General features: G+C 43.8%; 2 protein-coding genes across 2 annotated transcripts; one reads left to right on the plus strand and one right to left on the minus strand.

Moving 5' to 3' along the window:
• Positions 1–26,323: 26,323 nt before the first annotated feature.
• Positions 26,324–31,505, plus strand: LOC127334187 (uncharacterized). Its single transcript, XM_051360606.2, has 3 exons — positions 26,324–26,849; positions 26,945–27,042; positions 31,076–31,505. Exons 1-3 carry the CDS (start codon positions 26,483–26,485, stop codon positions 31,127–31,129), a joined length of 519 nt encoding a protein of 172 aa, XP_051216566.1. The 5' UTR covers positions 26,324–26,482; the 3' UTR covers positions 31,130–31,505.
• A 6,368-nt stretch (positions 31,506–37,873) lies between these two features.
• LOC139834310 (uncharacterized) lies at positions 37,874–38,708 on the minus strand. The gene has a single exon (XM_071824782.1). The coding sequence runs from the start codon at positions 38,606–38,608 to the stop codon at positions 37,874–37,876; it is 735 nt and encodes a 244-aa protein (XP_071680883.1). The 5' UTR covers positions 38,609–38,708.
• Positions 38,709–72,089: the final 33,381 nt, after the last annotated feature.

Below are 72,089 nucleotides of genomic sequence, written 5' to 3' on the forward strand. Positions count from 1 at the left end.
ACTTTCTCACATCGTCCTGTGTCAATGCAGGCATGAACCCACTATCGAGCATAAATACTCCCTCTTGGAGTTACAAGCATCTACTTGGCCAGAGCATCTACTAGTAACGGAGAGCATGCAAGATCATAAACAACACATAAGCATAACTTTGATAATCAACATAACAAGTATTCTCTATTCATCGGATCCCAACAAACGCAACATATAGAATTACAGATAGATGATCTTGATCATGTTAGGCAGCTCACAAGATCCGACAATGATAGCACAATGGGGAGAAGACAACCATCTAGCTACTGCTATGGACCCATAGTCCAGGGGTAGACTACTCACACATCACACCGGAGGCGACCATGGCGGCGTAGAGTCCTCCGGGAGATGATTCCCCTCTCCGGCAGGGTGCCGGAGGCGATCTCCTGGATCCCCCGAGATGGGATCGGCGGCGGCGGCGTCTCTGGAAGGTTTTCCGGATCGTGGCTCTCGGGACGGGGGTTTCGTCACGAGAGACTTTTTATAGGCGGAAGGGCAGGTCAAGAGGCGGCACGGGGCCCCACACCACAGGCCGGCGCGGCCAAGGGGGGCCGCGCCGCCCTATGGTCCTGGCTCCCGTGGCCCCTCTTCGTCTCTCCTTCGGACTTCCGGAAGCTTCGTGGAAAAATAGGCCCCTGGGCTTTGATTTCGTCCAATTCCGAGAATATTTCCTTACTAGGATTTCTGAAACCAAAACAGCAGAAAACAAAGAATCGGCACTTCGGCATCTTGTTAATAGGTTAGTTCCAGAAAATGCACGAATATGACATAAAGTGTGCATAAAACATGTAGATAACATCAATAATGTGGCATGGAACATAAGAAATTATCGATACGTCGGAGACGTATCAGCATCCCCAAGCTTAGTTCTGCTCATCCCGAGCAGGTAAAACGATAACACAGATAATTTCTGGAGTGACATGCCATCATAAGCTTGATCATACTATTTGTAAAGCATATGTAGTGAATGCAGCGATCGAAACAATGTATATGACATGAGTAAACAAGTGAATCATATAGCAAAGACTTTTCATGAATAGCACTTCAAGACAAGCATCAATAAGTCTTGCATAAGAGTTAACTCATAAAGCAATAATTCAGAGTAAAGGCATTGAAGCAACACAAAAGAAGATTAAGTTTCAGCGGTTGCTTTCAACTTGTAACATGTATATCTCATGGATATTGTCAACATAGAGTAATATAATAAGTGCAATAAGCAAGTATGTAGGAATCAATGCACAGTTCACACAAGTGTTTGCTTCTTGAGGTGGAGAGAGATAGGTGAACTGACTCAACATTGAAAGTAAAAGAATGGTCCTCCATAGAGGAAAAGCATCGATTGCTATATTTGTGCTAGAGCTTTGATTTTGAAAACATGAAACAATTTTGTCAACGGTAGTAATAAAGCATATGCATCATGTAAATTATATCTAATAAGTTGCAAGCCTCATGCATAGCGTACTAATAGTGCCCGCACCTTGTCCTAATTAGCTTGGACTACCGGATCATCACAATGCATTGTTTTTACCAAGTGTCACAAAGGGGTACCTCTATGCCGCCTGTACAAAGGTCTAAGGAGAAAGCTCGCATTGGATTTCTCGCTATTGATTATTCTTCAACTTAGACATCCATACCGGGACAACATAAACAACAGATAATGGACTCCTCTTTTATGCATAAGCATATAACAACAATTAATAATTTTCTCATTTGAGATTTGAGGATTGTTGTCCAAAACTGAAACTTCCACCATGGAACATGGCTTCGGTTAGCGGCCCAATGTTCTTCTCTAACATATGCATGCTTAACCATATGGTGGTAGATCTCTCTTGCTTCAGACAAGACGAACATGCATAGCAACTCACATGAATTTCAACAATGAATAGTTGATGGCGTCCCCAGTAAACATGGTTATCGCACAACAAGCAACTTAATAAGAGATAAAGTGCATAATGACATATTCAATACCACAATAGTTTTTAAGCTATTTGTCCCATGAGCTATATATTGCATAGGTGAATGATGGAATTTTAAAGGTAGCACTCAAGCAATTTACTTTGGAATGGCGGAAAATACCATGTAGTAGGTAGGTATGGTGGACACAAGTGGCATAGTGGTTGGCTCAAGTATTTTGGATGCATGAGAAGTATTCCCTCTCGATACAAGGTTTAGGCTAGCAAGGCTTATTTGAAACAAACACAAGGATGAACCGGTGCAGCAAAACTCACATAAAAGACATATTGAAAACATTATAAGACTCTACACCGTCTTCCTTGTTGTTCAAATTCAATACTAGAAATTATCTAGACCTTAGAGAAACCAAATATGCAAACCAAATTTTAGCATGCTCTATGTATTTCTTCATTAATGGGTGCAAAGCATATGATGCAAGAGCTTAATCATGAGCACAACAATTGCCAAGTATCACATTACCCAAAACATTTATAGCAATTACTACATGTATCATTTTCCAATTCCAACCATATAACAATTTAACGAAGGAGAAACTTCGCCATGAATACTATGAATAGAAACCAAGGACATACTTGTCCATATGCTACAGCGGAGCGTGTCTCTCTCCCATAAAGTGAATGCTAGGATCCATTTTATTCAAACAAAACAAAAACAAAAACAAACCGACGCTCCAAGAAAAAGCACATAAGATGTGATGGAATAAAAATATAGTTTCAGGGGAGGAACCTGATAATGTTGTCGATGAAGAAGGGGATGCCTTGGGCATCCCCAAGCTTAGACGCTTGAGTCTTCTTGATATATGCAGGGGTGAACCACCGGGGCATCCCCAAGCTTAGAGCTTTCACTCTCCTTGATCATGTTGCATCATACTCCTCTCTTGACCCTTGAAAACTTCCTCCACACCAAACTCGAAACAACTCATTAGAGGGTTAGTGCACATTATAAATTGACATATTCAGAGGTGACACAATCATTCTTAACACTTCTGGACATTGCATAATGCTACTGGACATTAATGGATCAAAGAAATTCATCCAACATAGCGAAAGAGGCAATGCGAAATAAAAGGCAGAATCTGTCAAAACAGAACAGTTCGTATTGACGAATTTTAAAATGGCACCAGACTTGCTCAGATGAAAATGTTCAAATTGAATGAAAGTTGCGTACATATCTGAGGATCACACACGTAAATTGGCATAATTTTCTGAGCTACCTACAGGGAGGTGGACCCAGATTCGTGACAGCAAAGAAATCTGGAACTGTGCAGTAATCCAAATCTAGTACTTACTTTTCTATCAACGGCTTAACTTGGCACAACAAAACACAAAACTAAGATAAGGAGAGGTTGCTACAGTAGTAAACAACTTCCAAGACACAAAATAAAAACAAAGTACTGTAGGTAAAAACATGGGTTGTCTCCCATAAGCGCTTTTCTTTAACGCCTTTCAGCTAGGCGCAGAAAGTGTGTATCAAGTATTATCAAGAGATGAAGTGTCAACATCATAATTTGTTCTCATAATAGAATCAAAAGGTACCTTCATTCTCTTTCTAGGGAAGTGTTCCATACCTTTCTTGAGAGGAAATTGATATTTTATATTACCTTCCTTCATATCAATAATAGCACCAACAGTTCGAAGAAAAGGTCTTCCCAATATAATGGGACAAGATGCATTGTATTCAATATCCAAGACAACAAAATCAACGGGAACAAGGTTATTGTTAACGGTAATGCGAACATTATCAACTTTACCCAAAGGTTTCTTTGTAGAATGATCAGCAAGATTAACATCCATATAACAATTTTTCAGCGGTGGCAAGTCAAGCATATTATAAATTTTTTAGGCATAACAGAAATACTTGCACCAAGATCACATAAAGCATTACAATCAAAATCTTTAACCTTCATCTTAATGATGGGCTCCCAACCATCCTCTAGCTTTTTAGGAATAGAGGCTTTACGCTCTAGTTTCTCTTCTCTAGCTTTTATGAGAGCATTTGTAATATGATGCGTGAAAGCCAAATTTATAGCACTAGCATTAGGACTTTTAGCAAGTTTTTGCAAGAACTTTATAACTTCAGAGATGTGGCAATCATCAAAATTCAAACCATTATAATCTAAAGCAATGGGATCATCATCCCCAATGTTGGAAAAAATTTCAGCAGCTTTATCACAAGCGCTTCAATAGCTTTAGCGATTTCAGGCAGTTTTTCGCGCTTTGCATTAGAAGTGGAAACATTGCTAACACCAATTCTTTTATTAGTATGAGTAGGAGGTGCAGCAACATGTGTAGCATTAGCATTACTAGTGGTGGTAATAGTCCAAACTTTAGCTATATTCTTCTCTTTAGCTAGTTTTTCATTTTCTTCTCTATCCCACATAGCACGCAGTTCAGCCATTAATCTTATATTCTCATTAATTCTAACTTGAATGGCATTTGCTGTAGTAGTAATTTTATCATCTAAATCCTCAGGTTTAGCAGCCATTTTATTAATTAAAGAAGATTGTGATGCAGACATGTATGAGATTCGGGTTTCAGCATTAGCAAGTTTAGTTTGCAACCCCGAGATCTCCCTATTCAGATTTTCAAGTTGATTCCCTATATTCTTCAACAAGGTAGATTGCTCATTCATAGTCTTAGTAAACAATTTATTTTGCTCATATTGTGATTGCATAAAGCTCTTGGTGGATCTTTCAATTTCTAGCATCTTTTCTTCATTAGGTGAAGCATATCTACCATAAGAATTACCATTAGCAGGGTATGGCCTAGAATCATTGTGATTATTATTTTTAATGAAATTCACATCAACATATTCTTTTTGAGCAACCAATGAAGCTAACGGAACATTATTAGGATCAATATTAGTCCTATCATTCACAAGCATAGACATAATAGCATCAATCTTATCACTCAAGGAAGAGGTTTCTTTAATTTACCTTCTTACCTTGTGGAGCTCTTTCCGTGTGCCATTCAGAGTAGTTGATCATCATATTATCAAGAAGCTTTGTTGCTTCACCAAGAGTGATGGACATAAAGGTACCTCCGGCAGCTGAATCCAATAAATTCCGTGAAGAAAAATTTAGTCCTGCATAGAAGGTTTGGATGATCATCCAAGTAGTCAGTCCATGGGTTGGGCAATTTTTGACCAAAGATTTCATTCTTTCCCAAGCTTGAGCAACATGTTCAGTATCTAATTGTTTAAAATTCATTATGCTACTCCTCAAAGATATAATTTTAGCAGGGGGATAATATCTACCAATAAAAGCATCCTTGCATTTAGTCCATGAATCAATACTATTCTTAGGCAGAGATAGCAACCAATCTTTAGCTCTTCCTCTTAATGAGAAAGGGAACAATTTTAATTTTATAATGTCACCATCTACATCCTTATACTTTTGCATTTCACATAATTCAACAAAATTATTAAGATGGGCAGCAGCATCATCGTAACTAACACCGAGAAAATTGCTCTCGCATAACAAGATTCAAGAAAGCAGGTTTAATTTCAAAGAATTCTGCTGTAGTAGCAGGTGGAGCAATAGGTGTGCATAAGAAATCATTATTATTTGTGGTTGTGAAGTCACACAACTTAGTATTTTCAGGGTTGGCCATTTTAGCAACAGTAAATAAAGCAAACTAGATAAAGTAAATGCAAGTAAACTAATTTTTTTGTGTTTTTGATATAGCAAACAAGATAGCAAATAAAGTAAAACTAGCCACTAATTTTTTTGTATTTTGATTTAGTGCAGCAAACAAAGTAGTAAATAAAACTAAGCAAGACAAAAACAAAGTAAAGAGATTGAGAAGTGGAGACTCCCCTTGCAGCGTGTCTTGATCTCCCCGGCAACGGCGCCAGAAATTTGCTTGATGCGTGTGGTTGGCACGTCCGTTGGGAACCCCAAGAGGAAGGTGTGATGCGCACAGCGGCAAGTTTCCTCAGTAAGAAACCAAGGTTTAATCGGACCAGTAGGAGTCAAGAAGCACGTTGAAGGTTGATGGCGGCGAGATGTAGTGCGGCGCAACACCAGTGATTCCGGCGCCAACGTGGAACCTGCACAACACAACCAAAATACTTTGCCCCAACGAAACAGTGAGGTTGTCAATCTCACCGGCTTGCTGTAACAAAGAGTTAACCGTATTGTGTGGAAGATGATTGTTTGCAGAAACAGTAGAACAAGATTGCAAGAGATTGTATTTCAAGAAAGAGAATTGGACCGGGTCCACAGCTTACTAGAGGTGTCTCTCCCATAAGACGAACCGCATGTTGGGTGAACACATTACAGTTGGGCAATTGACAAATAAAGAGAGCATGACCATGCACATACATATCATGATGAGTATAGTGAGATTTAATTGGGCATTACGACAAAGTACATAGACCGTCATCCAACTGCATCTATGCCTAAAAAGTCCACCTTCGTGTTATCATCCGAACCCCCTCCGCATTAAGTTGCTAACAACAGACAATCGCATTAAGTATGGTGCGTAATGTAACTAGTGACTACATCCTTGAACATAGCACTAATGTTTTATCCCTAGTGGCAACAAAGCACAACACAACCTTAGAACTTTCTCGCCATCGTCCTGTGTCAATGCAGCATGAACCCACTATCGAGCATAAGTACTCCCTCTTGGAGTTACAAGCATCTACTTGGCCAGAGCATCTACTAGTAACGGAGAGCATGCAAGATCATAAACAACACATAAGCATAACTTTGATAATCAACATAACAAGTATTCTCTATTCATCGGATCCCAACAAACGCAACATATAGAATTACAGATAGATGATCTTGATCATGTTAGGCAGCTCACAAGATCCGACAATGATAGCACAATGGGGAGAAGACAACCATCTAGCTACTGCTATGGACCCATAGTCCAGGGGTAGACTACTCACACATCACACCGGAGGCGACCATGGCGGCGTAGAGTCCTCCGGGAGATGATTCCCCTCTCCGGCAGGGTGCCGGAGGCGATCTCCTGGATCCCCCGAGATGGGATCGGCGGCGGCGGCGTCTCCGGGAAGGTTTTCCGTATCGTGGCTCTCGGTGCATCGGGGGTTTCGTCACGGAGACTTTTTATAGGCGGAAGGGCAGGTCAAGAGGCGGCACGGGGCCCCACACCACAGCCGGCGCGGCCAAGGGGGCCGCGCCGCCCTATGGTCCGGCTCCCCGTGGCCCCTCTTCGTCTCTCCTTCGGACTTCTCGGAAGCTTCGTGGAAAAATAGGCCCCTGGGCTTTGATTTCGTCCAATTCCGAGAATATTTCCTTACTAGGATTTCTGAAACCAAAAACAGCAGAAACAAAGAATCGGCACTTCGGCATCAGGTGAATAGGTGAGTTCCAGAAACTGCACGAATATGACATAAAGTGTGCATAAAACATGTAGATAACATCAATAATGTGGCATGGAACATAAGAAATTATCGATACGTCGGAGACGTATCACCGGGCCGCCCTGCTGCTCCTCCGATCCAGCCAGGATCCGCACTGGGCCGCGTCCACGCGCCAAGGCCCACGCGGCCTGGCCTCTCCCCCGCGCGGCCTGAAGCATTTCGCCGCCTGTGCGCGCCATCTGCCCGCCCCGGTTCTTTGGGCCGGTCGGACCGGGCAGGCCGCCGGCCTCCCCAGCCCAGGCTCCGGTCAACCGGCCTGGCGGCCGGCCTGGCGGCCGGCCTGGGCACTTTTTTAGCCCGATTTTAATGCGATTTTCACCCTGCTTTTTCCCCAACGGTTATTTTTCTCCTTAGACTATAAATAGCCCTTCTTCCACCTTGAGCAACAACTTCTTCCCCTTTCTCTCACCTCCATTGTTGCATTTGAAGAAGTTGCTCTCTCCCTTGATTCCTCCAACCATTCTTGCTCATACTTGAGGATTTGAGAGAGGAGATCTAGATCTACACTTCCACCAAACCATTTCTTCTCTAAGTGAGGGAATCTCTTGGGATCTAGATCTTGGAGTCTTTGGTTGACTTTCCCCCTTGTTATTCCTCTCCAATCTCATCCTAGCATTCGTTGCTTTGGTGGGATTTGAGTGTGAAGGACTTGAACACCTCCGGTGTTCTTGCTTTGCATCATTGCATAGTGTTGAGCTCTCCACCACGATTTGTTCGAGTGAGAGACCGTGAGCTTGTTACTCTTGGAGGGTGACCTCCTAGTTGGCTTGGTTGGTGTCCCGGTGATCTCTTCGTGGAAGATTGTGAAGGGACCCGGGCTTCTCCTTCGTGGAGCTTGTGAAGTGGTTGTGGAGCTTGCCATCTCCGGAGCGGAGGAAAAGCTAACCATAAGGAAAGGGCCATTATCCTTCGTGGGTGTGGTTCGGAGAATAGGGTGAGCCTTCGTGGCGCGAGGAATCCTTCGTGGGACCTCCACTCCTCCAAACGTGACGTACCTTGTTGCAAAGCAAGGGAACACGGGAATACATCCTCGTCTCCGCGTGCCTCGGTTATTTCTATACCCGAGCTCTCTTTCCTTGTGATAGCCATCGTGCTTGAAGTACATATATCTTGCTATCACTTGTGCTACATATATCTTGTGCCTATCTTGCTTAGCTCTAGTTGCTATTGTTACACTTAGTTGAGCTTAGCATATTTAGGGTTTGTGCTTGTAAACTAAACGATAGTTTAATTCCGCATTCTTACAAGACAAATCCGCAAGAGTTTGTAATTGCCTATTCAAACCCCCCCTCTAGGCGACATCTCGATCTTTCACCATGATCTACAAAATATTTGCAAAGAGTTTAGACTAAGTTTATGATAAATTGAGTTCAATTTTAATTCATAAATTAACTAGCTAAACTCCCACTCAAAACAACATCCCTCACGTTGCCTTAGTGATTACACGAACCAAATCCACTACACCAAGTCCAATCTTCATGAGAGAAGATGTAGCTGTGAACAATCAACATGTTCATCATATCATTCATATGACTCAATCTTTACCTTTCGGTATTCCATGTTCTAAGGCCATGTCTATACATGCTAGGCTCTTCAAGTTTAACCTAAGTATTCGCATGTGCAAATCTGGCTTGCACCCGTTGTATGCACACATATAATATATAACACCCGATCATCACGTGATGCTTCAAAACGACGAGTCTTAGAAACGATGCATACTAAGTACGAAAACTTTATTATCTTGATATTTAGTGAGAGGGATCATCTTATAGTGCTTCCATCATGATCTAAGCAATGAAAGATGCATAAAGGATTAATACACATACAATTCATAATATGTGATATGGGATGGCATTTCTTCTTGTGCTTTTGATCTCCATATCCAAAGCACGAACATGATCTCCATCATCACCAGCATGGCATTGATGTCTACGCCCCCTCCTTTTCCTGTAGACAGTGTTGGGCCTCCAAGAGCAGAGGTTTGTAGAACAGCAGCAAGTTTCCCTTAAGTGGATCACCCAAGGTTTATCGAACTCAGGGAGGAAGAGGTCAAAGATATCCCTCTCATGCAACCCTGCAACCACAAAGCAAGAAGTCTCTTGTGTCCCCAACACACCTAATAGGTGCACTAGTTCGGCGAAGAGATAGTGAAATACAGGTGGTATAAATAAGTAGTAGCAACGGCACCAGAAAAGTGCTTTGCCCAGGACAAGAAACAAGCGTAGTAACGCAGCAGTAGTAACGCAAAGAAACAAGAAACAAGCAGCGATAGCAGTATTTAGGAACAAGGCCTAGGGATTAGACTTTCACTAGTGGACACTCTCAACTTTGATCACATAACAGAATAGATAAATGCATACTCTACACTCTCTTGTTGGATGATGAACACCATTGCGTAGGATTACACGAACCCTCAATGCCGGAGTTAACAAGCTCCACAATTCAATGTTCATATTTAAATAACCTTAGAGTGCATGAAAGATCAACACGACTAAACCAAGTACTAACATAGCATGCACACTGTCACCTTCACACTATGTAGGAGGAATAGATCACATCAATACCATCATAGCAATAGTTAACTTCATAATCTACAAGAGATCATAATCATAGCCTACGCCAAGTACTAACACGGATGCACACACTGTCACCATTACACCGTGCAGGAGGGATAAAACTACTTTAATAACATCACTAGAGTAGCACATAGATAAATTGTGATACAAAACACATTGCAAACATAAAGAGATATAAATAAGCACTTCACTATGCCATTCATAACAGTGAATAAGTATTCTGTGAAATATAGCCTAAGAGACCCACACGGTGCACACACTGTCACCTTTACACACGTGGGACAAGGAGTCTCCGGAGATCACATAAGTAAAATTCACTTGACTAGCATAACGACATCTAGATTACAAGCATCATCATATGAATCTCAATCATGTAAGGCAGCTCATGAGATTATTGTATTGAAGTACATAGGAGAGAGATGAACCACATAGCTACCGGTACAGCCCCGAGCCTCGATGGAGAACTACTCCCTCCTCATGGGAGACAGCAGCGTTGATGAAGATGGTGGTGGTGTCGATGGAGGAGCCTTCCGGGGGCACTTCCCCGTCCTGGCGGCGTGCCGGAACAGAGACTCCTGTCCCCCAGATCTTGGCTTCGCGATGGCGGCGGCTCTGGAAGGTTTCTCGTACCGTGGCTTTTCCGTATCGAGGTTTTAGGTCTAGGACCTTTATATAGGCGAAGAGGCGGCGTCAGAAGGTCAACGAGGTGACGACACCATAGGGGGGCGCGGGCCACCCCCAGGCCGCGCCGGCCTATGGTCTGGTGGGCCTGTGGCCCCCCTCTGACGACTCTCAGGTGTTCTGGATGCTTCCGGGCAAAATAGGACCCTGGGCGTTGATTTCGTCCAATTCCGAGAATATTTCCTTACTAGGATTTCTGAAACCAAAAACAGCAGAAAACAGCAACTGGCCCTTCGGCATCTCGTCAATAGGTTAGTTCCGGAAAATGCATAAATATGACATAAAGTATGCATAAAACATGTAGATATCATCAATAATGTGGCATGGAACATAAGAAATTATCGATACGTCGGAGACGTATCAGCATCCCCAAGCTTAGTTCCTGCTCGTCCCGAGCAGGTAAACGATAAACAAAGATAATTTCTAGAGTGACATGCCATCATAAACTTGATCATACTATTGTAAGCATATGTAATGAATGCAGCGATCAAAACAATGTAAATGACATGAGTAAACAACTGAATCATAAAGCAAAGACTTTTCATGAATAGTACTTCAAGACAAGCATCAATAAGTCTTGCATAAGAGTTAACTCATAAAGCAATAATTCAAAGTAAAGGTATTGAAGCAACACAAAGGAAGATGAAGTTTCAGCGGTTGCTTTCAACTTGTAACATGTATATCTCATGGATAGTTGTCAATGCAAAGCAATATAACAAGTGCAATATGCAAGTATGTAGGAATCAATGCACAGTTCACACAAGTGTTTGCTTCTTGAGGTGGAGAGAGATAGGTGAACTGACTCAACATAAAAGTAAAAGAATGGTCCTTCAAAGAGGAAAGCATCGATTGCTATATTTGTGCTAGAGCTTTGGTTTTGAAAACAAGAAACAATTTTGTCAACGGTAGTAATAAAGCATATGTATCATGTAAATTATATCTTACAAGTTGCAAGCCTCATGCATAGTATACTAATAGTGCCCGCACCTTGTCCTAATTAGTTTGGACTACCGGGATTATCGCAATGCACATGTTTTAACCAAGTGTCACAAAGGGGTACCTCTATGCCGCCTGTACAAAGGTCTAAGGAGAAAGCTCGCATTGGATTTCTCGCTATTGATTATTCTCAACTTAGACATCCATACCGGGACAACATAGACAACAGATAATGGACTCCTCTTTTATGCATAAGCATGTAGCAACAATTAATTTTCTCATATGAGATTGAGGATATATGTCCAAAACTGAAACTTCCACCATGGATCATGGCTTTAGTTAGCGGCCCAATGTTCTTCTCTAACAATATGCATGCTCTAACCATAAGGTGGTAGATCGCTCTTACTTCAGACAAGATGAACATGTATAGCAACTCACATGATATTCATCAAAGAGTAGTTGATGGCGTCCCCAGGAACATGGTTATCGCACAACAAGCAACTTAATAAGAGATAAAGTGCATAAGTACATATTCAATACCACAATAGTTTTTAAGCTATTTGTCCCATGAGCTATATATTGTAAAGGTGAAGAATGGAAATTTAAAGGTAGCACTCAAGCAATTTACTTTGGAATGGCGGAGAAATACCATGTAGTAGGTAGGTATGGTGGACACAAATGGCATAGTGGTTGGCTCAAGTATTTGGATGCATGAGAGGTATTCCCTCTCGATACAAGGTTTAGGCTAGCAAGGTTATTTGAAACAAACACAAGGATGAAACGGTGCAGCAAAACTCACATAAAAGACATATTGTAAACATTATAAGACTCTACACCGTCTTCCTTGTTGTTCAAACTCAATACTAGAAATTATCTAGACTTTTAGAGAGACCAATTATGCAAACCAAATTTTAGCATGCTCTATGTATTCTTCACTAATAGGTGCAAAGTATATGATGCAAGAGCTTAAACATGAGCACAACAATTGCCAAGTATCACATTATCCAAGATATTATAGCAATTATTACATGTATCATTTTCCAATTCCAACCATATAACAATTAACGAAGCAGTTTCAACCTTCGCCATGAAAATTAAAAGCTAAGAACACATGTGTTCATACGAACCAGTGGAGCGTGTCTCTCTCCCACACAAGTATTTATTCAAACAAAAACAAAAACAAGAAACATACAGACGCTCCAAGTAAAGTACATAAGATGTGACCGAATAAAAATATAGTTTCAAGAGAAGGAACCTGATAATTTTTCGACGAAGAAGGGGATGCCTTGGGCATCCCCAAGCTTAGATGCTTGAGTCTTCTTGAAATATGCAGGGGTGAACCACCGGGGCATCCCCAAGCTTAGACTTTTCACTCTTCTTGATCACATTGTATCATCCTCCTCTCTTGACCCTTGAAAACTTCCTTCACACCAAACTCAAAACAACTCATTAGAGGGTTAGTGCATAATCAAAAATTCACATGTTCAGAGGTGACACAATCATTCTTAACACTTCTGGACATTGCTCAAAGCTACTGGAAGTCAATGGAACAAAGAAATCCATCCCACATAGCAAAAGAAGCAATGCGAAATAAAAGGCAGAATCTGTCAAAACAGAACAGTCCGTAAAGACGAATTTTATTGAGGCACCAGACTTGCTCAAATGAAAATGCTCAAATTGAATGAAAGTTGCGTACATATCTGAGGATCACTCACGTAAATTGGCATAATTTTCTGAGTTAGCTACAGAGAATTTTGCCCAGATTCGTGACAGCAAAGAAATCTGTTTCTGCGCAGTAATCCAAATCTAGTATGAACTTTACTATCAACGACTTTACTTGGCACAACAAAACACAAAACTAAGATAAGGAGAGGTTGCTACAGTAGTAAACAACTTCCAAGACACAAATATAAAACAAAATTACTATAGTGAAATAAACACATGGGTTATCTCCCAAGAAGTGCTTTCTTTATAGCCATTAAGATGGGCTCAGCAGTTTTAATGATGCACTCACAAGAAATAGTATTTGAAGCAAAAGAGAGCATCAAGAGGCAAATTCAAAACATATTTAAGTCTAACATGCTTCCTATGAAAAGGAATCTTGTAAATAAACAAGTTCAAGAAGCATAATGCAACAAGCATAGAAAGATAAAACAAGTGCAGCTTCAAGATTTTTAGCATATAGAGAGGTGTTTTAGTAACATGAAAATTTGTACAACCATATTTTCCTCTCTCATAATAACTTTCAGTAGTGTCATGAGCAAACTCAACAATATAACTATCACATAAAGCATTCTTATCATGAGTCTCATGCATAAAATTATTACTCTCCACATAGGCATAGTCAATTTTATTAGTGATAGTGGGAGCAAATTCAACAAGGTAGCTATCATTATTATTCTCATCAAGTGTAGGAGGCATAGTATAATCATAATCAAATTTATCCTCCATAACAGGTGGCACCAAAAGACTACTATCATTATAATTATCATAAATAGGAGGCAAAGTATCATCAAAGTAAATTTTCTCCTCCACGCCCGGGGGACTAAAAAGATCATGCTCATCAAAGCCAGCTTCCCCAAGCTTAGAATTTTCCATAGCATTAGCAACAATAGTGTTCAAAGCATTCATATTAATAACATTCCCATTAGCATGCATATAAAGTTCCATGGGTTTTTTTAATTCTCTCTTCAAACACATCATGTCCTAATTCAAGATAAAGTTCATAAAGATCTCTCATATTTTTGTTGTTTTCCATTATGCCTAACTAGTGTAAACAAGAAACAAAAAGTTGCAATTGCAGGATCTAAAGGAAATAGCTTCGAGTACTTACAACGGCGCCGGAAAATAGCTTAGTAGCCGAGATCCGGAGTGTGAGTACCTTTTACCTTTCCTCCCCGGCAACGGCGCCAGAAAATAGCTTGATGTCTACACCCCCTCCTTTTCCTGTAGACAGTGTTGGGCCTCCAAGAGCAGAGGTTTGTAGAACAGCAGCAAGTTTCCCTTAAGTGGATCACCCAAGGTTTATCGAACTCAGGGAGGGAGAGGTCAAAGATATCCCTCTCATGCAACCCTGCAACCACAAAGCAAGAAGTCTCTTGTGTCCCCAACACACCTAATAGGTGCACTAGTTCGGCGAAGATAGTGAAATACAGGTGGTATAAATAAGTAGTAGCAACGGCACCGTAAAAGTGCTTTGCCCAGGACGATAAACAAGCGTAGTAACGCAAATAGAGTAACGCAAAGAAACAAGAAACAAGCAGCGATAGCAGTATTTAGGAACAAGGCCTAGGGATTAGACTTTCACTAGTGGACACTCTCAACTTTGATCACATAACAGAATAGATAAATGCATACTCTACACTCTCTTGTTGGATGATGAACACCATTGCGTAGGATTACACGAACCCTCAATGCCGGAGTTAACAAGCTCCACAATTCAATGTTCATATTTAAATAACCTTAGAGTGCATGAAAGATCAACACGACTAAACCAAGTACTAACATAGCATGCACACTGTCACCTTCACACTATGTAGGAGGAATAGATCACATCAATACCATCATAGCAATAGTTAACTTCATAATCTACAAGAGATCATAATCATAGCCTACGCCAAGTACTAACACGGATGCACACACTGTCACCATTACACCGTGCAGGAGGGATAAAACTACTTTAATAACATCACTAGAGTAGCACATAGATAAATTGTGATACAAAACACATTGCAAACATAAAGAGATATAAATAAGCACTTCACTATGCCATTCATAACAGTGAATAAGTATTCTGTGAAATATAGCCTAAGAGACCCACACGGTGCACACACTGTCACCTTTACACACGTGGGACAAGGAGTCTCCGGAGATCACATAAGTAAAATTCACTTGACTAGCATAACGACATCTAGATTACAAGCATCATCATATGAATCTCAATCATGTAAGGCAGCTCATGAGATTATTGTATTGAAGTACATAGGAGAGAGATGAACCACATAGCTACCGGTACAGCCCCGAGCCTCGATGGAGAACTACTCCCTCCTCATGGGAGACAGCAGCGTTGATGAAGATGGTGGTGGTGTCGATGGAGGAGCCTTCCGGGGGCACTTCCCCGTCCCGGCGGCGTGCCGGAACAGAGACTCCTGTCCCCCAGATCTTGGCTTCGCGATGGCGGCGGCTCTGGAAGGTTTCTCGTACCGTGGCTTTTCCGTATCGAGGTTTTAGGTCTAGGACCTTTATATAGGCGAAGAGGCGGCGTCAGAAGGTCAACGAGGCGATGACACCATAGGGGGGCGCGGGCCACCCCCAGGCCGCGCCGGCCTATGGTCTGGTGGGCCTGTGGCCCCCCTCTGACGACTCTCGGGTGTTCTGGATGCTTCCGGGCAAAATAGGACCCTGGGCGTTGATTTCGTCCAATTCCGAGAATATTTCCTTACTAGGATTTCTGAAACCAAAAACAGCAGAAAACAACAACTGGCCCTTCGGCATCTCGTCAATAGGTTAGTTCCGGAAAACGCATAAATATGACATAAAGTATGCATAAAACATGTAGATATCATCAATAATGTGGCATGGAACATAAGAAATTATCGATACGTCGGAGACGTATCAGGCATCAAGGTCAATGTCCCTGCTTCATGGTTGTCCATCACTAATAGCGACTATACCAACTACTTGGAATAAAGCTATTACATGATGAATAGAAACGCATGTGTTAACAAATTTAAAGACAGCCATTAAGCTCCTGCTGGTTGCCATAATACAATAATGATCATCTCACACATCAAATATAATCATAATCTCATCATGGCCATATCACATCACATGCCCCTGCAACAACAAGTTAGACGCCTCTTATTTTCTTTGCATGTTTTACGTGGCTTGGGGCTTTCGAATAAGAACTGTTCTTACCTACAAACAAGAACCACAACGCTAATACAAGTGTTGTCAAGTGCAGATTATAAATTGGATTTTAACTACGGTGGGAGAGACAGACACCCGCTGAGCCACATACTTATGCAATACAAGTTGCATGTCAAGCGTGGAGCAAGTATCATGTGCGCGGACATGTAAGGTTAGCCCGGGCCGCTTCATCCCACCATCCCGCAAGATGCAAAGTTCACGAGCATCAATGCCCAAAAATCAAGAGCATCAACGCCCACAAATCCATTGTGTTCTATCCGGCCAACAGATCTATGCATAGACATGGCTCTCATACCACTATAGGGTTCGTTGCATGGAAAACAAAAAATTCTACCGCAAAGACGAATAAATCCAAGATCCAATCTATGGAAAAGCCAAGATCTAATTTATGAGATATGTGCAACGAGATAGATGAGAACTAACCCTCGAAGATCCAAATACTTAACGAGATCTGATCTCGTGGTTGATGAATACGATCCTTCTGGTGCTGCGATCCGGCAGCACTTCCGTACTCGGTCACACGTACGGAGTCGATGAAGACCTTCCTCTCCTCGCTCCAGTGGGCAGTGGAGGTAGTAGATCCCCTCGGAATCCTAGCAACACGGCGGCATGGTGGTGGAGGAGAATTCCTGCACGTCTTCATCTAAGCCAGAGCAGGAAGAAGCGGGAGGGAGGATCGATAGGTGGCGGCTAGGGTTAGGGTGAAGGGAAAGTGGCCGGCCACACCTCCCCTCTTTATATAGTGGGAGGTGGGGGTCGGCCAGGGTTTCCACCTTGGCCCTCTACCCTCCTAGGATCGGCGAATTGGGAGGGGGGAATTTCCTTCCCCCAAGTCTTCCCCCCTAATTTTTAGGGATATGATCTTATCCCTCTGGGATTCGATCTTATCTCCTGGGGGGCTAGCCGGCTGGGCCTCTTGTATCTGCTGCAGCTGGCCCATGAGGCCCCCACAGCATGCGCTCAGCCCATGTGGCCCTATCGGGGTGGTGGGTCCACCGGTGGCCCTCTAGAACCTTCTACAAGCTCCGATCAAAACACCAAAACTTTTCCCAAACCCCGAAAGATGACTTCCATTATATGAATATTATTCTCCAGACCATTCCGGACCTCCTCGTGATGTCCTGGATCCTATCCAAGACTCCGAACAATATTCGGTCTCCATCTCATATTCCATATCTAATTAAACAACATCGAACCTTAAGTGTGTCACCCTATGGTTCACGAACTATGCAGCCATAATTGAGACACCTCTCCGATCAATAAAAAATAGCGGACCAAGAGATCCATAATGGCTCCCACATATTCAACGATGACTTCGTGATCGAAAAAACCATTAACATACGATACCGATTCCCTTTGTCGCGCGATACTTTACTTATCCGAGGTTCGATGATCCGTATCTCCATACCTAGTTCAACCTCGTTACCAATAAGTGCTCTTTACTCGTAACGTGATATGAAATCCCTTGTGACCCAGTCACATGCTTGCAAGCTAATTGGATGACATTCCACCGAGAGGGCCCAGAGTATATCTATCTGTCATTTGGATGGACAAATCCCACTCTTGATCCATGCGCTTCAACACATACTTTCCGAATACTTAACGCCACCTTTATAACCACCCAATTACGAAGTGGTGTTTGATGTCATCAAAGCATCCATCCGGTGAAGTTGATTAACACGATCTCATGGTCGAAGGATTACGCAACTATGTATTTGAAAGCTCGTAGCAAGACGAACTCAATGACTTGATCTTATGCTATGCTTACTATGGATGTGTGTCTATCACATCATTCTCCTAATGATATGATATTATTATTAACAACATCCAATGTCCATGATCAGGAAACCATGATCATCTATTAATCTACAAGCTAGTTTAACAAGAGGTTTACTAGGGACTCTTTTATGTTTGCAAAATACACAAGTATTAATGTTTCCGGTTAATACAATTATAGCATGGGATGCAACATTTATCACAAACACAAAGATATAATAATAACCATTTTATTATTGCCTCTTGGGATATCTCCAACACTTGGGTGAATCTTTACAACGTTAATGTGCATCTTTTAACATGGGAATATTGTGTTGAGTGCAAATAGGATTTTTTCATTCTTTCACTAATGGGAAAAGGCTTATAGCTACAACTGCTCCGCATGGTGTGAAAATGAAAGTCTGCCGGTGATAAGCTAAACTACTGACGGGCTTTCCTTAGTGGAGTTTTAAACCCTAGATCTTCTTTTTGGGGGTCCTTGTTTTTGAAGGCCATCTCGGTTCTAGACCTTGTTGTGACTAGTTCGTGATGTTGTTGGGAGCATCTGTCCTTTGTGGAGCTTCCCCCAACCTTGTGTGAATGCTAGCCACCTAGACCGGCCTTGCTTAGTCGAGAAGGTAGGTACACCTTTGTGGTGTGCCTATGAGGAACAAGGTGCCGCCTTTGTGGCGGTTGACACCTTCGTGGTGCCACACCTCCTCAACGTAGACATACCTCTTTTTGTGGAGGGAACTACGTGTGGCACCCCCGGGATCAGGGTTAGACAAATACCAGATCTTCGTCTGACATAAGCCTAACCTAGAGCTCGAGAGACTACAGTGAGAGAATCGGTAACACAACAGTGACTCTACGACTCAAAAAGGTAATACAAGCTCATAACAGAGCAAAGAACCAAAGTATTACAAGCAGAGGTCACTGACCTGACATTACATCAATCAACGGAAGCGAAGTTATGCTATTAGACATAGCAAGATAGCAAAAGGCCTAAGAGGCCAGGAGCATAACGGCGATGTCCCAACCCATAGATTCCAGGATGCCACCTGGGAACCCCAAGCTACTCGTCGATGTCGACTAGAAACCACCATCTGTTGGAGCGACTTCTTCTGAAACAAAAGCATGCAAAGCTGAGTACAGGGACTCAGCAAGACTTAGTACAACCTTTTAGCAAAGCGGGTATGCGGGCTTTCTGTGGAGCTTCTTTTGCGTAAAGCCAGTTTTCCTTTAATAAACAAGAGGGAGAAGAAGCTCGGCTACTCAGAACCTTTAAAAGGGGATAAGAGAGCGACATCTCTATCTCTATTGATCATCATATTGTATCCACCAATCTTCATCATCTCGAACCACTATCCTCGGATCACCCCCTCAACACCCGGAGAAGGTATCCGTAACACACATTGATTGCCAAGTTTTACGATTAGGTTAAAGTTCTCTATGATCTCCACGTCCTTTCCTAAGTCGTCCGTAACCGTGGACACGGCTTTTCGAAAAGATTCATAACCCTGCAGGGGTGCACAACTTTACCCACACGTTCCAACCGACTCTTAATGCCAGCATCATTAGCTCTCTTCCTTGGAAAGCCGGCAGAGGGTGGTCGACCACGACCTTTACCTTGCTGTCGCCGAGACCATGAGTCACGCGCTAAGGATTGTTCCGCCGTAATGGGTCAAGTCCCGAAGTCGGTCCTTAACGATGTGAGGCGAGGTGGGTTTCCCCAGGGACTCTAACCCCAGCCACCACGGCCACGCTTACCTACCTGTATGCTATGCACCTTTTCACAAACATTTTCGATGCATATGTCCAAATAATGCGCAAACTATGTGACTCATGGAATCTACTAGGCAAGTTAGTGAGTCGAGAGGGTACCATAATAGGGCCTCGTGTGGTTGTACGCTCAGTCTTGGTTCAAGAGGCGAGAACTCGGTTCCTAGGGTCGGCAGAAACGAAACAACCCACCACATCCCAATGTGGCCTCTCGTCTGAGCCTTTAATCATGTTTAACAACATTTCTATACTTACCACGTCAACCTGTCATACTAGATTCATTTCATTGTAGGGCTCCAGTCCGAAGACCGGAGTAGCAGCATAACAAACTAAGCATGGCTAAGCATAAAGAGATAAAGGCTCTTCCGATGCACACATGCCAAACCTAGTTATGCTAGGAGCAGTGGATCATGGATTTGAGGCTACAAGGGTGAAACATGTAATAGATAGGATAACTCTACCTATCGATAAAAGACAGTTGAATCGCATGCAATATGAAGTAACCAGAATGAAAGCATTTGTAAAACTTAGATGAACCAGGCTAGGGCTTGCCTTTGTCCCTGACAAACCGAAGTGTATCTTCGATAATCTTGTACTTGATTTGTTCGTTGGAGGATAGGAATTGATCATCGGTGTTGTTGATCTTCATCGTCTCATACTCGTGCTCTATCGATCGCGAAGAAGAAAATACTAGAAAGAGAGAAATAACAATCAACACATGGCATCGATGCAATGCGCATACAAGTATGAATGGTATGTCATATTAATGGAATTGAATAAACCCTAGGTGCATCGTCAACTTAAAAGGGGTTCCGGCATCGGACCCCGACATATGAGAGGGGTTCTTTTAGGGTTTCACTATTTTTGCAAGTTTAAATGTTGCAATGATGTATGAAATGCTCATAAACAGGTAGGGTTTATTTTTCTGAACATTTCGGTATATTATACATCTTTTTCTGAATTAATACGAAAAAGATATGAATTATACAAGGTTTAATAAAATTCTAGAATTTCTGAAAAATGTTAAATATCTGACAGGGGGTCCACTGTCAGGGTTTTATTAATTTCTAAAACATTTACGAAAAGATTAAATATTTGACGGACGGGGCCCACCTGTCAGGATTTTCTATTTACAGAAAAAATAGAGAAATAAAAGAAAAAAATACGGGCGGCCCCACCGTGGTCAACCGCCAGGGTCAACCGACGGTGGCCGGCGCCGGCGACGCACAGAGGCGGCGCTAGAGCGCGTGGGGGCACGCGCAAATAGGCGCGTTCGACGCGCCAGACGACGTGGAACCAAGTGGGGGCGGCGCCGCTCGCGGATGGTCACCGGAGCGACCACGGCGGCGATGGCCGGCGGCAGAGCTCACGGGCGCTCGTCGGCCGAGCGCTACAGAGGCGGAGCGAGAGAGAGGAGGGGCGCGTTAGCACCGTGAGCTCACCACGGACGCGAGGGGCTTGGTGGCGAGGCCGGAGGAGGAAGAAATCGGGGAGGAGGAGAGCACCACACGGCTCAGGAGCTCACCGCAAGCACGGGAGGCTTGACGGCGAGGCGAGGGGAGGCCGGAGTCGCCGGCGGGAGGCGGTGGCCGGCGGCTCAGGCTCCGGCCGATTTGGCCGATTCCGGCCCCGTCGGCGTGCGCTGGCTAGCGGAGGAGGAAGGGGGCGTCGAGGCGGAGCTGTTGGTGTCGGCGGCTTGGCGTGGGGAGGTCGGCAACGGCGGCGACGACGAGGTCTGGCCAGGGCTAGGGTTTGCCGTGGCTCACAGAGAGAGAGGGAGAGGAAGGAGGGCGCCAGGGGGAGGAGATAGGGACGAGGGAGGAGGGAGGACGAGGGCGTCCTCATCCATCGCGAGGCCAAGCAGGAGGTGGCCGCCCGGTGCTCCTGCGCCGGACACGCAGATGTCTGTGCGTCTGCAGGAAGAAGACAAGCAGATTTTGCAAGGAGCCCCCTAGCCTTTGGGGGTTTTCCTGGAAACTTTAAAAGAGCCCATAAAAACAACTCGATTTGCTATTTTGAACTCTTTTGCAAACCCAAAAACACTCTGGACTTTATAGAAAAATTTAGTGGCCCTTCTAATTATATATGAGGGTCCAACTATTTGGTTTGAAACATTTTGAGAGGATTTTAAATAGGGGGGAGTTTGCACCCATTAGGGTTTCCACTTTATTTTAAAATGCAAATTTTTCTTAATGCATTCTAAATGATGCATGAATGCACAAACAACTTCCTAATTAGGGTTTGCTAAACAGAGATGTTACATTACGACAAACATATTGCATCTCATCCCCGCTCGTTACTCCGGTCCTACTGCTTCCATTTACATTTGCTTTATTTTTTGTGTTTCTTTTACTCATGCTTGCATAGCATCACTGCCGGAGCTATGTGCAAGTCAGAGGGGGCCACCGCCCCCCCAGACTTTGCATTATTTCTGAAGAAAAAAAATTTAGGGACCTAAATGAGAAGAAAATAGAGCCATTTGCCCCCCAAACTTTGCATACTATCTGTTGTGCCCCCCCCCCCCCCCCAAATTCTGGGCTAGCTCCGCCACTGCATAGCATATATGTTCTTTTAAGCCAACATATCTCGTGTGGACCCGTATGGCATCTATGTGCCATAAGTTCAATTTTGTACACATATATTCTTGTACGTAACACTTCTTATCTTCTAATCTCAAACGTTAAAATTAATATCACCCGTTTATATTTCCTTAGCATATGTGGATTAACCTGATGCCTCGAAAAACACCCTTATTTTACTTTTAGTATATAATAGATTGGTATATAATAGACAATAAATTCTAAGAGCCGATAATTAGAGGAAAACAATTTTCCACTACCACCGGCAAGTTGGTCAACTTTAAACTTAAATGCAACTTATATTTTCTCCACAATATACAATATCTATCGGATTGATATTACAGCTGCACTTAGAATTGGGTGCACGAGGACCCAGTGTAGCCAAAAAGCACTTCTTCCCCTTTTACTTCGGATCAGAATGAAAGAGAGAGAGAAAATCAGAAAAGGGTGTTGCCAAAAAATCAACAATTCTTGGAAACCTGTGGGAATTGTGAATGCGAAAGGGTTTGTGAAGACCAGAGATCGCCTATTAAGTGTGAAGATGTAGCATAGTGATTGCGCATGACTATGTGTCTAGATCAATTAGGTATTGGTTGGTTCTTGTCAGTGGACTTTTTTTTTCCAAGTAAAAGTGATTTTATATTAAGCAATAGGACTTACAACTAGGTCTTGGTCGAGAAACGGAGACAAAACCTCCGGCCCTGCGCCAAACCAGATAACCGTGCGCAATTCTGTCCTCGCAAAGTTTGCAAGACAATGACTAGCCCTATTTTGAGAGCGGTCCACTTTTACAAAAGAAATATATATCTATCACCATGTCAGTGGACTTGGCAGGCTTAGGACATCGAGTCTCCTCTAACAAGGACATAGGATATTGTCTACTACCTGAAATATAGTTATCACCGTTTACGATTCTATATCCTCACTCTTTACTCTACTGTAATCCACTATTTGCGATTTTATCTTTGTAAAACCGATTTGCTAAAAAATCCAACTTTTCTCAAACATTTGCAATCACATATTCACCCCCTCAAGTCGACATAGGTTAGTCTTCCAGAGATGACCTTGTAAGGTGACATTTTAGAAGAAGGTGGGCTCCTGCATTGCTTGTGAAAATACTTACAATATCATGTGTGGTGGTTGCAGCATGCCCGTTCATCGAGTCACAAAGCCTCGTTGACGATGGTGTTTTTTTTTTTGATCTTGCAATGGTGGAGGCTCGGCGTCTCTTCCTGTGTTCATCTTGGCGGCGCTGGAGTTGGGCGGTTGCCGCTAACTACAGTGGTTGCAGGAAATCCTAAGGATCGTTTTGTATTTCTCGATATTTTCGGATTTTATCTGCAAATTTAGGATAATCATTTTATCCTGGTTTATCTACTTGATTTTCAATTAATGAAATATGTAGTTGCTCTAAAAAAAGAGATTATTAAAGGAAAACAATTTTCCACTACCTACCCGCAAGGTTGAGTTTTTTTTTGAACACAGAGAGGGGTCTAGAAGACCCCAGAGAACATCCATTAAACGTGGCAGGTACAGGATTTCACAGAGAGCGCCTTATACATCACTCGCACGAAGAACCTATAATTTGAAAAAAGGGGCTCGCACTTTACAAAAAACACCCTACAAAGATGAACTAAAAAGCAATCAGAGACAAGGGTGCCTCCGCCACCAACCACCGGCGTCCTCCAGGCGTCACCGCTAAGGAACGAGAGCAAGAAGCTCGAAGGCTCCCTACCGGCGCAAATCTCCTGCCAACGGCCGTCGTCAAGCCACCGGGGACGAAACCACTTGGTCGCCAGACGCCGTCGAGCCTCCGCCGCAGAAGAGAGAGATGCCTCCACGATGGAGGTTGAGTTCGGGCCGCCATATTGGCCAAAGATCATAGCGCCAATCCTAGATGCTATGTGTTCCGCTCGGAGGATCAACGATCCATAGCACCCTGCAGGCAAGGGCTGCAGCAGATCCATCTGGGCAACCGCTGAGCCGTCAGAGTCCTCACCACCACCATGGCAGAGTAGGACAAACGGCGTCAAGGGGCTACACGAGATGGAGCAGCAACAGCAAGAGAGACTGGCTTCCACCCCTAGATCCAAAATCGGCCCACTCTTCTCCAGCAGCTCCTCGCCTCCACGGTCGGCCAGGGAGGAAGAAAGAAGAAACCTGGCTGCAGATGGACTTTGCTCTCCCTCGCCACTATGGCCGGTCAAGAGCTCGCCAGTCTTGCAGCAAAAACTAGGAAGAAGAGAACCAGCAGCCACCACTTTATTGATGAAGACGGTGGTGCTGCTTCCCCCGCCAAGCTCCGACCAGGGGAGCATCAGCACGAGCAGCAGCAGCCCTAAGAACGCCATGGATCTGGGGCCGAGATCCAGAGCGTCCGCCTTCTCTACGGGCAGACCGCCCAACACGCCGGCAGAGGCCGGAAAACCACCAGAAACCTACATATCTAAACCTAAACTACTCCGGCGCCAAACCTAAGCCAACTCCGGGCAGCTATTCTGGCGGAGCGGCCGTCGGTGGCCCGGTCGGCGGTGGAGACCTCTCAAGGAAACTGTAGCAAGAAGAGAGCGTTACGGGGGCTTTAAACTTAGGACACGTCTAGCGAGCGGCTGCATGCTCATTAGTCATTCTGAGCGGTCATACCAAAATGGAAAGTGCTCACACAAAAGGAAAGATGTGTCCAGCTGTCAAAGAAATGGTAGGCTAGCTCATATCACTTTATTGTTTAAAAAAACTGTAACTTTTAAACCGTGCGGCGAAATTACAATCCGTTTTCACTTTTAGAATCCGAACGACGAGAGCTTCGAAACTAGACCACATTTTCATATGTTTTGACGCAATTTTTTAACAAACAACTTTGATGCGCGACAAAGCAACTTTGTTTTGCAGGAAAACAATTTTGGTATGCGGCAAAGCAACTTTGGTGTGCAACGAAAACACTTGATTCACAACGATGATAGGCTTGATAACAGCTGCAGCAACAACTCCTAATGTTACTCTGCAGGACACTAAAATTGCTCGGCCGAGTACCAAAGTTGCTCGCAGGATACTAAAAATTGCTCGCTCGGGCGCCAAAGTTGCTCCGCAGGGTTAAAAAACTCCGCCGCCGGACACCAAAGTTGCTCTGCAGGACACTTAAGTTGCTTCGTCACACATTGAAATTGCTCCCATGGACACCAAAATTGTTGTCCGGCACCAAAGTTGTGCCTTCGTGTACCAAAAAGTGTACATGTTCGTTGCACATCAAAGTTGCTTTATCGCACACCAAAGTTGTTTTGCTGCAGGATAAAGTTGCTCTGTCGCGCATCAAAGTTGTTTGTTAAAAAAATTCGTCGAAATATATGAAAATGTGGTCTAGTTTCGAAGCTCTCGTCATAGAGATTTTAGTAGTGAAAACGAATTGTAATTTCGGCACACGGTTTAAAAGTTACAGTTTTTTAAAAAATATCAGATGATATCAGCTAGCCTACCATTTTATTGACAGCTGGACGTAAATAGCTGTCCTCTAGTGCCTATGCCCGGGATATCCATCCAGCATGCGCCCGCTGGTAAGATTTCAGGTTAAACTTAAAGTCAACTTATCTCTTCTCCACAATATACAATGTACAAGATCTATCCAGTGTAGCCGAAAAACACTTTTTTCCCTTTTACTTCGGATCAAAATGAAAGAGAGAGAGAGAGAAAAAAAATCAGAAAAGGGTGTTGCCAAAAAACACTTTCCTCTTTACCTCGAACCCGGCTATGGCGTCTCGCAGTTGGCTCACTCTCCCACGAGCTCTCGCTTCACTCCAGAAACCCTAGCTCCAACGCTGCCCCCCACCTCCGCTTCCCCTCTCTCCGACGATGGCATCCACACCGCCGCCCGTAATCGGCAAGGCGGGTAACCTCACTGTCTTCATCACGCCTCCGGCCGCGCGGTCCCCGGTGGATACCCCACGCTCTCGTTCGCCCCAATCGCCGGGATCTGAGTTCTCCACCCCCAATACTACTCCCCGCTCGCTGGCTTCGCCCGCGTCCCCGCCGCCGGCGACGGTGAGGACGGTCTCGCCGCCTCCACCAGCCAAGACGGTCTCGCCGCCACTGCCGGCCGCCAAGCTCTTCCAGCCCCCGCCGGTGCAGGTGCCGCCGCCACAGTTCGAGAAGGCAGAGGCTAAGCCGGATGGATCGGCGTTAGCGTTTTTCTGGGACGCGGTTTTGCGCGTGCAAGAAGGTGAGACCCGACCTCGATTTTGGTGCGCCCGATTTGGAGATTCTTTTGATTTGTTGTTTTGATCCGTGAGTTTTCTTTTCCCTCTCTCTGTGCAGCGCACGCAAGCTTGGATGGGTACATTTCGAACTGGTTCGGGCTGGATCAATCCAAGTACCAGTGGGCGCTCAACGACTATTACGAGACCACCGGAAAGGTTCTTGCCGTTTCTTTCTAGTCTAAGATTTATGTTTCTCTGGTGCTGTTACGCTCAACTGGTTGTCTGATCCTTATCCGGGGCTTTGATTGGAAGACCGATTGTGGTGATTTGGGGTTAACTGACTGAAGATCCATATTTGCCCTGCGTCGGTGGTGGTGGTCGAACTAGATGTGGGGGACTCGAACACTGTAGCTTATTATGTGAAGCTAATTCTTGGTGGCAGACCTGTAGCTGTCACCGTTTATAATCTTATGAGTTTAGTTTAGTGCCATATAAGGTTTAGAAGATATTGGTAGGTGACGTATAGTAGTCTGTTTGGTGGTGTTCTGGCCCAAAGCTGTTTTAGGGAATATATGCAAAGCGTGTGGATGGTGGCTGTGCTTTGGGGCGTCTCGCTTTTTTTGGTTAGATCACTTGCTTGTCATTTCAGTTGTCTTTGCTTTCTGTTTTAGTGTTTTTGTGGACATTTCTACGGCATCTTTTTCTTTGTACATTTTCTAAAAACTTTATCTTTGTGGTCCACCATGTTTGGGCTTGATTAAGTAATTCATGGTCAGAGCTGCAAGTGTGTGTTGGTTGCAATTGGATTTCTTAGTTTTGACTTGTGGCTTGATGTTTCAAATGTGATTATATCATACGATATGTTTTTGCTTGAAAATGATCTATATGTCACCCATCATGCTGGGGAATGTTGAAATGATGTATACTAAAAGTACAAGTTCGATACACAAAGCCTCATGTGCTGTGGAAACTGCTTTAGATCTTTTTCTAGATCGATTGTCTTGTTAGAATTATATAACTTTTATTTCCTCAGTATGTGTACTTCTCGTTCTTTTGGAATTTATCACATCCACTTTGAAACTTGACAGCTTTCAAGTAATACACCATTTTTTTTTGTCTTCGCTTAGTTCTATTTACCACTTGTAGATGGGGATTAGGTCATAAAGTTGAATTAATATGGAAAGTCATGAGTCGGTGTAGTAAAATAGTAGTAAGATTTAGTTATGGTGTTATTATCTTCGTTCTTATAGTTTGCACAAAGATGCTCTTAGCTTGCTCTCTTCATGTGATTGGCTACATTGCGGAAAGCATTCTCACAAGTTGGCACATATATATCAGATTGTTTCCAAAAATTGTTGATTCTTGCATTGAAAATGTACCTTTGGTTATTTAGAATGATGCTATACTATGCACAAATTCGTGGTAAATATTGGATAGGATGAATTAGGCGGGCGTATATAGGTCTATGTGAACTTCTGTGTAATTGTAAAGTCAGTGTAAAATGTCTGTCATGGTTTATGGCTGTACATGTTACACTACCCATTAAAGGTTCTTACAAACATAGATTCATGCCATTTTTGTTTATAAACCTGTGGAGAACCATTTATTGACAGCATCCATGTATTAGTTTTGTATCAAGGTGCTGTGTTATTGTGATCAGTTTGAAGCATGCAAAAGATTTGATCGTAATGTTCTGCGGACTCTTTGGTCTAGCTTTTGCGGGGTAATGGGTAGCCAGGGGTTTGCTGGTATGTTGTTGATTAACCTACCTTGTACATTCTTGATCTCCATTGTGGAGCGTAGGGGTGGAATCGAGCCGATCTGAGCCGGCTCGTGGCTCGGCTTGGTGCTAAATCTTTTCTAGAAATCGGGCTCGAGGCTTGGCTCAGTGGGCTCGTGGCTCGGCTCGAACGGCTCGTGAGCCGGCCACCAGAGCCTAGGCCATATGCGTTGACCTCTCCCTTCTCTTGAGCAAATCGACCGCCTCCACTCCGCCCACCACCAGTCCGTCACCTACCAGACCCGAGCCCCTCCGCCAGTTGTCCTTCTCCTGTACGATGACGGAGGCTGCCTCGCCCCAACTCCACCGCCCATGCGTGTGCTACTGTCCTCCTCCCGAGCTCCGACAGTTGCTCGTCGTACGCTGGCGCCGAGGGTTCCCTGCTCATAGAGAAGGAGCTCGTACCTGCGGAGTTGCGCGGTGCCCATGCTGGAAGCGCCTCATGCGCTGCACCATCGCGCTCAATGGCAAGTCTTGCTTTAGCACCATATTGCTGTTTTAGTAGTTAGTACTGCATCGTGATGTCTAATTAAATAAGCTCAACTAGGTTTTGCTTCAGCAACAGCATATGGAATCTCAGGGTTAAATTATCAGTGCTACTCTTTTAGATGGAAAGTGTAGGATCAACACCGACCATCGCGGTCAGATGCAAGTAGTCTGATGAACTGATTGATACATACTATTATGTAAGTATATTCACGTGCATTTAGGCATTTCTCATGTAATATAGGATAGTTAATTGTTGATTAAAATTGTGAATTGCTACAACTTCTAGCAAAGGTCATGGCATTTTCAATTATGTATCGAGCCTTCGAGCCGGCTTGCGAGCTTCATCGACCGGGCTTGTCGAGCCTCGAGCCTTGATCGAAAGATTTAGGCTTGGCTTGTCCGACCTACTAGCCGAGTTGAGCCCGAGCCAAGCCTTGTCGAGCTCGAGCCGAGCCTTGAGCTTTAGCCTTTATGTCCACCCCTAGTGGAGCGGAAAGGATGGCTTTTGTAGAGTGATGAAGATCCAATCCACCTAACCTAAAAGGACAAGACTTGCAGGCACGTAGGCTTTCATGCATGGATCCAGCATAAGAGGGATCTTGGACTCATTTCTGGACTGGATGTGTTGTTCAGTTGCGTAGATTTCGAGATGTATGCTGAGTTGAGAGGGCCTTATACTTTTTTTTTGACTATTAAAGGGCCTAATACTTGCAAAGAGGCCCTCTATAAATCTATAATACATTGAGAAAATATGTTCACACGGACAGGAAAGACTCTGAAATAGGAACTTATGTCACCTATGCACTGGTAAACAAAAACCACCTTGATTGTATCCACTGAACAAAGAAGGCCGCCTTGTTGAAAGGAATTAGCATGCCAAAAGCCCACAAACAAGAAAAAGGGGAAATCCACTGCTTACTGCTCACGGAAACATCCGACTTGATGGTCAAGCCATACGCCTATCTATCGGATCTCGTTCGTTTTCCGGTTGCATGGAAGTCATGAGATCAAAAAAGAAATGCGAAAATGCAGTTACATATTTTTGGTGTTGTTCTTGGATGTTGTCAGTTGCCACACTAGTCCAAGTAAAAATGTTATGGTGATAAAAGGGAAACAATATGATATTACCAGAATTCTGATTGAAGTATGTCTACAGTCTGAATTTGTTTCTGAACTTGAGTGTTTACTCTGTTGTCTAAGTAGGAATTGGGGCATTAAATTTATATAGAAAGATATCTAATTTATATAGAAAGATATCTCTGAATATACAGTTTTCTATTATAAGATGATGATAGTATCTATCTGGAAACTATTTCAATATTTGCTTAGACATAGGTAAATTGAAATGGCATGCTCTACATTTGCACTTTGACTGTCTTAATTTTGTAGCTGCCTCTCTAGTTTCTACCTTGAGTGATTGCCTACAACCAATGCTTCTATAACCTGCTAAGGGCTCCTTTGATTCAAAGGATTTTCATAGGAATTGTGTAGGATTTGATTCCTATGGGAAAATTTCCTATACATGTTGTTTGATTCATAGGAACATATCCTATAGGAAAAAATCCTATAGGAATCTTGTAGTGTAATTCCTATAGGAAAAAAACATTAGCTCATACCTCATGGAAAAATTCCTTTGCTACTATCAAACAAACTTCATCTTCATATAGGATTCAATTAGACATGCTATTCCAATTCTATACCTTTCCTATTCCTATGCTTTTCCTATCCTTTAAATCAAAGGAGCCCTAATGATTGTGCGTATGGTGTACCATGAGTAAAATGTTTATGAGGTTATTTGTTTCTGTATAAAGATGTATTCTTTCGTGTTCATAATATTCACCTCTAGAGATGATTAACCTAATCAATCGTTATCTAAATTGAATTTAAACTATATTATGATAATTATGCTATCTAGTTAATTAACATTTCCCTCAGTATCCTCCATAGTTAATTAACGTCCCCCCTCTGATTATCCGACAGGAGATGGATTTGGGCAAAGCTGGCAAGCCTAGTGATAAGATGCAGAAAGTCTAGTGAAATTTATTTACAGGTTTCATTCGTAACCAAGCTGGTATTATGTGTAAAGTTGGATTCTGAAGTGCATGAGACGTGAAGATGGATGATGCCCCCCTTTTGCTGCAACTAGCATGACTCAAATCTGTTCGTGCGAAGGTATTAATGCGGTTGAATTAACGAGGCTAAGCAGTTTGTCAGATTCTAAAGTGTACTCCTATTATCTCCTTTTGTCTGTATGTAAACACATTGCATATTTGCAATGGTATGGTTAGAATGTTGGCTTGCCAATTCATGGGGTGGCAGCTTTATAAAGTACCGATCCGTTTTGGTTTTCGACAAAAGTCAAGTTATCTGCATCATTACTGAATATATATGCATAGTAGTTGTTTCTCCACATTTGCGTTCTATTCACCTGTTCACAGTTTGTATATGAAATAGATTAAGACTTCCTGTTTATTCAACTATCTGTATATGTCTTTCTAAAAAAAAAACTATCTGTATATGTATTCGGGGCCAGATTATTTGTGTCTTAAGTGACTTTTGGACACTACGATTGGTATGTATCTTGACTACGCGGCCTACAGTAGCCCAAGCTGTAACTATGCAGTCTATCGTCAAAGTTCTAGGTGCAAACTGACCTATTCACCGGAACAGTGTCGCAGCTCCCAAAGAACGATCTGTGGCAGGATCCCACACAATAGAAGACCGTGCAATCACACCTGTGGACGTTGTACTCCTTCCATATACAGACTGTTAGAGCATCACTACTAGTACCCTTAAATCTTTAAAGCATTTTAAGGGTTGAGAATTGGCATTTTTTGTCACTTTTGAGGGGTGAAAAACAGGGGCAAAGACTAGAACCCTCAAACTTTTAAGGATTCGAGGGTTCTACTCTTTGCCGCAACCATCAAACTGTTAATTGAAGTAGTTCAAATGTGCATGATGTTATGTGGCGGAGGCGGCACCGATGAGATGGCCGGTAGTGGCGGGGCGAGGTGGCGTCTGCCGGTGGCTAGGGTTTGGAGCCGTCGGGCGGGGCTGAAAATTCCCCCCCGCGCGCGCGTGTGGGGGAATAGAGGTTGAAGGGGTTGGGCCTCTCCAACCCTCACATGTACAGGTTGGGAGGAGGAATAGGGGTCCGGTACTTAAAAAAATTGAGGGTTCGAGGGTTAAAGGGTTCTAGTCTACGTCGTTTTTCGGTCGAAAACTATAAAATAGCGGTTATTTTTTAAGGATTTGAGGGTTTAGGGGTACTACTAGTGATGCTCTTACTCCTTCCATATATACAGACTGTATAAGAGATGGAATACGTCTACAATATAAAGGGTTGTGCATGTATAAGAGCATCTCCAGGTACCCAAAGTGGCTTCCAAAGGATTTTAGGTGCGTCGGACAAAATTTCGTTCCAAGCCGCGCGCCTCAAAGCCTCCTTCCGTCTGGCGCAGTCCAATACGGTGTCCGGCGCCCCGAGCCCGTCCCCAGTCCACAGGGGATGCTCCGGGCACGTCAGCCATAACGAAATGCGAGGCAAGGAGATGCGGGCCCGACATGTCAGCGACACATTTAAGTTTGACATAACCGTCTCCTACCTCGCGACAGAAGTTATTGACACGCATCGACGGTGCAGTTTCCGCAGAGGCGTAGCAAAGCGTCTCGTTGCGCCTAGCTCTCCGTGCCGGCGTTAATGAGCGCCACCGCTCCTCACCTCCCTCCGACCTATAAAAAGGGGTGCTCTCGCATCGTTCCTCACACACAAACCCTAGCGCCTCTCTTCCCAACCCTAGCCGCCACCATCTCAAGAGTCGACGCCATGACTGGTAGAGGCAGAGACCGAGGCCGAGGTCGCGGTCGTGGTCGTGGCCGCTGCAGAGCTGCACGGTCGTCGTTGCCTGCGACATCGTCGTCTTCATCGTCGGGCCTGCAGGAAGAGCACCAACTGATGTTCGAGTTTGTCGTCGTCCTCAAGGGCGACCCACTCGACATCCAGAGGCTGTCGGACAAGTTCGCCGAGTTCATCGCTAGCAACGAGCCAGCCCCGCTGCATCTGCGGGAGGCTGGCTGCGACTGCTGCCGGTGGCCGGTGGACGTGCTCTTCAACGGGCGCGGCAAGATGTACCTCCACAACGGCTGGGAGAAGTTCGCGCGCTACCACGACCTCCAAGCCGGCTGCGTGCTCACATTCTCCAACCTAGGCGACGCAGATATGAGCGTCAAGGTGTTCGATGACACGCGCTGCCGCTGGCACTACCACGGCGACGACAATAAGGAGGACGATTGAACACGCCGAGTGTTATTTCTTCGCAGCGAAAATAGGCACGGAGATTTCTGGATGTTCTTCCTGAAAGGACCAACAGGGCTATAATTACCAGCTGGATTTTCCAGTTTGGGTGACTGAGAGTGCCTGGGAGTGTTATTTCTTGGCAGCGATCATACGGAATCTACGATGCCAACACTAGTTAGGTTTCTTCATTTTCCAATGTTTTAACTATGTATTAGTTTGTGAAAACCATGTTCCAAACTATAAATTACGTTCCTAATTATGTATTAGTTTGTACAATGTTCCTTCTCTCTATTAAAATAAAAATGATTTTTTTTTTCAATATTAAAAAAAGTTTGGGGCCACGTCTGGAGAACCCAACTGGGGAGCGACATCCTCCAAATACGACACGAGAAAACATCCCTTAAACGCTCGATTTAGCCTTTTTTGGAGACACTTTGGAGAACACGGATAAGACTGCAAAACCTGTACGCTGACAAAAACGCCACGTGACGCCCTCGTAGGTTGACCGGCAGCACCGGTCCGCCGCTGCACCATGGCACACCGCCGGCTGCTTCGTCGCAGGGCCAGCCGGCCCAGCCCGCTTTTTTACTTTGCTTTTTAAGGCGTTCTTTTTCTCTGGTCCTTTCTCAATTTCTTTTGAGCTAGGCCTTTTTCTCAAATTGCTTAGCTTCATTTTAGCGAACCCTAAAAAAGTAAAGAAAAACGCCGTCGCTGGATCGGTCGCTCCCGAATTCACTCGCGCACGGTTCATTTCATGTGGTCCCAGCTGAGCAAGGTCTTCTTTTCCAGCGGCAACTAACTAGCGTGCTCACCGCTCTCTCTCCTCCCCTGCAACTTGCTCTTCACACGTGGGTTGGGCCACTGTTGCTTCTGCTCTTTTTTTTTTTTTTGAACAAGGGAGGACCCGAAGGTCCCAGTGGGTTACAACTTACATCGAGGTCCCTAACAAATTGGAGAATAACAGATAAGGCCGTGACTTTTACAGAACAGACCCTAGGACTGAGAATGGAAACGCAATCAGGTCCTTGATCTTCTCCACCGCAGTCAGGAGATCTCGCTGCTCGAGAGTCGACGCCACCGCCGGGGAACATGCCACTTGGGGTGGTGTCAACTGTGAGCCCCGAGCTGAGATCGGAGAAGAACTTCCGCAAGAGCTCTGGCGCGCAGCAGCGTCGACCAGGCGAAGCAGAAGAAGAACTCATGGTGAGCTCAGCACCAGAGTTGCAGGTGGCGTGAGAAGCCACGAATAGCGGCGGCGCCAGACATCGTCGCTTGTGAAGCACAGTTGTAGCAGCCGAACGATAGAACCACTTGGGCAGCGACTGGCTCCGATAGGCGCTAGACGACGAGTTGGCCTCTTCTCCTTCCTCGCCACCACGGCAGGTCAGGGAGAAATCGAGCCGATAGCCGGCCATCATCAGTCGGATCCAGTACAGGTAAGACCTCCTGGATGGTGCAGAAGACATGGCGCCGTCTTGTATGGGCTCCTCCTCGCCTCCACGGCCGGCCAGGAGCTTGTCGACGTCGCTTGATACCAGCGGGCATATACTTTCCCCCTCGCCGCCGAGGCCGGCCAGGAAAGGACTCCGCCCGCCGCTTCCGCACTTCTTCAGTTGGTGCTCCGCCTCTTGATTATTGAAGGAAGCGCCAGCCCTTTCCTTCCCTCTCCCCTCCGACCACCGGAGGAGAAGAAGAAGGAGGAAGGGCCTTTGATCGGCCAAGATCCAGGCGGCCAGATCTCGACCTTCGCCTCCACTACTGGGCATAGAAACCCCTACCGGCAAACAGCCGCAAACCCTAGCTAATCTAACTACCCGGTGCCTCTCCTCCACCCATCTCCACCGACGGCGCCGGCGAGATGGGCTTCAGATCGGCCTGGCACCAACGAGATGGCTCTCAGGAACTGTAGACGAGAGAGGGGGAAGGGGGGGGGGGGGGGGGGATGAGCGCTCACCAGGGCCTGCTTCTGCTCTTTTGCAACTCGTGTACTGCTAGAACTAGAACTGTACTCCATGGCTAGCTAGTGTGCTACTAGCGGCTGCAAAAGAAATGTGAAGTGAGACTATGACTCAAATAATAGCGTGACACTAGCTAACTATTGACCATTTTATTTTATTGCGGTGATATAAAAATATCGAAGATAAATTAGAATTTTAGTGGAAAATTTTAATTAGATATTATCTATTATTATATTTTACAAGCCGGTGTCTAGTATGTCTTTCGCTGCAAATACACGAGTGGCCAGTGGAAATGGGGCCGAGGTCACTAGATCTAGTGCTGTCGGCACTCCCACAAGCCGAATTCGTGGTCGTCGTGCCGAATCAGAGAGTATAGGGTTGCGATGGAAGAGATTTTCTGCCATGAAATTTGTTTAAAAACAACTTAGGAATCTATTTACAAATAGATTTCACACAATAGTTTTGTTGACGCTGGATTGGTTAATTGAGTTAGTTGAGATAGTTATGGAATATTTTTGTAAATCACTGCCCGATTTGTTGTGAAAACATTAGCACGGAAAGTTGTTAATGTTGTTGGCTATTATTGTAAATACCCAAAAAAATGTTGTTTTGTAAGTAAATTATTGTTGTACATATATTGGTGAATTATTGTAAATATATTTTTGGCATGTGATTTTTCTAGTATTGGAATTATTATCTTTTGTTAAATCATTGTCAACTATTGTTGTAATCACCTTATTTTCTTATTGGTTCTGTTGTTAATTATTATTGTAATTATATTGGTGATTTTTGTTGTAAATTTACTTTTGGCTTGGAGTTTTTGTAGTGCCAAAATTCTTCTTTTGTTAAAAAATCATGGTTTAGTCATTGTTGTAAGCAATCAATAATTATGTTGGTTTTGTTATTAGTTATTGTTGTAAATATATCGGTGATTATGTTTTTTGGTACAGATAATTATCAATGCCCAAACCGTTGTTTTTTGTTGGAACTATTGTTGAATATTGTTGTGCACGGGTTAACGTTTTGTTGGGTCACTTCTCTTCTAAAACCCAACAGCTGCACATGGTGGGCTCTACTTAGATATCCAGAATGCAGTACATCCTCCACCGTGCAGGGAAAGTGACATGGCTCATGCAACCAAACAAGGAAAAGTGACCCGACACAACGCATGGGTAGTAAAGCTAACAGAGCACGTGAATGAAGATGGATTAATTGTTAAGCGCACAATCGTGATCTAACGGACGGAACAACAACTGATGTATCCCGCACGACGGTCAGCACGCGCCAAAAATAAAGCGTACCTCATTGGTTAGCCACGAGATTGGGGGTGCGGCCAGGGATATACCATGGTTCCGACGAAAATACAAACAATTGACGCATTATCAATTCATGGCACGGATTGTTCTAACCGGTTTTTCTCTTTAATTGCTATATAATCATGGCCAAGGCCATGTTCGGCGATTATGTTGCTCAAGTTTAATTGATTGTTTGTGTTTCTTCTAAAAAAAATTGAACCGCACTAGCGTGGTAATTGCGCCACGATAGAGTAAGCCGGATCTGAGAGGGCACGAGTGAAGTTGGACGATTGAGTGCCCATCATATGGCAACAACAAATGACAGTCCGACGTGACGACAAGGTCCGTTCTCTACAACAAGAATAGAAATTTTGTTCATACAACAATTCGGTTCAAGAAGAAAAATGTGATGCCATGGCTAGTGGAAATCAAAGTCTTCATTTCGTGTGTGCTGTCTATGGCGTCCTTCGACCGTTACATAGGTGCCTAGTTTTTTTTAGGGAATGAGATGCCTAGCTGAGAAGACCTTATTACACCCACCAACCATAGCCACCCCACGACTCTAACATGCGTTTAACCATTTTTTACGCAATATACATAAGTTTTTTATGTCGATAACGTTTTTGGATCGACTTTAAATGTTATAGAATAACATTTCTTTGAGAGAGAGGGAATACATTTAATTACTATTATTATGGTGCATGTATTAAGGGCCCTGGGTTTTAGTTTCACCCCAGGGAGATCATAGGACCGGCCCTGCTGGTTCGATAAGGACAGTTTTTTTTTTAAAGTTATTGTTCTTCAGAAGTGTCTAGGGGCGGTTGAGACGTGGCTTTGTTTTCTAGCGAATGACATGGTTTTCTTTTGTGTTGTTATTGTGTTATTGGCGGCTATTTTCGGGTTAGTCCGTATGAAGTTGTTGCTATGCTCGATAGTGTTTTTTTTATTTAAATCTCTGTTTTCTATAAAAATAAACACCATACTTGCTATGTCTGAGAGTATGTAAAATAAAGAAAAAGGGAAGCAAAAATTAAGAGTATCTAATCAGTAGTAGCAGTATGCATGAAAAATCTGAAGTACCCACGTAAGTTCGATAACATCAATAATACTTGAGACTCTTTATTACATAGTGACTAATTGCTGAAATATGTAAGATCTACCGATTTATTAATAATCACCATGAGTATTACAAAGAATCCTAAAAATAATTAAACTAGAAATAAGCCTCCTAATATGTTTTAAGCGGCGCAGAGGAGAACCACGCAAGATATCCGGATGACACGACGACTCCCTGGCACACTTGGAACACCGGCTGGTACATTAGGACCGGCACTACTGGAACACCTGTCGCCGTGATTGATGTCGTCGTATTGTCCTCCGTCGATGGCTGTGTTAACGCGGACGCGGATGCGCTCCGCTGGAAGACAGAGGGAGAGGGCGGGTTGGACGTGTCATCCGCCGGATTCGCCAACAGGGAGGGCGCTGACGCGCTCCGCTTGTTGAGACAGGATGGTGGAGGCGCCAGCGTCGTCTCGGTCGTCGGAGCGGAGGAAAAGAGCGACTCAGGGAGCGGAGGTCGGACGTCCGCGGCCACGGGGAGCACGAACACCCGGACGTGGGAGACGAACTCGTTCGACGTCCTGGCGCCGCGCAGGTTCATCTGCAGGTCCCGGAGGAGCGCCCAGTCTAGCAGTTGCCGCAGGTCGGCGTCGGTCTCGACGTCGCGGAGCGCGTGCAGGGTGTCGCTGGGGCTGACATACTGGATGTCTACCTTGACGCAATTCACTAGCGCCGCCAGCCGGTCATGGAACTCCCGCAGCGAGATGGACCGGGGGACCTTCATGATCTTGTTGTGGCCGCCGTTGTACTTCGGCTGGCCGCCTTGCGAGGAGCGCTCGATCTTCCCGCCGTAGCTGACCTTCAACTTCGCGTAGCGGTGGTACTGGCCGACCGCCATCACCATGGCACCGATTTTGCGTCCGATTCAGGCTGGAGTCGAAGAAGCTAATCTCCAAGAGAGCGACAGACAGAGAGAGAGGGGGGGGAAAGCTGTTCTCTGTCGAAATCAATGAACGTGTGACTATTTATCTGTCCAATGCTTGAATCCCGAACGGCTTGGCCTCAAATCCTACTCCGATCGGGCCACCAATCCGGATCATACAAAGACACGGAGAAGCCTATTCTAATCATACACAGACTCACAGTGTCTCCACCGTGTCTCCTGTTGGATTTCCCCTCGTACTCTTTTTCCACACACTAGCAAGCGGGATGAGGCGACGGGAGATCTGGTGGCCTCAAACTCAAACACATGCGATCAGTTTGCAGGTCTTTGGCTGGTGGCGCCGTTTGATGTCCCGGGAGAATCACGAACTCGCGATACGAACCAGCCGAGAGAGGTTTAGACTTTAGACCGGAAGGAGCAAGTTGTTAGCCTAAAAAAACCATATTACTAGCTAAATATTAACTTTGGTATCACTTTATGTTTTTAGAGCAGTATAAACTATCACATTTTACCAAGATTTACGTAAAAAACACTAAACTGGTATTAAACACGAATTGACAACCATTCTGACATAAGAGGCCTATATGTAAGGCTGATGTGGCAATATTAATAAGCCAGCCCATATTAAAATATAAAAAATCTCACTAAAACAAAACATCATAAAAATCTAGCATTGACCAGGGGAGGCTGCTCTATCCCTCGCCAGCGAACACGGCCGGGGCCGCTGCCTATCCCCTTGCCGGAGACCACGGGGCCGCTGCCCAGCTCCTCGCTGGAGAACATGCATGGCCAGGGCCGCTACCCATCCCCTCGCCGGAGACCACGGGGCCGTTGCCTAGCTCCTCGGCGGAGACCTCCACGAATAGGCATCTCTGTGCCATGCAATGGTTCAGATATCATCTTTGCCCCAATTCAACTGCGCCGAAGTATTTCCGAGTATCATGTTCTTGCTTAGTCAGCGTCATACCACATTGGCTGATCAACTTAAATTTGAGTCGTCTGGTTCTAGACGTTTCTCACAGCTTGAAAGGACTTTGCGAGATGGTCGGGTGACCCCCACCCCAGCGTCGTCCAACCCTAGGCGACACGGACAACAATCCCACTGCTGCTTCTCCTGCCCCCATCTCGTCCTCCCCTCCTCCTCGCTGCTATCGGAAGACCCGCCGGGCGAATCCCGGGCGGCGACGGAGTCCTCTCCCTTCTGCGGCGGTGGCTACCTCCCTGGTGACGGCGCATGTCGGCGGTAGTTTTCAGCGGTGAGGTGCTGCGGAGGTCCATCAGCGAGCATGTCACGATGACATGGAGGTGCCCCTGCTGTCGTGGCTACGAGCTCCAAGCCGCTTCTACCCATCTAGGACCGGGCGAGCCTGGGCTTGTGTACAGGGGGCAAGCGTGGTGGTGCATGTAGTGCCGGTTGCTGGCCACCGTCGTGGTGCCAGCGGCCGACCAGACGACGGTGGGATGGGTCCCCACTCCCCACCATCTTGCCCCCATTTTCTGTGTTGGTGGGGCGGTTGTCGATGCCTCCTGCTTGGTTCGTGTCCTTGGCTTGTCTCTCATCGGTGGTGAGGCCAAGAACACTCCTTTCTGCGCGTGCCCGATGGCATTGGCGTCGACGGCAGGGCCAGGAGAAATCCTTGCGTGATGCTGACAATGACGACGCCCGAGGGCACCGTCACCTCCTTGGAGGCATCTGTTGTAATATTGGGTCCACTTTTAGTGGCCCACATTAGATTTCAGATTTCCCTATAAATCTCAAAGCCCACATTGTGGCAGCCCATGTGAGTTTGAGCCCAAGTTGGTGGAAGCTCACTAGGGAGTGCCAAGAGGTGGGAAGTTTAGTCCCACATGAAAACTCAGGAGGAAGTTAGACCACCTTATAAGGTGGTTTGTTCCACCACTAGTAAGTGAGTGAGAATATGAGTGGTACACGTGCGCTCCTCCTCCTCCTCGCTCGATTGACTCGACTTGACACGTCACGAAGCACGTCGCGATCGTGGTGAGTCGATTGAGCCTCGAGCACCGACTCAAAACATTCGTGCGATGTGGCCATGGCCCACGTTGCCTAGGGTTTCCTGAGCCTATATAATCTCTTGCCCGGCTACCGCAGAAACACATCCAATACACGAGTTAGGATTTCCACCTCTCTCAACTTGCGCCGCTATCGTAGCCTACTCCATCCCGCCCGTCGACGTGCACCGGCGAACTGGAGAGCAGGTCTCCGGAACCACTCGCCTTTGTGATCCTGTACGGGAGAGGGTGAATTAGGTTTTTGGGAAGTGCTCTGTGCGACTGCTCAAGCTCTTCATCATGGGCCGCCTTCCGTCCAAGTCGGTGGTGCTGCCTACCGTTGTCTTCAACGCCGTCTACTTCGACCGGTCGTCAACAACGTTGTCATCAACAACGTTATTGCTGCGACATCATATGCTACACCGCCACCGCCACCTCCACCAGATCGATACGTGCGACATATCTCGATCTGTTTAGCGATGGATGTTGTATCGTTTGCCCTGCTACTATTCATGTTGATTAATGCATCTAGTATGTTCGAGTTTCACATGTTAGTAGTTACTTTCGTCATGCTTAATATTCTAGAATTAATCACGGAAATTGTGCCTAATTATCCAACAATCCAAAAGCCTAATTGTAGGCAATTCCAGAGTTAACAATGGCTGGTTTTGCTGATGCACTCCGGATAAGTTTACCAGTGTGCACTTTAAGAGGTGGCAGATTAAGGCCATGCTCTGGCTTGCTCATCTGAAAGTGTTCGAGGTTAGTAATGGCTTACCTGAAGGAACTATATCTGACCAAGATCAGAAAAGTTCGAGGAAGACAATACTCTCTTCGTCGGATGTGTTCTAAGTATTCTTGCTGATCGTCTATTTGATGTGTATATGCACATAGTAGATGGTAAAGAGCTTTGGAATACACTGAATGCTAAATTCGGTGCAACCAATGCTGGCAGTGAACTGTACATCATGGAGAGCTTCCATGACATCAGGATGGTGAACAACTGTTCTGTAGTCGAACAAGCTCATGAGATACAGTGCATTGCGAAAGAGGTTGAACTCCTTAAGTGTGCCTTACCTGACCAGTTTGTGGCTAGATGCATTATTGCGAAGTTGCCCCCTACATGGAGAAACTTTGCCACAACTCTCAAACACAAGAGACATGAGATATGAGTTGAAAATTTGATAGCATCTCTTGATGTTGAGGAGAAAGCTCGGGCTAAGGATACTACTGAGAAAGGAGAGGGCCAGTCTAGCGCCAACTAGGTGCAGAAGAAACCCTACAACAAGAACAAAGGGAATAACAAGTCCTCCTTCAATAAGCCTATGCAGACTACAACCTTCAAGAAGAAGATGATGATAAACAAAGCAGATCTGAGCTGCTTTACCTGTGGAGAGACTGGCCACTTTTCTAAGGACTGTCCAGAGAAGGCAGACCGCAAGAAAAAGGCGAGGCAAGTCAACACGGTGACCGCTAGCAATACTGATGGGTACGGTAATCTTTTTACTGTTCATTCGGTATTTCAATCTCCATGTTGGTGGATTGATACAGGTGCTAATGTCCATTTGTGTGCTGACATATCCATGTTCACTTCTTACCAGGTCACCCGGGATTCTTCCGTCTTGATGGGGACTGGGTCACATGCTTCTGTTCGTGGTGTTGGCACGGTAGATCTGAAGTTCACTTCGGGAAAGATCGTGCAGCTAAGGAACGTGCAGCATGTCCCTACTATGAACAAGAATCTCGTTAGCGGCTCCCTTCTATGTAGAGATGGGTTTAAGGTTGTTTTAGAGTCAAATAAAGTAGTTGTTTCCAAGTTTGGACAATTTATTGGTAAAGGCTATGAGTACGGAGGCTTGTTCCACTTTTCGCTTTCTGATTTCAGTAATAAGTATGTGAACCATATTTGTGGCAATATTAGTGATGATACCAGTGTTTGGCATTATCGTTTATGACACATTAATTTTGGTTTAATGTCTTGGCTATCCAGTTTGAGTTTAATTCCGAATTTCACCATTGCCAAAGGTTCTAAGTGCCATAGTTGTGTGTAATCAAAGCAACCTCAGAAGCTTCACAAGGCGGCCGAGGACAGAAATTGGAACCTCTAGAACTCATGCTTTCTGATCTATGCGAGATGAATGGTGTGTTGACAAAAGGTGGAAAGATATATTTCATGATATAAATTGATGATGCGACTAGATTTTGCTATATTTATTTGTTGCGAACTAAAGATGAAGCTTTAGACTACTTTAAAATCTATAAGGCTGAAGTTGAAAATCAACTAGAGAGAAAGATCAAGCATCTTAGGTCGGATCGTGGTGGTGAATATTTTCCTAAAATATTTGATGAATTATGTGAGGAACATGGAATTATTCATGAGAGGATGCCTCCCTATTCACCCCAATCAAATGGGGTTGCCGAGTGGAAAAACTGCACGCTGACTGACTTGGTGAATTACATGTTAGCCACTACTGGTTTATCAAAGGTGTAGTGGGGGGAGGATTTCTTGACTTCATGTCATGTCCTGAATAGAGTTCCTAACAAGAATAAAGATAAAACCCCTTACGAGGAGTGGTTTGGGAGAAACCCATCACTTTCGTATTTGCGCACATGTTGATGTTTGGTGAAAGTCAATATTCCAATTACTAAGAAGCACAAACACGGACCAAAGACAGAGGATTGTATCATTCTAGGTTATCCTCCATGGAGTGTAGGCTATAGATTTTAGTAGTTCAATCTAAGGTACCAGATATGCATGTTGATACTATTATGGAATCTCGTGATGCAACATTTGTGAGAATATGTTTCCTACGAAAGATATGCATAGAATTGCTAGAATTTCTACTGAGATAATTCCTGAATCTAGTACATCCAATGAGTATTTTGAACAATCACATGAGAATGTTACTGAGAATGATGAAAATGAAGCTCCTAAACGGAGCAAGAGACGGAGGATTGAAAATTACGTTGGTGATGATTTTATTGTGTACCTTGTGGATGATACTTCCACGTCCATTGCAGAGGCATATGTGATACGCGTACAACACGCGTCCGTTGGGAACCCCAAGAGGAAGGTGTGATGCGTACAGCGGCAAGTTTTCCCTCAGTAAGAAACCAAGGTTTATCGAACCAGTAGGAGCCAAGAAGCACGTTGAAGGTTGATGGCGGCGAGATGTAGTGCGGCGCAACACCAGGGATTCCGGCGCCAACGTGGAACCTGCACAACACAACCAAAGTACTTTGCCCCAACGAAACAGTGAGGTTGTCAATCTCACCGGCTTGCTGTAACAAAGGATTAGATGTATAGTGTGGATGATGATTGTTTGCATAAAACAATAGAACAAGTATTGCAGTAGATTGTATTCGATTAAAAGAATGGACCGGGGTCCACAGTTCACTAGAGGTGTCTCTCCCATAAGATAAATAGCATGTTGGGTGAACAAATTACAGTTGGGCAATTGACAAATAGAGAGGGCATGACAATGCACATACATGATATGATGAGTATTGTGAGATTTAATTGGGCATTACGACAAAGTACATAGACCGCTATCCAGCATGCATCTATGCCTAAAAAGTCCACCTTCAGGTTATCATCTGAACCCCTTCCAGTATTAAGTTGCAAACAACAGACAATTGCATTAAGTATGGTGCGTAATGTAATCAATAACTACATCCTCGGACATAGCATCAATGTTTTATCCCTAGTGGCAACAGCACATCCATAACCTTAGGGGTTTCTGTCACTCCCCCAGATTCACGGAGACATGAACCCACTATCGAGCATAAATACTCCCTCTTGGAGTTACAAGCATCAACTTGGCCAAAGCATCTACTAGTAACGGTGAGCATGCAAGATCATAAACAACACATAGATTGATAATCAACATAACATAGTATTCTCTATCCATCGGATCCCAACAAACACAACATATCGCATTACAGATAGATGATCTTGATCATGTTAGGCAGCTCACAAGATCCGACAATGAAGCATAATGAGGAGAAGACAACCATCTAGCTACTGCTATGGACCCATAGTCCAGGGGTGAACTACTCACTCATCACTCCGGAGGCGACCATGGCGGTGTAGAGTCCTCCGGGAGATGAATCCCCTCTCCGGCAGGGTGCCGGAGGCGATCTCCTGAATCCCCCGAGATGGGATTGGCGGCGGCGGCATCTCTGGAAGGTTTTCCGTATCGTGGCTCTCGGTACTGGGGGTTTCGCGACGAAGGCTATTTGTAGGCGGAAGGGCAGAGTCGGGAGAGTCACGAGGGGCCCACACGCTAGGGTGGCGCGGCCAGGGCTTGGGCCGCGCCGCCCTACTATGGCGCCGCCTCGTGGCCCCACTTCGTCTTCTCTTCGGTCTTCTGGAAGCATCGTGTGAAAATAGGCCCTTGGGCATTGATTTCGTCCAATTCCGAAAATATTTCCTTACTAGGATTTCTGAAACCAAAAACAGCAGAAAACAGCAACTGGCTCTTCGGCATCTCGTTAATAGGTTAGTGCCGGAAAATGCATAAATATGGCATAAAGTATGCATAAAACATGTAGATATCATCAATAATGTGGCATGGAACATAAGAAATTATCGATACGTCGGAGACGTATCAGCATCCCCAAGCTTAGTTTCTGCTCGTCCCGAGCAGGTAAACGATAACAAAGATAATTTCTGGAGTGACATGCCATCATAACCTTGATCATACTATTGTAAGCATATGTAATGAATGCAGCGATCAAAACAATGTAAATGACATGAGTAAACAAATGAATCATATAGCAAAGACTTTTCATGAATAGTACTTCAAGACAAGCATCAATAAGTCTTGCATAAGAGTTAACTCATAAAGCAATAATTCAAAGTAGAGGTATTGAAGCAACACAAAGGAAGATTAAGTTTCAGCGGTTGCTTTCAACTTGTAACATGTGTATCTCATGGATATTTGTCAACATAGGGTAATATAACAAGTGCAATATGCAAGTATGTAGGAATCAATGCACAGTTCACACAAGTGTTTGCTTCTTGAGGTGGAGAGAGATAGGTGAACTGACTCAACAATAAAAGTAGAAGAAAGGTCCTTCAAAGAGGAAAGCATCGATTGCTATATTTGTGCTAGAGCTTTGATTTTGAAAACAAGAAACAATTTTGTCAACGGTAGTAATAAAGCATATGTGTTATGTAAATTATATCTTACAAGTTGCAAGCCTCATGCATAGTATACTAATAGTGCCCGCACCTTGTCCTAATTAGCTCGGTTTACCTGGATTATCATCGCAATGCACATGTTTTAACCAAGTGTCACAAAGGGGTACCTCTATGCCGCCTGTACAAAGGTCTAAGGAGAAAGCTCGCATTGGATTTCTCGCTATTGATTATTCTCAACTTAGGCATCCATACCGGGACAACATAGACAACAGATAATAGACTCCTCTTATATGCATAAGCATGTAGCAACAATTAATTTTCTCATATGAGATTGAGGATATTTGTCCAAAACTGAAACTTTCACCGTGGATCATGGCTTTAGTTAGCGGCCCAATGTTCTTCTCTAACATTATGCAATGCTCTAACCATTCTAGCGGTAAATCTCCCTTACTTCAGACAACACGAACATGCATAACAACTCACATGATATTCAACAAAGAGTAGTTGATGGCGTCCCCAGGAACATGGTTATCGCACAACAAGCAACTTAATAAGAGATAAAGTGCATAAGTACATATTCAATACCACAATAGTTTTTAGGCTATTTGTCCCATGAGCTATATATTGTAAAGGTGAAGAATGGAAATTTTAAAGGTAGCACTCAAGCAATTTACTTTGGAATGGCGGAGAAATACCATGTAGTAGGTAGGTATGGTGGACACAAATGGCATAGTGTTTGGCTCAAGGATTTGGATGCATGAGAAGTATTCCCTCTCGATACAAGGTTTAGGCTAGCAAGGTTATTTGAAACAAACACAAGGATGAAGCGGTGCAGCAAAACTCACATAAAAGACATATTGTAAACATTATAAGACTCTACACCGTCTTCCTTGTTGTTCAAACTCAATACTAGAAATTATCTAGACCTTAGAGAGACCAATTATGCAAACCAAATTTTAGCATGCTCTATGTATTTCTTCATTAATGGGTGCAAAGTATATGATGCAAGAGCTTAAACATGAGCACAACAATTGCCAAGTATCACATTATCCAAGACATTATAGCAATTACTACATGTATCATTTTCCAATTCCAACCATATAACAATTTAACGAAGAAGAAACTTCGCCATGAATACTATGAGTAAAGCCTAAGGACATACTTGTCCATATGCAACAGCGGAGCGTGTCTCTCTCCCACACAAAGAATGCTAGGATCCATTTTATTCAAACAAAACAAAAACAAAAACAAACCGACGCTCCAAGCAAAGCACATAAGATGTGATGGAATAAAAATATAGTTTCAGGGGAGGAACCTGATAATGTTGTCGATGAAGAAGGGGATGCCTTGGGCATCCCCAAGCTTAGACGCTTGAGTCTTCTTGATATATGCAGGGGTGAACCACCGGGGCATCCCCAAGCTTAGAGCTTTCACTCTCCTTGATCATGTTGTATCATCTCCCTCTCTTGATCCTTGAAAACTTCCTCCACACCAAACTCAAAACAACTCATTAGAGGGTTAGTGCACAATTAAAATTTACATGTTCAGAGGTGACATGATCATTCTTAACACTTATGGACATTGCACAAAGCTACTGAAAGTCAATGGAATCGAAAAATCCATCAAGCATAGCAAAACAGGCAATGCGAAATAAAAGGCAGAATCTGTCAAAACAGAACAGTTCGTAAAGACGAATTTTATTGAGGCACAAGACTTGCTCAAATGAAAATGCTCAAATTGAATGAAAGTTTCGTACATATCTGAGGATCACTCACGTAAATTGGCATAATTTTCTGAGTTACCTACAGATAATTTGGCCCAGATTCGTGACAGCAAAGAAATCTGTTTCTGCGCAGTAATCGAAATCTAGTATGAACCTTACTATCAATGACTTTACTTGGCACAACAATGCACAAAACTAAGATAAGGAGAGGTTGCTACAGTAGTAACAACTTCCAAGACTCAAATATAAAATAAAAGTACTATAGTAAAAACATGGGTTGTCTCCCATACGCGCTTTTCTTTAACGCCTTTCAGCTAGGCGCAGAAAGTGTGTATCAAGTGTTATCGAAAGATGGAGCATCTACAGCGGGGTGTGGAGTTTTCTCAACCATGCATAGTATATTGGATACATAAGTTTCAGCGGCTCCCTTTTCATTAGTCTTGGGCTTGCTACTCTCATCAAACAAATTTTCAGGAACAAGCCAAGCATAGTTATTTTCTAGTGCCTCATGCATTGCTAGGAGCTTACATGGTATTGGTGCTTTAATCTCCCCACCATTATTAACATTATTAGTATACTTAATTCTATTAATATCCATCTTTTCAAGTGTTCTTTTAAAATCGGTGATCATACCAAGCCTATCATGCTTGCTAAAAACTTTTCTAGCTTCTTTAGCTATATCCGCAAATTCTCGCACTAAGACTTTTAGAACAAAATCTCTCTTCTCTCCCCTCTCCATATCAGAAAGTGTAAGAAACATGTGTTGTATCATGGGGTTGAGACTAATAAATCTAGCTTCCATCATGCGTACCAAACAAATAGAGGCATCTTCATAAGTAGGGACAGCTTTTGCAAGGGGTATATCTTTAAGATCTTCATGCATACTAACATGGGTGAAAAATTCTTCTATATTATCTCTCCCAATTATAGACCCTTGTCCCACAGGTATATCTTTTACAGTGAAATTAAAAGGAAACATGTTGAAATAAGTAAATGCAAGTAACTAATTTTTTTGTGTTTTTGATATAGCAAACAAGATAGCAAATAAAGTAAAACTAGCAACTAATTTTTTTGTGTTTTGATTTAATGCAGCAAACAAAGTAGTAAATAAAATAAAGCAAGACAAAAAACAAAGTAAAGAGATTGGATTGTGGAGACTCCCCTTGCAGCGTGTCTTGATCTCCCCGGCAACGGCGCCAGAAAAAGAGCTTGATACGCGTACAACACGCGTCCGTTGGGAACCCCAAGAGGAAGGTGTGATGCGTACAGCGGCAAGTTTTCCCTCAGTAAGAAACCAAGGTTTATCGAACCAGTAGGAGCCAAAAAGCACGTTGAAGGTTGATGGCGGCGAGATGTAGTGCGGCGCAACACCAGGGATTCCGGCGCCAACGTGGAACCTGCACAACACAACCAAAGTACTTTGCCCCAACGAAACAGTGAGGTTGTCATCTCACCAGCTTGCTGTAACAAAGGATTAGATGTATAGTGTGGATGATGATTGTTTGCAGAAAACAGTAGAGCAAGTATTGCAGTAGATTGTATTCGATTAAAAGAATGGACCGGGGTCCACAGTTCACTAGAGGTGTCTCTCCCATAAGATAAATAGCATGTTGGGTGAACAAATTACAGTTGGGCAATTGACAAATAGAGAGGGCATGACAATGCACATACATGATATGATGAGTATTGTGAGATTTAATTGGGCATTACGACAAAGTACATAGACCGCTATCCAGCATGCATCTATGCCTAAAAAGTCCACCTTCAGGTTATCATCCGAACCCCTTCCAGTATTAAGTTGCAAACAACAGACAATTGCATTAAGTATGGTGCGTAATGTAATCAATAACTACATCCTCGGACATAGCATCAATGTTTTATCCCTAGTGGCAACAGCACATCCATAACCTTAGGGGTTTCTGTCACTCCCTGCATTCACGGAGACATGAACCCACTATCGAGCATAAATACTCCCTCTTGGAGTTACAAGCATCAACTTGGCCAAAGCATCTACTAGTAACGGAGAGCATGCAAGATCATAAACAACACATAGATTGATAATCAACATAAAATAGTATTCTCTATCCATCGGATCCCAACAAACACAACATATAGCATTACAGATAGATGATCTTGATCATGTTAGGCAGCTCACAAGATCCGACAATGAAGCATAATGAGTAGAAGACAACCATCTAGCTACTGCTATGGACCCATAGTCCAGGGGTGAACTACTCACTCATCACTCTGGAGGCGACCATGGCGGTGTAGAGTCCTCTGGGAGATGAATCCCCTCTCCGGCAGGGTGCCGGAGGCGATCTCCTGAATCCCCCGAGATGGGATTGGCGGCGGCGGCGTCTCTGGAAGGTTTTCCGTATCGTGGCTCTCGGTACTGGGGGTTTCGCGACGAAGGCTATTTGTAGGCGGAAGGGCAGAGTCGGGAGAGTCACGAGGGGCCCACACGCTAGGGTGGCGCGGCCAGGGCTTGGGCCGCGCCGTCCTACTGTGGCGCCGCCTCGTGGCCCCACTTCATCTTCTCTTCGGTCTTCTGGAAGCTTCGTGTGAAAATAGGCCCCTAGGCGTTGATTTCATCCAATTCCGAGAATATTTTCTCACTAGGATTTCTGAAACCAAAAACAGCAGAAAACAACAACTGACTCTTCGGCATCTCGTTAATAGGTTAGTGCTGGAAAATGCATAAATATGACATAAAGTATGCATAAAACATGTAGATATCATCAATAATGTGGCATGGAACATAAGAAATTATCGATACGTCGGAGACGTATCAATATGCATCTCCAGATGCAGACTGGAAAGAAGCTATCCATAATGAGATGGACTCGATTCTTTCTAATGGAACTTGGGAGCTATCAAAACGACCCCATGGATGCAAACCTGTGGGCTGCAAATGGGTGTTCAACAAGAAGTTAAGACCTGATGGTACTATTGAGAAGTACAAGGCGCGACTTGTAGAGAAAGGCTACACACAGAGAGAAGGCGAAGATTACTTCGACACCTATTCACCTATCGCTAGACTTACCACCATTCTAGTACTACTGTCCATGGTTCTCTCCTTTGGTCTCATCGTTCATCAAATGGACGTAGAGACAACTTTTCTTAATGGAGAGTTGGAAGAGGAAATCTATATGGATCAACCTGATGGGTTTGTAGTAAAAGGTGAAGAAAGAAAGGTGTGCAAGTTTCTGAAATCTTTATATGGCCTGAAACAAGCACCTAAGAAATGGCATGAAAAGTTTGACAGAACTTTAATTTCTGTAGGCTTTGTTGTTAATGAGGCTGACAAGTGCGTTTACTCTCTCCATGGTGGGGCCGAAGGTGTTATACTATGTTTCTATGTGGATGATATTCTGCTCTTTGGTACAAACATGAAAGTAATACACGAGGTCAAGTCTTTCTTGTCAAAGTGCTTTGATATGAAAGACCTGGGAGAAGCTGATGTGATTCTGAACATCAAGCTTATTAAGAACGAGAGTGGGATTACTGTGATGTAATCCCATTATGTTGAGAAGATCTTGAGCCTGTTTGGCTATATTGATTGATACGAGCATGGAGGCCTATGTGGAGCCCAATTTCAGGACTCCACCAGCCTAGTTATCTTATTTTATGTAATGGTCATATGTGGGCCAATTAGGGTTTTTATTGATTTGAGTCAGTTTGGTTTGGGCCTGTCCAAACCAAGGTAGAGAGGCCCACTAGGGGCTGGCCGGCCACCCCCTCATATAAGGAGGTGGGGCGGCTAGGGTTTAGGGAGACAAGTTTAGACTAAAGAGTAGGGTTTTCCCCATTGCGTGTGTTCACGTGTATCATCCATCCGGGGGTACGGCGCTGCCGTTTATTATATCCGCTACGAAGGTTCTTGTGTTCATCAAGGATTGGCTAGCTCAAGGTTTGAGGCGTATCATTCATCGATCCATTGCTTGCTGGATTCGTTCCCTCTTCTCCAGGCTGCATTCATCGCGTTGTTGGGAGATTCTATCTACCCGGGTTCTCGCTATGAAAGATCGGGCAACACCTAGCAGGATCTGCTGGGACCCCCCTTATCATGAACGCACCTTATCAGATGCTAATCATTGGCTAGTGATTGGCAATGGTCCAGGAGTGACAACATCGGTCGTGTCAGCTGGATTGGTTGTGCATGACACTGGTGTGGCCAAGGGTATGGTTAATAAACATGTTATTCATATGGGGGTGTTTTTCAGCAAGTTGATTTAGATTTTACTTTCGACCCTGTAAATACTGAAGATGATTATTATAATGCAGGTGTGGGTTTGGAGCCCAATTTGATTAGTTCAGTGGAACTGTCTAAGGGAGGTATTACAGACAAGGTCTTGTTGTCTGCAAGGGGGGATCTTCCTAACATGGGCATTCAGGAATCAGTCGGGATTGCCTCATCTCCAATGTCTGTTGGTAATTCTTCAGTTAATTCATGGACCTCTCCAGTGACTGCAAAATATACTGTTTGTTTATCTCTAATAGAAGGTCCATCTGAAACTATGGCAGTTCGTCCTACTATGGAGGAGGTTATTGCTTTTGGGGGAATTCTTAAGTCCTCGTTAGGTGTGAAGACTAGTGCTAGACTGGGTGGCCAGCCTGGTTTGGATATGCCTCAGATGGAGAAGACAATAATGAATGCACAGTTGAGGGATGTTCTTCTAGTGCAGGTAAGTCTTTGCCTCCTAAATTTTCTATTGTTAATATACCTAATTCTGAGATTATTCATAAGGCGGAACGGTTGGATATTTCCTTAGGTAAATCTGAAGGGGAGGTAGTAAAATCTATTAAGGGAATTAAGTTGTTAGAAGAGGACGAATTTTAACAATTTTGCAAAAAAATGTGGATGAGTATGTGAATAAGGAGGAAGATCCTTTGAGTCTTGTGATGTCTAAAGTTTCTACCCTTTGTGATGATTTGATTGAGGACGATGGCATTCCACTAGACTTAGATGATCATTTGGAACATCTAAAGCCGGTAGTTAAGGAAAAGAAGACTAGGGTGAGAAAAACCTGTGATACTAATAATATTCGCAAAAGTACTAGGAGAAGATTTAAAAAACAGTTTTCATGATGCAGAATCTAAAAGGAATGAATTGGAATCCTGCTGGTTTTGGGGATACCGCTAAGCATTTATTTGTAAAAGAGCCAATTAGGAAACATAAATTAGATTTTGTAGCCTTATTGGAGACTGGAAGATCTAATTTCTCTATTCCTTTTTAAAATCAACTTGTTGCGGGATTTAGTTACTCTTGGTTCTGTCTACCACCACATGGTCGATCTAGAGGCATTTTAGTCGGTATAAATTCGGACACGCTTGAGATACTCAAAGTGAGCATGGGAGACTTTTGTGTAAAGATCCATATTAAGTGTAAAAGGGATGGTTTCGAATGGATTCTAATGCCAGTCTATGGGGCTGCTCAAGACGCACATAAAGCTGAATTCTTAGCGGAATTATTCAGAATATGTGAGGCTGAAACATTATCTATGTTGGTAGGTGGTGATTTCAATATTATTCGAAAGCGAGAAGAAAAAATAATGATAATTTCAAAGCTCGCTGGCCTTTTGTTTTTAATGCAATTATTGCACATTTGAACCTGCGTGAAATTGCTCTATCGGGGAGACAGTTTACGTGGGCGAGTCGTCGTGAGGAACCAACTTATGAGAAGCTAGATAGAGTGCTTGCCTCCATTTCTTGGGAACAAAAATTTCCCTTAGTCACTGTTCGTGCATTGACAAGGGCGGACTCTGATCATACACCGATTCTTATTGACTCAGGGGTGAAAGCACATTTGGGTAATAAGCAAAAAATTTCCTTTGAGTTGCATTGGTTGCGACAAGAAGGTTTCTTTGATATGATTGAAAAAGAATGGAATTTAGTAATAGTGGGATTGAATCCGATGGATGTTTGGTTGAAAAAACTTAGGCATATCAGAAAATTTCTTAAAGGATGGGCAAAGAACCGAAGTGGAAATTATAAAAAATAAAAGGACAGGTTACTTGGTATTTATTGATTTTTTAGATATGAACGCTGAAACGAATAACTTGACGGTGTCGGAGAGACAAACTCTTAAAAATGCAAATGAAAAGCTATATAAATTAAGAAGAGAAGAGGAGTCTAAATGGGCGCAAAGAGCTAAAGTTAAACATATTCAAGAAGGGGGAATAATACGAGATATTTCCATTTGATTGCAAATGGGAAACATAGAAAAAAGAAAATATTTCAGTTAGAGAAACAAGAAGGGACTATTGTAAGAGAAGACAATTTGAAAGTCTATATTACTGAATTCTATAAGAAATTATTTGGGACACCGGTTCCAAACAATGTATCTTTGGTAGAGGAGGAGGTGCAGGACATTCCTCAGATATCGGATGTTGAGAATGAGATCTTGACAGCTCATTTTTTTGAGGAAGTGGTCTCTGCGACACTTTTTTAGATGGAACGTAATAAAGCTCCAAGGCCTGATGGTTTCCCGGCGGAGTTTTATCAAAAAAAATTGGGTGGTAATAAAGGATCATTTGATGGCGCTATTTAATCAGTTCAGTAATGGGGACTTGCCTCTTTACAAATTGAATTTTGGCGTAATAACATTACTACCAAAGAAAGAGGATGCGGTGCAAATACAACAATATAGACCAATTTGTCTACTGAATGTGTGTTTTAAAATATTTACTAAAGCATGTACCAATCGTATAATGGGGATTGCCCCACGAGTTATAAAACCAACATAATCAGTCTTTATGCCCGGGAGGAATATCTTAGAAGGAGTGGTCATTCTTCATGAAACTATTCATGAGTTACATAATAAGAAAATATGGATGGGGTTCTATTTAAGATTGACTTTGAAAAGGCATATGATAAAGTGAAATGGCCATTTTTACAACAAACTTTGAGAATGAAGGGGTTTGATCCAGAATGGTGTAGGATGATTCAACAATATGTCCAAGGGGGAAGTGTCGGGGTAAAGGTAAATGATGACATTGGTCATTATTTCCAGACAAAAAAAGGTTTGAGGCAAGGTGATCCGTTGTCTCTCATACTTTTTAATATTGTGGTGGATATGTTAGCCATCATAATTGAACAAGCAAAAAATGATGGTCAAGTAGGGGGGCTTATTCCTCATCTTGTTGAGGGGGGATCTCTATATTACAATATGCCGATGATACTATCCTTTTCTTGGAACATGACCTCCTGAAAGCTATAAATATGAAACTAATTTTATGTCTATTTGAAGAACTCTCAGGGCTTAAAATTAATTTTCACAAGAGTGCAAGTTTTTGTTTTGGTAAGGCAAAGGATGAGGTTGACCAGTACAAACAGATATTTGGATGTGATGCTGGTTCCTTACCCTTTAAATACTTAGGTATTCCTATCCATTAAGGAAATCTTAGAAATTCTGATTGGTACCCAGTGGAGACTTGGTTTGAAAGTAAATTGAGATGCTGGAAAGGCAAACTATTGTCCTATGGGGATAGACTTGTCCTTATCAATTCAGTTTTAACAAGCTTACATATGTTTATGTGTCTTTTCTAGAGATACCTGTTGGGGTAAGGAAAAGATTGGATTTCTTTAGGTCTAGATTTTTTTGGCAATCCAAGGAAAATAAAAGAAAATACAGACTTACCAAGTGGAATATTGTCTGCTGACCCAAAGATCATGGGGGGTCTAGGTAATGAGGTTCTTGAACTCAAAAATAGATGTTTATTGAGTAAGTGGCTTTATAAACTTCTTAACGAGGAAGGGGTGTGGTATGAATTGCTGCAGAATAAATACCTAAGACAAAGGACCTTATCTGAGGTAAAAGCTAAACCTAGGGACTCTCCCTTTTGGAAGGGATTGATGGGGGTTAAGAATGATTTTTTTAGTAGAGGTTTTTTCAAAGTGGGTAATGGAGAAAATACTCGTTTTTGGGAAGATATTTGGCTAGGAAAACACCATTAGACCAACAATATCCATCCTTATATAATATTGTGCATCACAAGAATGTAACGGTAGCTCATGTGTTAGCTCAAACGCCTCTGAATATCAGTTTCAGAAGGTTGTTGGTGAAAAACAAATGGACTTTACGGTTACAGTTATGCCGAAAGCTTATGAGGATTAATTTATCTGATGAGAATGATCAATTTGTTTGGAGTTTGACAACAAATGGTTTGTTTATAGTGAAATCTTTGTATGAGGATCTTATGAATGACCACACACCTTTTCTACGAAAATACCTATGAAAAGTTAAAGTTCCCCTTAAGATAAAAATATTTATGTGGTTTTTGAGTATTAAGGTTTTGCTTACTAAAGATAATTTAGCTAAAAGACGATGGAATGGGTGTACAAAATGTGTTTTTGCGGAGAGCATGAGACTATTGAACACTTGTTCATCACTTGTCATTTAGCTAAAATACTTTGGCACACGGTTAATTTTACTTTTGATCTTCCACCTCCAACCAATATTACGAATATGTTTGGTAATTGGTTAAATGGAGTTGATAGACAATCTAAGGCTTTCACCCGTATTGGGGTTTCTGCCTTATGTTGGCTTATATGGAGGGCGAGGAATGATATTATTTTTAACAAATAACATTCTTTTCACTTTTTGTAGGTTATCCATATGGTGTCACATTGGGTTCAGCTGTGAGCTGTACTGTCACCGGAGGGTCAGCGGGATGCTATGTCTACTGGATGCACACGGCTCCAGATGGTCGTTCAGGATATCTTGTGCCTGGCTGGCTGGCGGCACAATAGATGGCTACGATGATGTGCAGTCCAGTTTCACTTTGTTTCTTTCGCTGGTTGATTCTTGTATCAACTCTGGGCGATGCCTGAGATGTTATAAACTATGTACTCATCACTTTTTTTTAATAAAAGGTCGTGTGCATCATCATGATGCAGAAGCTGGGGTTTCATTCCCCATTTCAAAAAAAATCCTTTATACGTAGACGTATTCCATCTCTTGTACAGTCTGTATATATGAAAGGAGTACAACTTCATTTATAGTGAACATGAAGTGAACTTTAGCTTTTTTATGCTTGTGATATGTGGATTGAAATGTCATGTGTCAATCCCAATAATGCAGAGGCCGAATGTAATGCTTTTCTCAAAAATTAATAAAGCGCTAATTATCGTAAAAACTGAAATGAGTACAACTTTCCACGGCTGTGAATTGCACTGTCTTCGTTTGTATGGGATCCTGCGACACAAGTAATAATAATACAAGTTAAACTAGATAGAATAAAGTAACTAAATAAATTCAGTAAAATGGTTGATTGTTTTGGGTGTTTTGGATGCAAATAGGAAAAGTAAATATTTTTGTATTTTCGAAATAAAATAGTGCAACAAATAGCAAACAAGTTAAAAGAAATATAAAGGTGTTTCTTATGATAAAAAGTGGACCGAGGTTCATGGGTTCACTTGACTATTCTCTCTTTTAGGTTGTAGCAGACAATAGCAATTCATCAATGAGATTTGAAGATGCAAAACTAATAACATGTGAAAGATACACATTCATATGGGCATCACGTCCTAACATAGAGATGATGAGACACATCTCTCTTATACTCCACAAGAAAGGTAAAACTCCATACAATCTTGTATTATGAATAACAGAGCGTAGTCATAAGTACTTTAACATCATGTTTGAATATCAAATATGCTACCTTGAACAAACAGGATCATTATTTTTGTCACATGAGGAACATAGCACATGCATTCACCTTACCCCTAGTGAGGTGGCAAAAGAAAAGGAAAAACCATAATAGATCATGAATTTGTTGTCACTATTCAATAATTAAAACCATGTTATTATTCCATCTAATATACACATCACCCCACACACGCTCTTGCATAGGTGTTGAATCAGAATAAATACTTAAGAACGGGGGTACATAATATGCATCTATCAATACATCTTGCACATAATATGATCATATCTCATATCACAATATAATAGAATAAGGATCCACCACATATGTATTACAAATATGACCATAATCATGTAGGGCAGCTCATATGGCACTAAGAAGTATTAACAACATGAGGAAATAGACAAAACTTCTGCCACAAAACTGTAGTCTAGAGGTGGACTACTCCCACTTGATCATGGTGATGATGATGAAGACGTTGGAGAAGGTGGAGATCCCTCCGGCGGTGATCCGGGCGGAGTTTCTTACAATCACTGCAGCCTCTATTTCGTGTTTCTATCTTCTGCGGCGCTCTCTTCTCGAGAACTCTTCGGGGGCCATATATATCGTGATTTTTAGGTCAAAATACGTCGGTGTGCAAAAGAATCAAGTGAATTGGACGATCGACGGCCGAAAGAGGGTGGGTGCCGCACTCTATATGTTTGGGCGTGCCAGCTGACCTCTTTTGGGTCTCAGGCCCATCCAGGCCTGCTTCCAAGATCCAGGGTGCTTCTCCCGATGAAAAAGTGACGCTCCAAAAACCCCAGATCAATTTGACTTCTAATAGGTCTCTGAAAGTGAAAAATAGTGAAGCAGGGAATTCCTGTTCTGTAGAGTGATGACCCACAAGTATAGGGGATCGCAACAGTCTTCGAGGGAAGTAAAACCCAATTTATTGATTCCACACAAGGGGAGCCAAAGAATATTTGTAAGCCTTAACAACGGAGTTGTCAATTCAGCTGCACCTGGAAACAGACTTGCTCGCAATAGTTTATCAGTAGCAACAGTTTTATAGCAGTAGCAGTAGTGAAATATAAGCAGCAGTGTAATAAACACAGCAGTAGTGATTATAGTAAACAACAGGATTAAAATACTGTAGGCATAGGGATGGATGAACGGGTGCTGCATGGATAAGAGAACTCATGTAATAATCAAGGCAGGGCATTTGCAGATAATAATAAAACAGTATCCAAGTACTAAATAATCATAGGCATGTGTTCCGTCGTACGTGCTCGCAATGAGAAACTTGCACAACATCTATTGTCCTACCAGCTGTTGGAGATATGCCCAAGACACAATAATAAAATGGTTATTATAATATATCTTTGAGTTTGTGATAATGTTTATATACCATGCTATAATTGTATTGACCGAAACATTGATACATGTGTGTTATGTAAACAACAAGGAGTCCCTAGTAAGCCTCTTGTATAACTAGCTTGTTGATTAATAGATGATCATAGTTTCATGATCATGGACATTGGATGTTATTAATAACAAGGTTATGTCATTATGTGAATGATGTAATGGATACACCCATTTAAGCGTAGCATAAGATCACGTTATTAAGTTTTTTGCTATAATCTTTCGATACATAGTTACCTAGTCCTTCGATCATGAGATCATATAAATCACTTATACCGGAAGGGTACTTTGATTACATCAAACGCCACTGCGTAAATGGGTGGTTATAAAGGTGGGATTAAGTATCTGGAAAGTATGAGTTGAGGCATATGGATCAACAGTGAGATTTGTCCAACCCGATGATGGATAGATATACTCTGGGCCCTCTCGGTGGAATGTTGTCTAATTAGCTTGCAAGCATATGAATGGTTCATAAAGAGACCACATACCACGGTACGAGAAAAGAGTACTTGTCAGGAGACGAGGTTGAACAAGGTATAGAGATACCGATGATCAAACCTCGGACAAGTAAAATATCGCCTGACAAAGGGAATCGGTATCGTATGTGAATGGTTCATTCGATCACTAAAGTTATCGTTGAATATGTGGGAGCCATTATGGATCTCCAGATCCCGCTATTGGTTATTGGTCGGAGAGAAGTCTCAACCATGTCTGCATAGTTCACGAATGTGTTGATGTCAGAAACCCACCGGCGGGCAGCGACGGGCAACACCGTAGAGCCGGTAACAACCTAGAGCTGCGGCTGGCTGAGGTCCCTCCGAGCGACGGCCCGCAAAGCCTTCTGGTCACACGTCCGATGCTTATTGCAAGGGCGTGCCACCTGACCTATACCTGGTCAGGAAGGTGATGGAGATGCCTCGCTTAGTTTCCTGTATGGCATACACGTAAACATTAAATACGAGCCTCGATCGGCTCTCAGGTTATCCTGTGAATCGGCTCAGGGAGCCGATCCACCCATGATTCGTACGGGGTGCACGAATATATGGTGGTCCTGCTTGATCAAGATAAAGCTAATGAGATCTACGACGATTTAGGGTTTTCACCGCATAATCGGATCATCCTACTCACGGTTGGGCCTCGCGGCCACGCACGGTGATCGTAAGCCGATCCTAAACAAGGCCTAAAAACCAACACGAGGTTGATCCCCGGAACATCCTGTTTAGGGCTAGCGAACGACACCCTACGTGCCGCTGGATCCTCCACCCCTTTGTAAGTCCTAACTATTGCAGATATTAAACTAATCCTTGTAGAACAAGGAGCAATCGTAACAGATCAGATCTACTAAATAATGATCAAGCGGGGTGCCGCCCCTACACCTAAGATAGGTGTAAGGGCGGCTAGACATGCAAGGGTTGCACTACGATAGCATGTTACATGAAGAACTATGCTAACCCTAACACATCTATGATAACTACGTTGCTCGCCATCAACAAGGCTTCAGTACGAGCAACGCATGAACAACGTGGAGCTTGTGCTGCCTAGATCGCAAGATGCGATCTAGGTAGCATGTTGCTTACCGGTAGAAACCCTCGAGACGAAGGAGTTGGCGATGCGCCGAGATTGATTTGTTGGTTGAACGTTGGTTGTTGTTTATTCCATAAACCCTAGATACATATTTATAGTCCAGGGGACTTTCTAACGTGGGAATAATCCCCACCGTGCACGATACAAACTCTAACTTTTAATCTAAGATACAATCTGCTATAATTAAAGATACACGGGCAATCTAGCCCAAACTCTTCGTGCAAGGCCGCTTCAGAGATCTTCCACGCGTAATCTTCTAAGCCCATCTCCCTTACGGCCCACCTCCTGATTTGACCAAAATCTGGTGATAACACATGCCCCCCTGGTTTTGGCAATGATAATTTCAAAACCATTCTGTTTCTCCTTCGAAGGGTCATGTCATGGCAGAGCAGACCTGTCGCAGTATTCCTCATCATGATGCCCTGTCTTTCCAGCTTCTCTGCAAAATTTGATAACTTTGGCATCACTTCCTCGAAAACTGCAATGGCATTAAATTTCCACCAGGCTTCTCATTATTTAACAGTGCCGATTGATTAGCTCTCTTCATCCCCTTCCCCTGTTCCAGCCATCGGCACCAAAAAACCCTCTTCTCCCTCAGCCATGTCTTCTTCTTCCTCCTCTTCCGTCTCTCTCCAATCCTCTTCCTCAAGCGAGTTGGTTCCAGAGCCCGACCAGATGGAGGCGTACAACCGCCGGGCTCCCAAACATTGGGACAAGCAGGAGTGGGACTTCGACTTTGTGCCGGAGGGTGAGGACCTCGTCTGGTCAGATGGGGCCATGCCCCTAACCGACGGGGAAGACGACCTCCGGTACCTGGTTGACGGAGCACTGGAGGCGGAGAGCGACGACGAAGACCCTCCCTTCCGGGGCAAATTCACCTCCGTCACCCAAGAAGAAGAGGACGACGAAGAAGAAGACGTCTCCTCCGACCTGAAGGAAGAACAGGAGGACGACACCTCCTCCGACGAACCACCACCAAAGCGTATCCGGGGCTGGGCTTGGTCAGATGAAGACGATGATGATGACGAGGAGGAGGTCTCTGCTGAAGGTCACAGTAGCAGCGACGAAGAACTTGCCGACAGCAGCAATGACGGCAGCTACCTCAGCGACGGCGACGACAGCAACAACCCTTAGAGTAGGGATTTACTAGCATAGGGTTGGCAGTAGTAATCCGTTCCCTTTTGTTGAACAATCGGCTTCTCCTTGTAAGAAATTTTATTATCAATGAAAACTTCTTTTGACTTTGCCGATGTCCTGTATGTTGATTCAGCCGATTTTCCTTTATCTGACTTTGTCGACCGTTAGCCCAATCAATGTTCAATGACTGATGGCAACGCATCGGTCTCTCACGATAATCCGCGAGACAGGTCAATTCAGTCATCCCTCCACATTAGCCAGTCTTACCGATGATGATAGCCACTGCCAATCGCCGTAAGCCGTGGGTTTAGTCTTGAGCAAGTGTCTTTCCAAGGACCCTGGAACTGTCGCTGAATCAGCTTGGATGCTAAAGCTGATACCTTTGTAGCAAAAGCACCCCTTTTCAGAACAGTTGCGATGTAGAGCCAGCCGATTCCAACCAAATATGCTCTCTAGAGCCAAGAAACTCTCAGGCAAGTTGCCCCCCAAGCCTCACCCAAGGCAAGAATAGTGACGAATCAGCCGAACACGTTACCATTGGCTTCCAAGTTATTAATATGGAACCAGCCGATTCGAACGAAATCGGCTTTCCAAAACAAAGAATTTTAGGGCGAGCTGCCCCCCGAGCCTTAATCAAGGCGAGAATACCGGCATGGATGCACAGATCAAACAAAAGGGCTCTGACCTTAGGTAATCTGGTAATCCGAGATAGCCACCATGAAGAATCAGCCAGACTTGTAAGACTTGGCGACAATGTGAGCCCTGACATAGCCAGTAGGTCTTGGTCTTGTGTGACTGTACTAGAGTCGATGTCTGCGCATCGGCTTCGCTTCTTGTGCAATTTTTTTTTATTTGGCCGATTTTTTCTAATCGGCCCCCAATGTTTCACTGCACGCATGTTTACACATGTTTATCTGCACATGTTCATCTGACTATATGCCCCCCGAGCCGAATCTGCCAGATGACTGCAGATATCGGCTTTTATGGTTAGCCAGGGCACTGCACTTGCACGTCGGCTCCGCAAGGATTCGTGCTGACTTTCATCCGCCGACGTGGCCGCTGCCCAGTAGATCGATGCTGAACACAAGCAGAACACGTGGTGAAGATAATTTTGGCCGATTGCTGGAATCGGCCTCCATATCCGTTGGAGCGCTGACCGAAGGTTCTGTAATGCTCCTTCATAATTTTTGGGGCCGATCACAAGGATCAGCCTCGCCCCGTTTGATCATCGGTTTGTTCTTGCTACTCGGTCAGGCTGGTGGATAAGACCAGCCCAACCTCTGACTTAATGCGCCTGCTGTCGTCCACCTTGAGTGCATCGTAGAATCGTGGAGCACTAAGCTCCGTCGGAAGGACGAGCACCATGTTTGTACCAGCCGATGTTTCATCATCGGCTTTCCTTTGCTTGGGACGCCACTCCATTTTCCGTGGACGACCCTCTTCGTCCAGGGTTCGCTGAACTTTCGCAGCCAGATCAGGTCGTGCCTTCCTTAACGTGTGCAAGTATAACCTTTCGGCTTCTTCCAGGCCGCGCAATCGCTGAACCCTGCGCTTTTGTGAACGGCTGAGTCCATCAGGGCACCACCTTGGCCGGTGGTACCTGTCTTCTTCTTCTTCTCCCTCGTCTTTTGAATCCTCGAGATCTGCCCAACGAGGTGACTCAGCGCGTTTGCTTTGTGGCGGGAGAGGCCCTAGGCGCTTGAACACAGACACGTTGGCTGCCTCCTTCTTCTTCTGGTTGCATTCTGGGCAATTGCCGATTGTGGGCAATCGGCTCATTCCTGAATCCCAGCAAAGAAACCGAAGAAGGGGCAGTCCCAGTGCCTGTCGTTGTCGTCTTGCTCCCTTGATTTTCCTATGGCACGGCGCTCGTGCTCCTCCTCATCGCGATCATGCCGACGATATCTTCTGGCTTCTCTAGCCATACGATCTCCTTCATCATCATAGCTGGACCATCGGTGTTGGTCATACTGACTTACATACTTGTTGAGGAGGTGATCAGAGAGGGGTCGCTGATATCTTATGTTCTTCACTTCTCCCTCTGTGACGTAGCGCTTGCCATCATGATGGAGCCGATCGCGTGGAGCGGCCTCCTCTGTGTCCTTGCTATGAGAGCAGCTGCCCTCATCTCCATCTTTGCCAGAGTGGTGCCCAGGTCCTACCATGTTGATGCTGAACGAGGATCCTGGCTGGCAACCTCCAGGGTAAGTGCAGTCTACCATGTTAACGGCGGGAAAGGGCTGGGTGTCGACCTTCATGGCGTACTGGTTGAAAATTAGACGCCCTTTTTCTATCGCCGCTTGGATGTGCTGACGCCATACCCTGCAGTCGTTGGTGGCATGGGAGAGCGAGTTATGCCATTTGCAGTATGGCTTTCCGTTCAGCTCTTGCACCGTGGGGAATTTGAGACCTTCAGGAATCGTCAACTGCTTCTCCTTGAGCAGGAGGTCGAAGATTTGCTCAGTCTTGGTCATGTCAAAATCAAATCCCCTGGGCGGGCCTAGTGGCTTTACCCATTTGCAGGACACGGGGGTTCCTCCCCGAGTCCATTCAGCCACTGCTACCTCCTGATCTCCCGCAGAAACTTCGCCTTCCTCTGCATCGACCAGGACTACTGCACGCTTGAATTTGTCCTGGTACAGGTCCGGGTGGCGCTGTTCATATGCCGACAGTTTCTGAACCATGTGCGCCAGTGAGGGATAGTCTGCTTGGGAGGCCATGTCCTTGAGCGGTGTTGCGAGGCCCGCTACTGCCAACTCGACTGCTTCCTTTTCTGTTATACGAACCGAATAACATCGGTTCCTAAGATTCCTGAAGCGCTGGATGTATTCTGTCACCGTTTCTCCACGCTTCTGACGTAATTGTGCTAGATCGGCAATGCCGGACTCGGAAGCCTCTGAATGGTACTGCATATGGAACTGCTCTTCCAACTGCTTCCAAGTCCGGATGGAGTCTGGTGGCAACGAGGTGTACCATCCGAAAGCCGATCCCGTGAGGGACTGTGAGAAGAGCCTCACGCGTAGTTGATCCGACACTGAAGCCGGTCCTAGTTGTGCCAAATATCGGCCTACGTGCTCGATGGAGCTGGAACCATCTGATCCACTGAATTTGGAGAAATCAGGGAGCCGATATTTAGGTGGCAGCGGGATCATCTCATAGTCGTCGGGGTACGGCTTGGAATAGCCGATGGCCCTTCTTTTCGGCACCATGCCGAACTGGTCTCTCAGTATGGTACTGATCTGATCCGCTGTGCTGGCTGCAGGAGTTGAACTCTGAAGATTCGCCGGGGTGGCGTACTTAGCCAGCCATGTTTGCTTTTCCAGCTCTGAGCCAACTGCAGGAGCTGAGCTCTGGAGGTTCGTCGGGGTGGCGTACTTAGTTAGCCACGTCTGCTTCTCAAGCTCTGTCGCTGACGTCCCTCCTGTTTTCCCAGAAGTCCCTGATGTTGTGGCCTGGTTTGTGAGTGCCCAGTTACCACAATCTGGCACATACGTGCACGTGTACCCGTGAGGGATCTCCTTAGGCGCCTCAGGCAAGAACTGGTAGTCACTAGGGTCACCACCGATCTTGTAGACGATGAATGCCGGTGAAGCCGGCACTTCTGGTGCTGCCAACGCATATGGCAGCGGTGGACGGGACTGGAGTGGCAACTCTCCTTGATGTGTCCCGAGAGCTGGTCCTGACGGCGAGTACTGGTGCCTCATGATCTCCTGGATAACGCGAAGAGCGACACGCTCCAACGTGTTTACCAGGTTCTCAGAGTGGCGGTGCAGCGAGTGAGCCACCAAGTAGTTGATCTCCTGCCGCAGGGACCTGGTGCGTTCCTCCGACGGGGCAGAGAGGTCTATCCCATCTAGTGCACCATTAGGTGAGAACCCCTTCCACCTGATGCCATGTGAACGGGTTCTGTGGAAAGAGCCGATGAGGTCGGCTTCGAGGATGACTTTGATCTCGTCATACTTCTTCTTGAGCTCATCGGTCAGATCCTCGTATGTGACTGGCGTGCCGTCCGCCATCTCAGATGTAGATGGCGATGTGGTTGATGTAGAAGCTTGTCCCACCGGGCGTGCCAGAATGTGTTGATGTCAGAAACCCACCGGCGGGCAGCGACGGGCAACACCGTAGAGCCGGGAACAACCTAGAGCTGCGGCTGGCTGAGGTCCCTCCGAGCGACGGCCCGCAAAGCCTTCTGGTCACACGTCCGATGCTGATTGCAAGGGCGTGCCACCTGACCTATACCTGGTCAGGAAGGTGATGGAGATGCCTCGCTTAGTTTCCTGCATGGCATACACGTAAACATTAAATACGAGCCTCGATCGGCTCTCAGGTTATCCTGTGAATCGGCTCAGGGAGCCGATCCACCCATGATTCGTACGGGGTGCACGAATATATGGTGGTCCTGCTTGATCAAGATAAAGCTAATGAGATCTACGACGATTTAGGGTTTTCACCGCATAATCGGATCATCCTACTCACGGTTGGGCCTCGCGGCCACGCACGGTGATCGTAAGCCGATCCTAAACAAGGCCTAAAAACCAACACGAGGTTGATCCCCGGAACATCCTGTTTAGGGCTAGCGAACGACACCCTACGTGCCGCTGGATCCTCCACCCCTTTGTAAGGCCTAACTATTGCAGATATTAAACTAATCCTTGTAGAACAAGGAGCAATCGTAACGGATCAGATCTACTAAATAATGATCAAGCGGGGTGCCGCCCCTACACCTAAGATAGGTGTAAGGGCGGCTAGACATGCAAGGGTTGCACTACGATAGCATGTTACACGAAGAACTATGCTAACCCTAACACATCTATGATAACTACGTTGCTCGCCATCAACAAGGCTTCAGTACGAGCAACGCATGAACAACGTGGAGCTTGTGCTGCCTAGATCGCAAGATGCGATCTAGGCATCATGTTGCTTACCGGTAGAAACCCTCGAGACGAAGGAGTTGGCGATGCGCCGAGATTGATTTGTTGGTTGAACGTTGGTTGTTGTTTATTCCATAAACCCTAGATACATATTTATAGTCCAGGGGACTTTCTAACGTGGGAATAATCCCCACCGTGCACGATACAAACTCTAACTTTTAATCTAAGATACAATCTGCTATAATTAAAGATACACGGGCAATCTAGCCCAAACTCTTCGTGCAAGGCCGCTTCAGAGATCTTCCACGCGTAATCTTCTAAGCCCATCTCCCTTACGGCCCACCTCCTGATTTGACCAAAATCTGGTGATAACAGAACCGTAGGGTGACACACTTAAGGTTTGATGTCGTTTAAGTAGATATGGAATATGGAATGGAGTTTGAAGTTTTGTTCGGAGTCTCGGATGGGATCCAGGACATCACGAGGAGGTCCGGAATGGTCCGGAGAATAAGATTCATATATAGGAAGTCATATTCCAAGTTTGGAAATTATCCGGTGCATTTATGGCAGGTTCTAGAAGGTTCTAGAAAAGTCCGGAAGAAATCACCATGGAAAGTGGAGTCCTGGAGGGACTCCACCTTGCATGGCCAGCCAAACCCTAAGGGGTGGAGTCCCAGGTGGACTCCACCATAGGTGGCCGGCCACCCCACCTAAGGGAAAGGTGGGAGTCCCACCTTGGGTAGGACTCCCCCCTTGAGTAGGTTTCCCACCTATGGGAGGTTTTGTTGTTGGGGTCTTATTCGAAGACTTGGACTACAACTCTTGGGGATTTCCACCTATATAATGAGGAGGAGAGGGAGGGGGCAGCCACTCTTGGCCGCACCACCTAGGGCTGCCCATGGCTGGCGCCCTAGCCACCCCCTCTCCCCAAACCCTAGCCTCTCCTCCTCCACATAATACTCCCGCAGCGCATAGGCGAAGCCCTGCCGGAGTTCTCCACCACCACCGCCACCATGCCGTCATGCTGCCTGGATTCCGAGGAGGATCTACTACTTCCGCTGCCCGCTGGAACGGGGAGAAGGACGTCGTCATCAACACCGAACGTGTGACCGAGTACGGAGGTGCTGCCCGATTGTGGCACCGTCAAGATCTTCTACGTGCTTTTGAAAGCGGCAAGTGATCGTCTACCGCAGCAACGAGAGCCTCCTCTTGTAGGCTTTGGAAATCTTCAAGGGTTAGTCTCGTTCATCCCCTCGTTGCTCCCGTCTTCTAGATTGCATCTTGGCTTGGATTGCGTTCTCGCGGTAGGAAATTTTTTGTTTTCTATGCTACAAATTCCTACAGTGGTATCAGAGCCGTGTCTATGCATAGATGGTTGCACGAGTAGAACACAATTGTTTTGTGGGCGTTGATGCTTTGTTTTCTTTAGTTCGAGTACTTTGCATCTTTGTGGCATGGTGGGATGAAGCAGCTCGGGCTAACTTTACATGACCGCGTTCATGAGACTTGCTCCACGTTCGACATGCAACTTGTATTGCATAAGTGGCTTTGCGGGTGTCTGTCTCTCCCACCATAGTGAAGATTCAATTTACTCTTTCTATTGACAACACTAGTATCACTGTTGTGGTTCATGTTCGTAGGTAGATTGGATCTTACTCGAAAACCCTAAACCACGTAAAATATGCAAACCAAATTAGAGACGTCTAACTTGTTTTTGCAGGGTTTGGTGATGTGATATGGCCATGATGTGATGATGACTATGTATGAGATGATCATTATTGTATTGTGGCAACCGGTAGGAGCCTTATGGTTGTCTTTAAATTTCATGTTGAGTAGAATTTCAAAGTAGTTGTAATAGTTGCTACATGAGGTGGACAACCATGAAGACGGCGCCATGGACCTTGACGCTAAGCCGACGATGATGGAGATCATGCCCGTTGATGATGGAGATCATGTCCGTGCTTTGGTGATGAAGATCGAAGGCGCAAAGACTAAAGGGCCATATCATATCACATATGAATTGCATGTGATGTTAATCCTTTATGCATCTTATTTTGCTTAGAACGCGACGGTAGCATTATAAGATGATCCCTCACATTAATATCAAGATAATAAAGTGTTCTCCCCTCGTATGCACCGTTGCACGGTTCGTCGTTTTGAAGCATCTCGTGATGATCAGATGTGATAAACTCAACATACAACGGGTGTAAGCCATGTTGCACACGCGGAATACTTGGGTTTGCTTGACGAGCCTAGCATGTACAGTCATGGCCTCGGGACAACGGAAACCGAAAGGTTGAACACGAGTCATATGGATGATATGATCAACATGTTGATGTTCACCATTGAAGCTACATCATCTCACGTGATGATCGGTTTTGGTGTAGTGGATTTGGATCGTGTACCACTTAACAACTATGAGGGATGTTGTATTAAGTGGGAGTTCATTAGTAATTAGATTAAAACATGAACTAATTATCATGAACATAGTCTGAGTAGTATTTTGAATTAATTTGTAGTATTGGCATCCGATTTTCTACCAAGCGCTAGTCTTGTTATTGAGATAGAAATACTGTTAAAATCTGACTATAAACTTTACGGACTGGTACCGTATTGTTAAAGAATCAAGAAATGATTAAGTCCTATTGCAAACTTTTAGTAAACCTCACATTGTTGATTCAAAGAAGTATGGTTTCAATTAGTACCTAAATTTATCTTGTCTCCGTGAAACTTGAAGTTCAAATCTGTTTGAAAAGTAAGGAGCTGAAAATTTAGTTTTCAGAAATAATCAAGGTGTGAGATATATGTGATATCTAAGACCTTATTGCAAGATGATAGAATATAATTTGGTGAGACTACATAAACTCATAAGTTTTATGGGAATGTATGAAGGTTGAAGATGACAGGCGTCCCAATCCTCCAACTATTGGGGCACTAACGATATTCGCATATCCATGAAGTGATCGTCCTTAGTATGCACCGTTTCTAAGACTCGTAGTTTCGAAGCATCACGTGATGATCGGGTGTTATAGATACTACGTGTGCATACAATGGGTGCAAGCCAGATTTGCACATGCGAATACCGAGGTTAAACTTTACGAGCCTAGCATGTACATACATGGTCTCGAAAAGTCGTCATGATATGATGGATAAAATTATGAGTGAAATTGTTCATCATATTAAAAGGTTACTAATAGTGAAATCCGGAACACTTGTCATATGATGATCAACTTCAAAAGTAAGAACCTCAAGGTTATTGGTATTTGACCAACAAATCTAGAAGTTATTGATGTTGAAGTGTTTTTCTGAATAATGAGGAAAGCTAAAAGAGAAACTACAAAAGATTATTGGCAGAAAGTCTAGCTCAGGTATATATAAATGATATACATGTTATGGATGTATTCCTTGTTTGGTCACGTAATGAAATTCTTGGGTAGAAGTACCAGGTTGGTTGGTATGAGATGTCATACAATACAACGCAATAAAAGAATACGATGGCCTAAGTGACTAATAAGGAATATGGTAATAATGCACGTCTGGAACATAATAAAGTGTTATCATGTTTGTCGTTGGCATTCTACCTAGCCCTTAGAATTTATAATAAAGAACTTAATAATTGTTATTTTGCTCTGGTCAAATGAAGACAATGAGTTGTTCAAATTATGACATTACTCCATGTACGACGGATAAGTTATTATAAATCTTAATGGTGAAACACACACACACATAATACTGACGCTAAAATGCCATAAGGCAAATGATCTGAATTCCACTTATTTGTGGAACCACCATTTAGGTGATGTCAGAAAGGAACACATGAAGGAACTCAATGCAAATGGATTTTTGGAGTCATTTGATTTTTGAATCGTTTGGCACTTGCAAATCTTTCTAAAGAGAATGACTAAAATACCGTTCATAGGCCAAGAGTTGAATGGGCAACTAACTTAGTGAAAACATACATGATGATATATGTGGTTCACTGGGCATAGTTGTGTGCGGGAGATTCTTCTACTTCATGAAAACTTCCAACAATGAATTCAATATATATATGTGGATATATTCGATAAGGAAGAAGTTTGAAACATTTGAATGGATTCAAATAAATTTCAGCATGAAGTGGAAATCATCGTAATAGAAAAGTCAAATATCTATGATTGGATCATTGGGAAAATATTTGAATCACGAGTTTTAGCAAACATCTAAGAGAGTTATGAAATTGTTCCACAACTCACATTTCTTGGAGTATCATAGTGATGATATAGTATCCAAGAGATGTATCCAAACCTTGTTGGGTTAATGATGAGATAAAAATAAAATTATACCATTATATTTTTGTGGATTATGCTTTAGAGACTACCGCTTTTACACTGAATAGAGTATCATCATGATCCGTTGAAATGACATCATACGAGTTATGGCATGGGTATAAACCCTAATAGTCCTTTCTTTAAATTTTGGTCTAAGAGTTTACAACCAAAATCGGATGAATGTCTTTGTTGGTTATCCCAAAGTGTTGATTGGGAATTCTTTCCACTATGGATACAAAGACAAAAGTGTTTGTCGATGTTTCTTATTTATTTCCAAGAAATTATTTCTAGCGAAGTATTAGAGTGGGAGAACAATAGAATTTGATAAGGTTTATGAACCTGAGCATAATGATCAAAGTAGCGCAGCATCGGAATTGGTTCCGGAAGCGGCCACGATGATCATAGCTCCCATGACTACAAAGTGTTTTAGCCATGGAGATCGAAGTACATATTGAACCTTGTAGGTATGGTTTACTTTGTGATCAAATAAATGATTTGTGGACAAAGGATTGATTTTGAACAATGATAAACCAACTACAAACAAAGAAGTTATGATGGGCCCTGACTCCGTTAAAATGGCTATGCGCCATGAAATCCAAGATAGATGAATACTTATTGAAAGTAAATGGATCTATAAAATTGATGAAGCTTGACTTGTCGAAAAGTTGTTTACGACAAAGTTCAAAGAGTTGACTACGATAATATTAGATCTCCCGTAGCAATACTTATAGTCTATGTGGATTATTCTAGTAATCACTACATATTTCTTTTATGAGATATGCTAGTAGGATGGCAAAATACATTACTTATCAGAAGTGTGTATTAAAGGTGTATACAAGATACAACCAAGAGTTTTGCTGGTCCGTGGAATAATAGATAGGTATACAAACTTCAATTGGATGAAGTGAGTATCGCGGAGTTGGAATCTTCACCGGATGAAATAGTCAAAGAGTTTTTGATTTCATCAGAAACGATGAAGATGCTTGCATTTGCAAGAAATTAAGTGGGAGCGCTGAGTCATATTTATAATACTTATGTAGATGACATATAGTTGGTTATAAATGATGTAATTATATACTTGATTAAAAGGTTTCATTGAGAAATTAACTTCAATGAAAGAATATGGACTTAAACATATTTAGTGTCAAGATCTATGAAGATAGATTGGAATACATAATAAGTTTAAGTCAAAGTACATATAATGGATATTGAAGTAGTTCAATATAGAAATATTAAGAAGGTGTTCTTTTCATGTGAAGGTTTAAACAAGTCTTGAGTGTATTTGACACTCGATGAGTAAAAACACATGAGTGATTTTAGATCACGAAGAATATGTACAAAATCAGATGTCCTGTGCTCTAAAGAGTTAGGAGCATATACCAGAATGATTCATGTGATGATTATTGGACAAACAGTAGGAATATCCTTGAGTACTTTAGAAGAACCAAGGATATATATATATATATAATTTTGCATGGTGTAATGACAAACAAATCGATGTAATGTGTTGCACCGATATTAGTTTGGTCGCATATAAAAATAAATTTCAATCTCAATTAGGCTAAGTGTTGTTTAAAAGGTAGCACAATGAGCTAGAATAAGTCTATGCTAGA

Source organism: Lolium perenne, unplaced genomic scaffold (genome assembly GCF_019359855.2).
Source record: "Lolium perenne isolate Kyuss_39 unplaced genomic scaffold, Kyuss_2.0 unplaced26, whole genome shotgun sequence".
Lineage (NCBI taxonomy): Eukaryota > Viridiplantae > Streptophyta > Magnoliopsida > Poales > Poaceae > Lolium > Lolium perenne.

What these genes read in the sequence shown, in the direction of transcription:
- LOC127334187 (XM_051360606.2), top strand. Translation starts at nt 26,483, where the DNA reads ATGGCATCCACACCGCCGCCCGTAATCGGCAAGGCGGGTAACCTCACT. An exon ending in GGTTTTGCGCGTGCAAGAAG is followed by an intron (nt 26,850 to 26,944) that starts GTGAGACCCGAC and finishes CTCTCTGTGCAG; the next exon opens with CGCACGCAAGCTTGGATGGG. An exon ending in ATTACGAGACCACCGGAAAG is followed by an intron (nt 27,043 to 31,075) that starts GTTCTTGCCGTT and finishes ATTATCCGACAG; the next exon opens with GAGATGGATTTGGGCAAAGC.
- LOC139834310 (XM_071824782.1), bottom strand. Translation starts at nt 38,608, where the DNA reads ATGGTGATGGCGGTCGGCCAGTACCACCGCTACGCGAAGTTGAAGGTC.